The following is a 72,089-nucleotide window of genomic DNA, read 5'->3' on the forward strand; positions in this document are numbered from 1 at the left end:
AGCTCTGCTGTAGTTACCCAGCTATTCGGTAACTCTTCATTGCCTCCCAGTGCCTGTCTTAACTCTTCCCTGAACTCCACCTCACAGTCACCCTTTTTTAACTTCCACCATTTAATCCTTGACACTGCTTTCACACTGCTCCCCCGCTACTTGATCACCAACATCATCCTGCAGACCACCATTCTATGTTGCTTAACTACACTTTCCCCAGTCACCACTTAACAGTCTCCAATCTCCTTCAGACTGGCCCTCCTACATAGGATATAATCCACCTGTGTGCATCTTCCTCCACTCTTGTACGTCACCCTATGCTCCTCCCTCTTCTTAAAATACGTATTCACCACAGCCATGTCCATCCTTTTCGCAAAATCCACAATCATCTGACCTTCTGCATTCCTCTCCTTAACTTAGGGTATTGAGATTAATAGGCATGGAATCCATCTTGTTAAGGTCTTTACTGTTGTCTTCAGGTATCAATGAAAGAGATGTATAGTCATCAGTCATGTGATAATTGACTTTATCATACGTGCCCAAAGTGTTAATGATATTCATTTTAGAATCCTGATGTATTTGGTATAAGTTAATACTTCAGTACATAAAAAACAGATTCTCAGCCACTGCTTCAAGGCAATCTTAAATACTGGTAGGTGCTGTGGGGAGTTTTATCAGAGCAATGAAACCAAGTTTCAGTAGGAAGACATGGTGAATGTTGTCAGACAGCAAAAAGTCCTCCTAATCAGGCACTGAGTTAAGCTGCATAAGTGTAGGCTTGGTTACAAGTTTCTAAGTTGGAATGTCTAACAAGTGAACTCTGACTAAAAATTCTTACTGTGGAAAAGGCCTTAAGTAAGATGCAGAGGCCATAATGTTATGGCAAGGAAGGTGGGTTTGCCTGGCAAGATATCTCATACCAATACATCTTGACTCTGCAGAAATAAAGCATTTAACAAACTGATGGTTGAAATCAATTATTTTTTGTTTGAAGTTGTGGCATCATTCTCAGAGAAGGCAATATAATTGCTCAAAGCAAGTGTCGTACCTGCCTTAGACATACACACACACACACAAAGCCAGACTATAGCTGTCCACCTTCCCCAGGGTAGAATATATAAGAACATGTACTCCATTATGAGTGATAATGAGATCATGGACATATTTGTGATGAAGGGACCTAAGGGCTACAATCACCTCCTGAGTCCTCACATCAAAAAGTCATTTGAACATGAAGTTATTCATGCACAATCTGGTAAGTGACACATCAACTATAGTGCCACCTATTAATAAGATATTACCACCTGAAAGTACTGCCCTAGGAGGTCTTATGGGAGTAGGCATAGGGCCAAGGAAACTCACTTTAGTTGTAAGTGAAGGTGCAAGTGAAGATGTATTAGGCTGAGTAGTGTTAGTTTGTTCATATGGTGAGTTTGTGCCTTCTATAAAGGCTCAGCAAATAATTGTCTATTATTGGATGTTTGAAATATAGTTTTAGGATGCTTACTAATATGTAATGTGTGAGACATTAGACTGAAATGTAGCAATAATTTATACCATTCATATGTAGGATGTTATTTACGGGTTCAAGTCTTCATGTGTAGTTATATACAAGGCCACTTCTTAAAAATCTTGGCACACTATGCAATGACTTTTTCAATGGCTTAATAATTATGACATGGACAAAGTTGTTCTTATATGTATAAAATTCATTTGCATGCATGAATAAGCTATTGTGACATGATCCTACAATGTGACTGATAATGCTTATTGCAAAAAATGCTCACAACATGTCGTATTTCAGGCATTTGTAATGCAATAACATACTGAGTAAAGATCCAGTCTGACCAATCTTGGTTGCAACATAACATCCTCAAAGAAGAGACTTGCATGGCATAGTGTGGCTGTACTGGCTTTAACTTTTACCTCTGCTTTGCTAAGGGCACCCTCATTCCCTGGTCTAGTAAAGTCTAGCTTTCCCTTCAGGAGGTGGACCTATGATGCCAATGTTTATACCTGATCCACGAACTACACAATGTCAACCTGCTGACAACTCTGCATCATTGAAAATGCAAACTAAAGGGAAAACCTACTGTAAACCCCATCCCATCCCTGAGAACAGGCATAGGCAGGCACATTACTGGTGGACATCCTGTTCTTTCCATTGATATGTGTGTGCACAACCAATCCCCCTTTTAAGAACTAGAAGAACTGCCTTAAGATCATGAGCCATTCATCCCCCCATCTGACCTAAACTTCTTTCATCCAAGCCTCTACTTGCATGGCAGCAGACAGATGAGTAAGCTAACCATCTCCCTCCTACAAGAATAAGTGAGCCAAAGTAAAGACACTCATTGCTATCCATAACTGAACAACTCCAAGAGTTAAGGAATATTCTCTTACCTCATGTTTGTGCAATCATGGAGTTAGTACGGATAATTAGCAGGGAGTGAGGGGGGGGCACATCTTCCCCACATGGGTGGTGCAGGGACCTTGTCCCCCCTGTAAAAAACAATGTTTTAATTTGCTTTTTGTCTTTCACTTCTGCATGTGCCGAGGCTGTTTTCCATAATCTCAATGTTAAATGTTGAACATGTGTCTATTATAAGTATACTGATACACTTCTCTCTCTCTCTCTCTCTATATATATATATATATATATATATATATATATATATTTCTATGTGTGTGTGTATGTGTGTATGTATATATATATATATATATATATATATATATATATATATATATATATATATACACACACACACACACATACACACCAAATTAATGTTCTCATCTCAGTTTTCAAAATGCTGAACATGTATCTATTGTTTAGAAATATATATATATATATATATATATATATATATATATATATATATATATATATATATATATATACAGATATATATGTATATATATGCATATATATATATATATATATATATATATATATATATATATATATGCATATGTTAATATAAAGCTCTGTATCTTTGTGTGTATGCTTGAGGGAGAGAGATAGAAAGAGAGACTATTTTAATGAATTTATTGTACATAGATTCTATAAATGTTCTAATCTCATTTTTCAAAATGTTGATCATGTATCTTTTTGGTGTGTGTGTGTGTGTTTGTGTGTGTATGTCTACACACACACACACACATATATATAGGTTCCCTACATTAGACCGACAGCACGGAAGATCGACACGCAAAACACCGATGCCAGAAGAACGACGAAGTAGATGTCTGACAAGTCGTAATGCTGACAGCGAAAACACCGACAGGGGTAACTTGTCAGCGTGACCTGGTAAGTGTGCGATAGTGAGGGACTTAGGTTTAGGGTGCGGGTAAGGTTAGTGTGCGATAGTGTGGGACTTAGGGTTAGGGTGCGGGTAAGGTTAGTGTGCGATAGTGAGGGACGTAGGGTTAGGGTGCGGGTAAGGTGGGTGTGCGATAGTTAGGGTAATTAGGGTTAGGGAGCGGGTAATGTGAGTGTGCGATAGTTATGGACCTTAGGGTTAGGGAGCGGGTAAGGTGAGTGTGCGATAGTTACGAACCTTAGGGTTTGGGTTAAGGTTAGTGCACAGATAGTTTTGTGTAAGGTGTAGTGTAGGTTTTTAGGTTGTTGGTGTGCTTGTGTTGTGTGTGTGTTGTGTGTAACAGTGAATTTTTTGTTTTGTTAAGCGTCGGGATTGTGGTGTGTCGGGCATGTGAACTTTAATGTTTTTGAGGTTTTGTTCTTTTGGCATCTGTGTTTTGAGTGTAGATCTTCCGAGCTGTCGGTCTAACGTAGGGAACCAATATGTATATATATATATATATATATATATATATATATATATATATATTATATGTAGTCTTATCTCTACGACAGCTTGAGTTCTTTGATTAACTGCATCAAGTAATTGTTTTGACTTTTGTCTAGATATTATTTTGGTTAAATTTAATAAATGTGATTGTTTGCATAACATATTTCACCTATTAAAATTATTGTTACATTTAAGATTTTTTTTCTTTTCATACAGCTCTTGCCTGAATATTGCCCACAATGATCTATGCTCTACTATGAAAAACAAATTCAAACAATAAACCAACACTCAGATAAATAAATGAATAAATTCCTGCTATTTGATTCAGATTTTTGACAATCATCACTTGATGAACTGTCCAAAAGGACAGGCCCAGACTAATGCATAATCTACACAAAATGAGAAGTCAGTCAAAACACAAAACCTGAGCAGTTTAAGCATGTCATGTTGTACAATGTTCAATCCAAACCAATAAACAAGCAAACAAAATAAAATGAGCTGCTTAAATCAGTAAGCAAAATCCAATCTATACTTTTTACCTCTTCAGGCTGTGTTCACCAGTGACCATCTTTGCAGATGATGACATGTTTCACTCATAAGTTAAGTGAGGCTGGAAGCCCTCACTGCTGTTACCAGAAGCAAAATTCCTGTACGCTAGTATCGCAGAGTTTCATTAGTATGTTTATTGCTTTGGTTCCATCAGTGAAAGTGAAAGTTTTGTCGTCATCTGTGTTTTAAAAGCACTTTATGTTGTTCATATGGACTTTCTTTACATTGGTTTTGGAAATCGCTTTGGTGAATAATAGGATGTGATGGATAGGATTTAAGATTGCGAAGTACATGAAGAAAAGTGAGTATTTTCTGCAATGCCTTAGAGTTTAGTACTTTTTTTGCATAATTTACATTATAGATAGCTTAGAGTTTGGAGAGCAATTTTAGCTTCTTCACTGATGACAGTTAACATAGATTTAGTAATCATGCTTGCAGGAATCAGTCTCTAATATGAATTGCTACATCTTTCCCAGTGGATGGATATGAGTAAGCTAAACGTTGATGTGAAAGTTACAAAGTTAATTATTTGGAATATAAGCGAATCGTACATGACTGGTGTAATAGAGGGAAGGCACTGCTTGAACATATTCTAAGGCCATAGTTTCCTTAAAGCGAATTTATACAATGTAATGGGAATGAGGTATGTTGAAGGTCTATGGGATGCTTGAGGGTGCAGATGGAAGTATATGTTAATGCAATGCCAAAATCTTCTTTCCATTAACATGAGGATGATGATGATGAGGCCCAGTTCTGCAGGGGATACTGAGAAGAAAAGGAGATTCATCTGTTAGAAATAAGAGCTCACAAACTTATGTTGGGATGGAGGTACTTGTTATTCACAGCATTTTAAGCAGTGTGGTACAACAGCAGCATTAGAACTCATGGTTAAATATTTTAGTTGAATATTCTGAATACACCCCTAACCGGGAAAAGCCAAAAGACAACAACATTTTGAATACACTCTTGTATTCTAATAGTCTATAAAGCATATTAAAACATTTTCCTTACCTTAGTGAAATTCCATCAATACAGCTGTCACGTGGGTAGGTGAGATGGGTACAGGGGTATTCAGTTCTTCTGAAAAAAAAAAATCGTTTTACACATCACTTCTTCTGGATGTTATTTTAATGAACTATGATTCAAAGAATACATGAATTTTATGAGTTTAAACAAATCCTGTCATGTCTATACTGAAAAGGTAATAGGAAAAATGTGAACACACTTTCATTCTCAGGGGTAAATTGGAACATTGGACTTGACAAGGAAAAACAATATGGGGATACTTGACATCTGCAGGTGGTACAGCTAAAGACAAGCACGAAATGAATTTGTCAGACTAGTAGCTCTCTTCCAATTATGTCTTTGTTCTCCATAAATTTGAATGTATGGCCATCTTTTCAGTTTTAATTACATCAAGACAAGGAATGTTGCACTTGGGCACATTTGGAATTTGCTGAGTGTAGAGTTATATATCTGTACACTAAAAGTTAAAATCACATTTTTTTAAATCTTATTTCAGTATTTGCTGTCAGCATATACAATGAAGAACTCGTGCTTTTGTTTTGCATTTTGAAACAAAATGCAGTCCTTGTCAAAATGCAATTCATGCTTCTGTTTTGCATTTTGACCCTGCCTGCATTCTGTTATATGTCTGCAGTATGACTTTTAAGTTGGAATTGTCGCAATCATACTTACATCCACCCAGTCTTTTAAAGCTATGGCCTGCACATCATTTCCCTGTATGCTTTGTGGGCTTTTTTAGTGTATTCAGAATAGTCTGAGTACTATATAATTTAACAAAATCATTGCAGTGGAATGAAAATGTTCTTTTTCAGCATACTTGTTCTTTTAAAGCTGAAACACAAAAGGATGTCATGTCATAAAGATTAAAATATATGCTACGTTATTCATTCTGCATTTTTCTTTACCCTTTGTCAAATAAATATAACCTAATGGGGAATGATTTTCACATTAAATCTGAGATTTGTATAAGATGTATCTATTCTGCTTCCTTTCAAAAAGTCTTCTTACAGATAGGAACATTTTAAATATGATCATACTGCTTTCTCATCATAGAGAGCATCCTGAAAATAAGTATAATTTATGATGGCAGTTGACCAGTGTCATGAGAATAATATGGGAAGAGCACTACAAATTCAGACAAAGTCTTCAGTGTTCATGGTTTTCTCTAAACATTGAATAAGGAAAAAAAGCAACAATCTCAGAAGCACATCACTCATGCCAGAAAATAACTAATCTTTGCATCTTTTCTGTAGTGTTCTTTAGTGCACCTTTTGGTGTACTGTATGAAAGCACTATTGTTAGAGAAAAATACTTTAAAAAGACCAAAAGCATAAGGTTCAGTTCAGGTATCTTTATTATTGCGCAAGGAGACAAAAAATGCAGTTACAGAGTTTGTCTGACTAAATCAGGAAGTGTCACAGTTATTATACCTTTCTTTCAAGACATTGCCCACTACGACTGACGTAGCAGATCACCAGTTCACAATTCTGTTATTTTACAGATATTTCTCACGTTTCTAGCTGACTCTTCAAAGTTTAAAAAAGATTTTTCAGTAAACAGGATGGCCTTGACGACCACCGGTCAGTTATAACGTTCTTGCTATGTGATGTTACAAGTCTAGGTACTACGGCTAATTCAAGTACAATGCAAGTACAGATTTCTGAAGCAGTTCATTGTTTATAGTATCTAACTATCTTGCAGCTTGTGCACTTTTTCATCAACACGAACAGAGCTTACTGTCTATAATGAATGGATCTACAGAAATTATTATTATTCTCCTTTTAATTTCCTGACCTAGCAGAAAATCACCTGCTTTCCAGTACATTTCCAAGGCATAAACATGTATTTTGCTGTGCTAGCAAATTAGGTCAGAGTGCATCTTGCAGTGTCAGAAAGCACAATTTCAGAAAAGCACATTTTCAGTCTCAAATAAAACTAATGCTGCATATAGAATAAAAACGTGTTAATCTTCCCTTATTAAACATTGCACACATATGTTAATACATATTTTTCTAACAACTATGAAATTCATTTAATTTTCTTTCATTAAGATTTTGACAGATATATGCAAGTTTTGGTACTCTCCTCCCACTTTTCTATTTTAACTACTGTAAATTAAGCTCTCAGCCATGCTATATATGTTATATAAAGAAAGAATAAAGCATAAAGAAACCACTGTTATGGGTGACACCAACATCAATAGGCAAAATCTAACCTATAACTCTTTAGTCAGCAGTATAAACCTACACAACTTCACACAGTTTATTACAATACCCACACACGGCATGTCCACATCCTCTGAGTCTACTTTAGATTGCATGCTAGTATCCCATCCATACAACTACTCAAACACAGGAACCTTACCAAACATATTAAGTGACCACTTTCCAGCATATACTTATAGAATTCATACCCAAATAGCCAAAACACACTTCTATAAAACCTCTAGGAACCTCACCAACATTGACAAGACCACCTTCATAAATATACTGAAAGCACAAAACTGCGCTCCACTAAAAACACTTCCCCTAGATGATGAGGTAAATTATTTAACAATCTCTTTCTTGAATCCCTTAATAGCCTAGCCCCTATCCAAACCAAAACAACTAAACTTAACCATGCCCTTGGCTAACAAAAATCAAACAACACCTCTTTCAAAGAGATGGGGCATAGAAGCAATGGCAAAAAAATAAGTCGCAACAAAATTAAATTAATTACAAGCAACTTGGAAATAGACCCAAGAAACTAGTCATACAAGATGAAAAAAAAATACCTTTCCTCTAGGCTAATCACTTTTAAAAACAATTCAAACAAGTTCTGGAAATCTGTCTCCTCTGTACTTAACCCAGGATCTTTGCAAAATCCACCCCCCTCACCTGGCATGAACCAACAACAAATTGCCACAACTTCAACACTCATTTTATCACTACGATTCAAAAACTAATCAAATATTCGCCAAATAACTTGCAGGACACAACTATCTCCTTACTTGATTGAACCACCCTCACTACTTCACATTCTTCTAGCAATAATTATACACCATCTTTCTTTATAATTCAACCAGTATGCACCTCTCTTTTACTTAAACCCCTAACCAAACCAAAACCCTGCTCTCTTTCAATTGATAATTTACTTTCTGAATACCTACAGCTTTTAGGAGAAGCAATAGCATATCCAGTTAGCATCTTAATAAATCGCTCCATTTTTTAATGCTATGTAGCCCAACTGTGGGAAAAAAAATCTATTATAACCCTATTACATAAAGGTGGAAATTCACATGACCTCTCCAACTGTTGGCCTATACTTTCTCCTTTATCAAAAATTCTAGAAAAATCCTACCAGACTCAATTTCTGACTTATCTGTCTGAAAACAACCTACTCGCCCCCACCCAACATGGTTTTCATCCTAGCCATAGCACTATCACAGCCTCACATCACATGTTCCTCTTTCACAGATACTGTAAATAAACCATTGATGCTGACCTCTCCACTTCTGTAATCCTACTGGATTTATCAAAGGCTTATGATACAGTGTCACATATCAAATTGCTTAACCAACTAGCATACCTTGGTTGCTCTCCCAATTCTCTTACTTGGTTCTCCTCCTACGTAAATAATAGGGAACAGTCTGTTAAATGGCAAATTGAACAATCAGAGTATCAGGTAAACAATATAGGAGTCCCACAAGGATCCAATCTAGGACCCCTAATTTTTAATGTATTCATTAATGATCTATATAAACTTGCCCAACAAAGTAGACCCATTCAATATGCCGATGATTCTTGTATTACATCCACCACCAAGAACCTCTCAGACCTCCGTACTGCCATACAAAATGCTTTTACAATTGCATTATGTTTGGCCTCCTTACAGTGACATTGGAAAGTAGAGATGCCCTGTACCAGAGTCATGTTTCCTTTTACTATTGCATGTGCATCCCAGCCTGTGATAGTGGTTAGGGTGATGTAGTGCTGCTATAGTATAGGCCTAGCACATATATAAAGTGGGCATAACAGAACCTGCACACATGCATTCTTTGAAAGGTGGGCTGGGGGATAGCCTGTGCCTACATAATAATACCAAGTACTAACCTCTACTAGTGCACATTTAGCTTATAGTAACATGAATCCTTTAGAATGCCTTTCTATACAGTTTATATACATCTGAATTGCACTATCAGTTTTATTCATAAAGTGCAGCTCATTTGCATACATTCTGAACACCAGATATCAATTTGGTGCACATTTACTTGACATTTCTGCTTCTCTGCTGTATAGGTACCTGTGATAGGGGTGTTGACCTGTACCTTGCATTCCTTTGTACACTGGCCTAATGCAAAGCCTTCTAAGATTCTGAGTCTCTCCCATATTAGCATGCCCTATATGGGAACACAGTTATAGCACAGCACCTCCTAGATCATGCATGCAGAGAACTGCAAATGATTTGCACGAGGGGCATATGAGACTGAGTGTATATACAAAAACAAGAGTGTAAGAAAGGAAAATATATAGTAAACTGTATCATTTAATGCATAATGGTAGTTGTACAAAGACATGCTACTACAAAGAATCTGATGTGACTGCTAGGCCATTTGCATATGGAGGAGTAACTTAACTAAGTTAAGGTAGAAAAAAGAAACTAGGTTATGAAATGACAGTAGATATGAATATATACTCGCAAATTAGGATGGCAGATGCATGAAGGATATCAGGAAGTAGCAGGAAGAAGGTACCAGAATCAGCTAGCAGACCCTAATAGTTCAGGAAGTTGCTAGCTTTTTTAATAATGACACACCACCCGTATAGAAATGTGCCAGATTTGTCATTCCTAATCACCTCTTTAAACAAGACCTGATTGTCATCTCATCTAACAGGTTAAGCTGTGGAAAGGGAAAACCCCGCCCCACCACCCACACACACACACACACACACACTCACTGATGTAGACCTTTCCTCTTTCCGGTGGATCAAGACTTTCTTAGCTAGGCATCTAGCACTTTGACTACATTAAGCTTTTCAGTTTGAAAATAACGGACAGAGATACAAATGTAAGGCTGCTTGAACATGTTGAGCTGGAATGACGGATGTTTGTAAACAGAGATGCATCCTACAGGAGGGCAGGAAGAGGAGTTGCACTGGCAATATGACTCCTAGCAGTATTAGGTTTTGATCTACAGAGTGTTTTTTTTTATGTCTGCTGTATGCGGACATCATATTTTTGGTCTTCCTCAACTTCTATTTTTGATGTTGTTAAAGGAGGTAATAGTGAAGGATGTTTTTTTTTTTTTTACAATGTGTATGGGAGTGAAGAGAAGTTGCGGAATAGATGGGAAGTTGTCAGACAGGTTTCAGAAGAAGTGAAAGTGTCCTAAGGTCTGTTTTTGTAGAGATTCAAAGTTTTTTCTTGTGCAGATGATGGCTGAGTACTGTAATAAGGTGACATTCTTGTTTGCCACAGTAAGATCATTGACAGAAATGCTGAAAAGGATAGGCTCAAATATGGATCCCTGTGGGAGTCCAACAGGTACAGGGAGAGAAGATGGGATGTCATTGAGGCATTTCACTTCCTGTAGTTGATTAGAGAGATACCTTGAGAACCAGGATAAACACAAGTTGGTGAGACCTAGATTAGAGAGTTTTTTTACTTTTTTAATTTCTCCAAAACTTTGGGGTTTATATTACCATGATGGGAATAGACCCCATTCCTAAGTCAAAGAACTATTAAAGTTCATAAAATCATTATTGTTTCAATCCTCAAAGTCAACCACAAATGCTCTTTGCAGCACCTGCAGTGTGCCCAATAATGACTCCCCCCTGCAATTTGTACGTGGTTTCATGTACTGGTAACGCACCTAAATATGATTGTAGATTCTTTTTTATAAGATCTGTTGCTCCTATTATTGGAACTGTTTGCGTATCATTCTTCCACATTGCTCTAGTTTCTGCCTGCAAATCCAGTTATTTTACGACTTTGTGCCTCTCTGTATGCAGGATACTGTAGTCACTAGGTGTGGTGATTTCAATAATCAATGCTACTTTTGGCTTCTTTTCATGGACAACTATATCCAGCTTTCTAGCATCTATCTTTGGAACTGTTGGTATTGGGTGATCCCATGTGATGTAAACTTCATAATTTTCTATGATGCTTTGTGGCTTACGGTTTCCAATGTTTTTCAGACAATTAAGTACCATAATGTTTGCACAATCCCCAGTGCAACAGTCTTGCCACATGATTATGCCTTTCAGTATACAGTCCTTCTGCCATTAGTATGTCACAACCAGCAACAAGGTGTGTGACTGGTTCCAATTTGGTTTTACAAAACCTACATTTTCTGTTTCTCCAACATGTTCAATGGACTTAGTAAAACAATATGTACGTAGCCCACTATCTTATTTCGCCAGTATTAACCTTTCATCTCTTGGTTTGAATTCACCTCTCCATAACCGTTCTTGATCAACACGAGGTTCTTACAGAAGTTTTCTATACTTTTAACTATATTTATACAGTTTCCCACATTTCTTGCCTTCTCATCTGGTCCTTCACCTTATATTCTTTCTTTTTTTTTTTGGCACATTCATTTGCTGCCTGATTTTTATCTACTTCTGGTTTGATTTCCATTTCTGCTTGATGCCGATATGCTTCTGCTAGATTAAGCAGAGAAGTCATGTTAGATTTATTCTCCTTATGTTTCAAAACAATCATAGGTTCATAGGTGTGTACTAGGCTAGTGGCCCTGGAGCCTTTACAAGCCTAGCCCATAAAAGTGCCTTCGCATTGTGCCACCCGATGTTAGTTCCCAGTGCCTCTATCAAGTAGAGCCACTAGAGTAATCCCTGGAGTGAACTTTCTATTACCCATCCACTCATCAAGATTTCTCTTGAAGAGGGACAGTGAGGTGGTCTGCTTGACATGTATGGGAAGTTTAGTCCAGAGCATGGGCAGTCTCTGGGTGAGGAACATGTTCCTCCAGTATGTTCTGTTGATTGTGGTAATGAGGTTGAGGTCTCTGGAATGTGTGGTGTGGAGGGATTAGGATTTCTTTAAATGTAGCATTTCTAACAGAGCTGGGTCAGACATGGCTCTGTAAGTCAGGCAAAAATTGCCTTTAAGTAGGCAATATGAGATAGAAAATAGCTGGAGTCTTTTGAGTCTCTCCATGTAGGACATGTGTTTAATGCCTAAGATTCTCTTCATGAGGTACTTCTGTGGTCTCCTCAGCTGTTGCAGGTGTCTAGTGAGGTACATGCCAAATGCGGCATTATACTCAATGATTGGTTTAATGAGGGAAGAGTGGAGAGAGACAATGACCTCTTTCTTCCTGGATGCAAAACCATTGGTAATGAGATGTTCCACATAGAAGGACTTTCTGACCACAGCGGCAATGTGGTGGTCGAAGGAGAGGTTGCTGTCAACCTGTGTCCCCAGATCTCTTATAATGTCTTCAGTGTTCAGTGGGCTCCCCTCAATGTGGTAATTAGTGGGAACTGAGTTTTTACCAAAGGGGATGATGACACATGTTTTGGCATTAAGCTTAAGGCCATGGTTTCGACACCAGTCATTGGTCTCAGTGAAGCCTTTCTGTAGGATGCCTGCATCACTTGGGGAGGTAATAATGGCTTTCTGCTTGCAGTCAAATGTGAACTTGGTCAGCCAAGAGTCCCTTTGTGTTGGCCTGGACTTCTGAAAAGTAGATGCCGAACAGGAGAGCACCCAGGACCGATCCCTGTAGAACTCCACTCGTAACTGGTCGGCAGTCTGATTTGGAGTCTATTACTTTCACACTGTGTGTTCTATCTGTGAGCCAGTTTGCAACTCACCTGGTGATATAGGGAGTTGTTGCCTAGTTTGATGAGTTTATCAATAATCAGTTTATCTTTTACTACGTTTGGGTCTTGTGAGGTCATGTCCCACAATTGCAGATCTATACATGTATACATTTCAAGGAGGCCCATCCCTCTTTCGGAACAGGGAATATATAATCTTGATATGTACTAATTTTTATAAATCATTTGGTGAGCATGAAGAATCCTTCTTCTTTTCCTATGTAATCTTTTCAACACATTTTTGGGCCAGTCAATCACTCCAAAACTGTATGTTAGAACAGAAAGAGCAAATTGGTTTATAGCTTGGACTTTGTTCCTAGATGTCAGTGCTGTTTTCAGGATTAATTTAAGTCTTCTAAAGTATTCTTTACTGAGTTTTATTCATATTTGTTCATGTTTTATTGTTTATCCTTCATCAATTCCCAAATATTTATACACTCCCTCTTGCTCAAGTTCTTTTATATCACAATGTTAAGTTGTCAATCTCGCCTTCATTCTTGCTGGATGGGTCGGCTCCGACTCGGCACTTGCTTTAGCTCGAGAACTCCTTTTACCAGCTCGAGGCAACCCTATATCCCATGATGCAAGGCAGAACTACCTCCGATCTCGTTTGCTGCTTAGCGAAAGAGGTCTCCTTTGCCAGCTGAGGTAAGTTTTTTCTTAGTCAAATAAGAAAAAGTGTAGTTAGGGGTTTATTTTTCCCTGTTAGTGTTAGTGTAGTCTGTAATTAGTTACAGCCCACCCTATTCCCTATTTTTCAACCTTTTTATAAACTTTTATAAGTTTTAATCTAAAGTAGTTTAGTCAGGCCTAGTTCCCTTTTGTTATCCCTTCCTGTGTGTTTGTGTAAGGGATTAATTTGTGTGTTTGTTGGGACTGTTTGTGTTCTATCCTCTTAGGATGTCAAAAGAAGGCAAGGTCTCAGGCTTCAAGAAGTGTGACCAGTGCTGTCAGAAAATGTCTCTGACAGACGGTCACACTTCTTGTGTTTATTGCCTGGGGCCTTTGCACCTGCAGGACTCCTGTGCGTTGTGTCATGCTTTTAGCCAGAGAGTCCTGCAGGAAAGGAGGAACAAACTCATCCTCCGAGGTTTACTTAAACCTGAAGGTTCTCCTCCTAAATCAGGGTCAGGAAAACCTCTTAAGCCACCGAAGGCTCAGGCTACAGTGTCCAAGCCTCCTCCGGTGGCTCCGGCTCCGTCGGAGCCGATATTGGCTCCGGCTGGAGTCGATACTTCTTCTACTCGAGTAGTGGGTTCGGTGCCGGCTGGCTCCGATACCCTGACTACTGTGGCCTTGTCGGCTCCGGCTGTTGCCGACACTATATCCAGCATCGGAGCCGAGAAATCCTCGGCTCCATCTGGAGTTCTAGGGACTTCAGCTCCGATGGCTTCGACCCGTAAGAGATCTCGGTCCCCCTCTATTATGAGTATCCACTCGGCTCCGGGATCTCCTCTTTTGTCGGAGCGGAGCCATCGGAGCCGATCTTCGAGATCTTCCAGGCTGTCTGACCACGACTTGGAGAGGGTGATAAGCAGGCTGTTGAAGTCTCAGGCACTGGCCCAAATGCTCCATAGCCCGTCTCAACAGACTTCGGCTATAGCCCCAATTCTTGAACTTCCTCCTCCGACTCCACACCAAAGTTCGGAGCCGGAGCTTCTTGGGACAGCGACTGTTTCGATGCCGGACCGATACATCCTTCGGCTCCGTCGTCCTCGGCTCTGATCTCCTCCTTGAGACCTTCCTTGGAGGGATCCGGTCATCGGGTTTCCACTGTCGGTTCCGAGGGGGCTAGTGGCATCGGACCCTTGTCCGACCCCGCTCTCCCTCTCGGGGCTTCGGCTTTGGTAAGCTCGGCGCCGACATCGGCCTCGGAGCCTTCTCTCTCCTTGGAGCCGACCATTCCTGTCTCTTCGGAGTGGGTATGTTCTGGTCTCCCGGGGAGAGGAGCCTTTGAGGTGATGAGGAGTGTCCTGGCCTCTGAGCCTGGTCAACGGTCCATCCCTCTAGCTCCTCCCTCATCAGTGCCTGCAGATGCCTCTTGCCAGCCTCTTGCTCTCAGGCCCAGGGATCCATCGCCCCAGGTTTCCCCACTGGGAATTTCCTCCTCTTCCGAGGTTTCTCCTGACCCTGCAGGGGAACCCCCTCGGAAGAGGACGTGTAAGAGGAAACACACAGACTCCCCTGAGTCTACTACATCTGATACCGACTTAGATGAGTCGGAGGGTTCCCCACGGTCCCCCTCTGAGGATGTCTCCTTTTCAGACATCCTTGAGCTCCTCAAACAGAGGGGGAATTGGCCCTCCATTGACCCCTCCGAGGATGAGTCGGTATACCTGGAGGCTTTTGGATCCCGACCCTCCACCTCCTGGGTGTCTCCGCCTTTCGACCCACTCATGCAGGTAGTGGCTCAGAAGGCGTGGGCGGCTCCAGATTCTGTGGAACCTGTCCCCAGAAGACCATCCAAGTTCATTACGGCCCCGTCGGATAAACAGTTCCTTTCCAAAGGTGTCTCTGTGGATGCTATGGTGGTGGCGGCCACTAAGAAGGAACTGGCGGATCCTTCAGTACCTGTCCATCCTCCTAACAAGAACTCTAGGACCATGGACAGGTATGGAAAGCGGATGTTTTCTTCAGCGACCTTTGCTATGCATTCGCTGAATTACCTTTGTCACTTCACCAGGCTTCAACGAGATATTCTCAAGGAACTGGGTGAAGTAGTCCAGGATCCTTCTGCTGCTGGGGCTCAGGAAAAGATTGCCTCACAGCTTGCTATCCTGAATTCTATATCTAACTCCTCCATGCGGCTCATATCTTATGCGGCCGATGGAGCGAGCAGGGCCGCAGGCACAGGAGTTGCTCTTAGACGCCAAGCCTGGATGCGGCTGTGTAATTTTGCAGACCCCTTTAAGGCGTCCTTCACTAATACCGCTTTTGATGGTTTGGCTTTGTTCGGACCTCAAGTGAAGGATACCTTGACCAGGTGTGAGCAGGACGGTAAGACTCTTTCTGCCGTTGGAGTCCAATTTTCCACTCCTTCTAGACCATATCCCAAGGGTCAGAAAGGGGGGAAGATGTGGTTCCGTAAAGCCCAAGGAGCTACACCGGACACACGTGGTCAGTTTACCCCCAGAGGCAGAGGGGTAACAATAATAGACGCCGCCCTAGAGGCAGGGGGGGTCCTCAGAACCAGGGCAACAGGGAGTCTCTTCCTGAGAAGCCCTTTCAGCATCCCTGAGGTGTTGCCCGACTGTCCACCCTTGGAGGCAGTCGGGGGAAGGATTTCACTGTACCCAGTAGCCTGGCAATCTCTATCCCAAGAGAAGTGGGTACAGGCGATTATATCCGAGGGTTACAAGATCCCCTTCGTAAGGTTTCCCGTACCTCTACAATCCCTTCCAGACATCTCACCTGGTCAAAGGGATTTGGCAAAACAGGAGGTTTCAAAACTCCTAGAAAAAAGAGCCGTCCAGAAGTGCCGGCAGACCAAGTAGGATCCGGCATCTACTCAAGATTCTTTTTGGTCCCCAAAAGGACGGGAGAGTGGAGACCAATATTAGACCTCAGCAATCTGAACAGATTTGTCAAAAAGGCAAGATTCCGGATGGTCACGCTTCAGTCCATTCTGCCCTTTCTGGGCAAGGACAACTGGATGTGCTCGATAGACCTTCAGGATGCGTACTATCACATAAAGATTCACAGGCGCTCCAGGAGGTTTCTCCGCTTTCGGCTAGGGACCAGTCATTACCAATTCAGAGCCCTGCCCTTTGGCCTCACTTCAGCCCCCAGAGTGTTTACTTAATGCATGGCAGTGGTCACAGCTCACCTGAGACGTCTAGGATTCCAGGTGTTTCCTTATTTGGACGACTGGCTCCTCTCTGCCACCACCAAGTGTCAGCTTCTTCAGTCCAGAGACTACAACCTTCAGCTTTGCAAGAATCTGGGAATTTCAGTAAATTTCGTAAAATCTTCTCTGCTGCCTTGCCAATCTATCACCTTTATAGGCGCAGAGTTAAATACCGTCAAAATGTTAGCCAGACTAACAGATCAAAGAATTCTGGACATCCAAAAATTTGTTCGGCTTCTGTTACAAAGCAAAAAGATCAAAGCCAGGTTTGTCCTGAAAGTTCTAGGTCTAATGGCTGCAGCCATTGTTCTTCTACCACTGGCTCGCTTTCACATGCGTCTCCTGCAGTGGATGCTTTTCACGCAGTGGTCGTATCACAATCTTCCGATGAGACACGAGATCTTAGTGACACAGTCGTGCAGGGCTCATCTGGGCTGGTGGATATCTTCCCCTCTTCTTCATCAGGGCCAACCCTTTGTTCCCCCTCCTCCAGTTGCCACAGTCACCACGGATGCCTCTCTGATCGGGTGGGGGGGGGCATTATCAGGGCAGGATGGTCCACGGGACGTGGCAACCCATAGAATACCATCTGCACATAAATGTCCTGGAGATGAGAGCAGTGCTTTTAACGTTGCAAGCCCTCGGCGACTTTCTTCCCACGGGACTATTGCAGTACAGACGGACAACATGTCCGTGGTCTGGTACATCAACAAACAGGGCGGAACCAGGTCCTATCCCTTATGTCGAGAAGCTCTCAGACTTTGGCAATGGGCGATCTCTTCTCAGCGGTTTCTGATAGCAACGCACATCCCCGGCAGGTCCAACCTATTGGCGGACAGGCTAAGCAGATCTACTCTGATGCCTCATGAGTGGTCTCTCAATCAATCTGTAGTGGATCAGATTTTTCTGAAGTGGGGCACTCCTTGTTGCAATCTTTTCGCTACCCCTCAAAACAACAAGTGCCCAGACTATTTCACTCTATTTCCCCTTCCAGGCCAACTCCTGAGAGACTCTCTAACCCAGGATTTGCCTCGGGGACTTCTTTATGCTTTTCCTCCCTTTCCATTGATTCCACAAGTCATTCAGAAAGCCACCATTTTGAGAGCCAAATTGATCCTCATTGCTCCTTTTTGGCCTCGTCAAATTTGGTTTCCGTCTCTGCATCGTCACCTTCTGGTGCAGCCCTGGCATCTGGACCCAGTTCCGGATCTTTTGATCCACCAGTCGGGTCAGCAGCACTGGGCCATTCATTCTCTCAACCTCACTGCTTGGTTGCTCCACTTCCTTCCCTAGCCAGGCTACCAATGATTTCTGACTCAGTCAGAGACATTATAGTGTCTTCTTTGAAGTCGTCCACTAGGACTATTTATGCTAGCAAGTGGCGACGATTTTCGATTTGGGCAAACTCCAGAAATATTGATCCTTTTACTGCTCCCGTACATTCTGTTTTAGATTTCCTAGCGGAGGTTTTTCATTCGGGATCCTCGTCATCTACAGTCAAAGTACAACTGGCTGCTTTTTCCAAGTATCATGTTGGCTTGCATGACAATAACATCATGTCTCATAGATTATGCAAGGCCTTTTTGAGAGGAGTTTTTCTCCTAAAGCCACCTATAAAGCATCCTCCTCCGCAATGGGATCTAAACTTAATGTTGGCATCCTTGATACTACCTCCCTTGAACCGTCTGCTTCATGTTCTTTGAAGTTATTGACGTGGAAGACTATATTTTTACTGGCTGTCACTTCTGCAAGAAGGGTTTCCGAGATTCAAGCTCTCTGTATTCGTTCACCTTATTTGGTTTTCATAAGGACAGGGTATCGTTAAGAACTAACCCTTCTTTTCTCCCCAAGGTTGTATCTCAAACCAATATTAACCAATCTATAGATCTACCAGTCTTTTTCCCTAACTATTCCGACAGAGCTGAACAGAAATTGCATTTTTTGGATGTCCATCGTCAGCTCAGGTACTACTTGCATAGGACTAAACAAATTAGAAAATCGGACCAATTGTTTGTCTCTTATGCAGAAAACAGGTTAGGTCTTCCAGTTTCTAAAGTGACCTTATCCAGATGGTTGACTTCCACCATTTCCTATGTGTACTCTCTCAGAGGCAAACAACTATCTTCTAAGCCAAAAGCACACTCCACCAGGAGTCTATCCACTTCTGCAGCTTTTCAGGATAGACTTCCCATTGATACCATTTGTGCAGCAGCTACTTGGGCCACGCCTCATACCTTTGTTTCTCATTACAAGTTGGATTTGGCCTCCAGAGATAGGGCCAGTTTTGGTTCCACAGTTCTCAAGAGTCTGTTCCGTTGAGCCACCCGGGATTCAGGTGCTAGGGACGCGGTCCCATCCAGCAAGAATGAAGGCGAGATTGACAACTTAACATTTAGAAGTTATGTACCTACCATAACGTTCCATGTTAGTTGTCTTCTCTCGCCTTCTTTCTTGCGTCCCTCCCTCCTTCCCCCTGGCCTGGACAGATCTTGAAGAGTTCCTAATAGTTTGTTTCCTCTGGATCTTTGTTATGAGGACTTCTTTTAGGAAACTTTGTTCCTAATTTGGTTAGGATAACCTTTAGCAGGGTAAGTTAGCTGCCAAACGAGATCTGAGGTAGTTCCGCCTTGCATCAATGGATATAGGGTTGTCTCAAGCTGGTAAAAGGAGTTCTCGAGCTAAAGCAAGTGCCGAGTCGGAGCCGAGGATCGGCTCCGAACCCATCCAGCAAGAAAGAAGGCGAGAGAAGACAACTAACATGGAACGTTATGGTAGGTACATAACTTCTAATTCTTGTCCCAAAATGATGTTTTCCTGGTGATGTAGTTTTCCTGTTTTAAAGGTTGCATTTGCACATTTATCAAGACCAAATGGCATTCTTATATCATCTGAAAAAGAGTTGACATGTTGCAGTTGTACTTTCAGTTCCTCATCTGATAAGCTATACAGTTTTAAATCATCAACAAAGAGAAGATTTTCTAGGAGCCAACTTATAGCCATGGCCTAAGCTGTTAAGTAGACAGCTTAATGGGTTAAGGGCAAGGCAGAATAACAGCTTTTGACAGAGAGCCACCCTGGAATATCCCTCTTTGAATTTTTTTTCCCTAGGATAATAATTTGTCCTTTATCAATGCTTAATTGCAAAGTGGTCTGCTACTGGCCACTGTAATGTAGTCAATCAGTGTAGGTTGTATCTTATACATTTTTTTTTTCAATAATATTTTCTATTGTTTTCTTTTTCCATTCCAAAACATTTACAAGAAAAAATACAGGTGTTGTTCATACAGTATTCAAAGCAGTATTCTTAAAACATATTTACATTATTTACATGAATGCTTCTATATTCTCTCTTAAAAGTAAATGATGAGGTTGTTTTCTCCAGGGCTCGTAATTTAAAGTAGTATAGTTCCAAATAATGTTATGTTTTTTGTTGCGTATATTAAAGGCTTGTTTCAGATTCAATGTTTTATGCCAGTATAATATTGAACATTTGTTCCCATGATTTCAGGCTGGAGGGATTTTTGTTTTGTTTGTGTATTATGGATTTGTGTGCTAATATACGTTTTATTGCTAGAATCTTAAAATTTTCCCAAGAAGTTTTGGATGGGGTCAACCAGTTAGTAGCTATGTAGAGTTTCATTAGTAGAAAAATATTGATGAGGATGACTATTACATTTTAAGCACACTTTTATCCATGAATGTGAGATACTATCAAATACTTGTGTTGTAGTTAATCCATGCCATACTTAGATTCTTCCACTTTTACAGTTCTCCACTATGACTTTATTTAACAATAAATGATCCTATGACTTTATTTTATTGATCTTTTGTTCTACTGTCATAATTGATTTTTCTTCTAAATGATTATAAACTCTGTCAGCATCAATTCCCCATGTATAGTTTATAAGTTGTCGGAAGGTAGTTATCAGTCTATAATTTTTAGGGTAGCTTGTAGGTTCTATCTTAAATAGAACTATTGTTTTTCCTGTTGTTACCCAGGTTGGTGTCTGTTTGGGGCACACATATAAATACTTCTTACTCATGGCTAAATCTTCATGCAAAGATGTTAAAACTTTTAACCAAAAGTTAGGTACTGCATCTGGGCTTGTGGTTTTCCAATCAGAGGCTTTTCTTAACTTTGTTTCAATCTCTCTGGCTGTTATTTCATCCCATTTCATATCCTGTACCTTTAAACTTCTTATTCTTTCTTTTACTATCCATTTAGCATCTTTATGTTCCTCAGGATCTTCATAGATATTTCTGCAAAATGTATCTATTTCTTCTTTTTTTTTGATGGTCTTTTAATTCCTTTTACCTTGTTCCCAATTCTCTATAAACCTTTTTTGGGTCATCAATAAATTGCTTATTTTGTACTTTTCCTTTATATTTATCTACATATCTTCTAAGTGTTTCCTCCTGTGATGAGATTTTTTACTTTATTTGTGATAGTGCATGAGAGATCCTGGTCTGTTCTAATACTAAGCATTTCTTTTGTCATGTCTATCTTTCTTAGTATTTTTGTTGATTTGTTCCCTCTTCTACATTCTTCTAACAGTGACACTTCTTGTCTTAATTGCGTTATAGTTTTCTCTTTTTGATACTTTCATGATGGTATTCGTTTTCTCCCCTTCCTTTCCTACCGTTTGTTTTTGTGGTAAAACTTTATCAGTTATTAATTTAGCTGCACAGTAATATTTCCTGTTTACTTCAGTTATATTGCATTGATCCCTATGGAGAGTATTAATTACTGTGTTCATTTGCTTATTAAACTTCTGACATTTTGGGTTTTACTGACCATCTAAAGTCTATTTCTTTCATTGATCTTAATATGTCTATCTACATCTATTAAATCAAGCAATTCTTCTTTTAGCTCATTTTCTTCTAAACTGAGGGCACATGTTTTGTTTTCCATTTCCTGTGGACATTCTATAGAAAGTTCTATAGCATCTTCCTGTGGCACATTTTCTTCAATTTCATTCTGTGCCATCTGTCGCTCTGTCATTTGGAAACTCACTGGCCTATCACTTCTCAACACTGACTGCATCAGAGTTTCCACAGTTTCTTGTACCTTCCCTTGCTGTCCAGCTTCAGTTGAACATTTATACTGGTTTCCTGTGGAAGGCTCCAAAGTATCTTCTTATAGCACCTGGCCAATTCCTTCCAGTTCTACTCGTTTCCCCCTTTCTCCTTAACTTTGATATCCATTGCTCTGTCCTGTTGCAGTGCTTTCTTTATTAGATTTTCTACACTGAATCCTTCACTCTGCAGGTACTCTATAACCTCAGTTTCTATTTCTTTAACTTCTCCATTACTAATCTCCTTTTCCTCTGTCTTTTTATTTTTTTATTGTAAAGTTTTCCTTGCCCAGATTCCTTTGCCTGCATTTTTCTTCAAATATCTTTGGTGCTGCTCTTTTTGTATTGGTTAGTTTTGCTTTCTCCTTTGCATAAATATTACACCATATTAAATCTCTTTTTCCTTCCCATGACCATATTTCTTCTTCAGATGTCTCTTGGTCTTCCTGCTTCTCCTTACTTTGGGGACTCACTCCGTCATGCTATGATGTAACCTGTGTTAGACATTCTACACCAATTCCTCCACTTTGCAGGCACTCCATAACTTCAACTTCTATTTTTTTTAACTTCTACTTTACTAATCTTCTTTACTACATTCTCTCTTCATGATATTATTTTTATTGTGAAATTTTCCATATCTGGATACTTTTGTCTGTATTTCTCTTCGAATATGTTTGGGGCTGCCTTCTTTATACTGATTATTTTGGCTTTTTCCATTGCATATTGTACCATCAAATCTCGCTTTCTTTCCCAAGTCCATATTTCTTTTTTATACTTTTAAAAAATCTCTAGGATTGTTGTTTATATTTTTGCACTTCCTCAGATGCTTCTTTTTCTAAACAGATCAACATTTCTTGATTTATATACAGTTTTTTAACAAAGCTGTTTTATTAATTAATACACATTTGTATTTGAAGCTTCTGACAGTTTTTCTTGTGGAAGTATTTTTCTTTCCTCTATTTTCTCTCTTAACCATGTTGTATATCTTGTGTCTGGAAATTCTGGGCTTTTTCCATAATAGTAACACTACATAATTTCTGTCTTATCCTCAATAGTCCACTTTATCATCTTTATGGCTCTTACTTGACCTATCAGTTTTTGTGATTTTTGTGAACTACTACTTCCTTCTACAACAGGTAGGCCATCCTCCCCCAGGCCTGGCCACTGAAGGAATGTTTCCGTATTTTGAATATTCTACACGGTCATCTTTTCCAGTCCTGGCACCAGTGTGCCCACCAGGATTGGGCACTATTTATCTTGGGCATTGTGCACCCAGCTATCTTTTTTAATTTTTAAGCTAGTTATGTGCATGACATATGTTATATAAATGCTGTCTCTATATCAGTGTTGTCTTCTTGATATTTTGTGCAAACAGGGTCTGCATTGAGAAGGTACTCATCAAGACTTTAGGATGAATTCAATTTCAGCAATAATACCCTCCTTTACTTGCTGATTTATCATCTCTCCATTCTTAATAGATTGAGTGATGGCATCAAAAGTTTTTTCTAGTAAACATCCTTTTAGAATGCAGAAGTGATCTGGTATTTAATGAGGTATGTCCCAAATTGAAACAATTATTTTTGGAGCATCTGTATCCTTTCATTGTAATTAAGCAAGTTATTAAACAGGTAGTTAATAAGAGAACTGATTAGTTTGCACCTATTTTAAAACAACCAGTGAAATTTAATGTGAATAAGAGTGCTGATTTTCAAATTGCTATGTGTTTATCTTTTTCACTTGACAACGTAGAAATACAGGATATTATGATAAAACTGGAGGTATTGAAAAAATTGGGTAATTTAAGTGAGAAGCTTGATGGTAGCAACAGTTTTGTTTACAAAAGGGGTTTTAATATCAAATGTAGATTGAAGCATGGTGTCATTTTTACACTGACTTTAGGAAACCTTTTTTGTCAAGTTTTTGTGCATATAAATATTATTTTAACAGGGATAAATTAGTTATAATCCAGCAATCCATTCACAACTGTTTTTTCCCATTTTTGCACATAGGGCTGGGGTGTCACTTCAACAGTGACAGTCATGTAGAGCCAAGGTTTAGACTACTGAGTAGCCCTGTCTCTGTAGCCTTCCACACCAGGCCTCACAAGTACATTCACATCTATGGCCAATTTAAAGTATCCAATTCACCAACTGCATGTCTTTGTAATGTGGAAGGGAACCAGACCACCCAGTGGAAACCCACACAAACACAGGGAGGACATACAGACTCTGTAAAGAAGGCAGCCCTGCAGAGAATTAAATTGCAGAACCTATTACTGTGAGGTGACAACACTATGTGCTGTGCCACTGTGATGCTTAATTAGTTATAATTGGTCCAGATAATTTTGTAATTAATGTTCAGGGCCATTTTTGACTATAATTCTAAGAGTGTTATAAATGTTGCTATTTGTACATCTAACCCATCATTGTATGTGGGCAAGACAAAAAAAACAGAGTTTATTAACACTTATAAAATATAAAAAAGGTGATTTTAAAAATGCATTTGCCAAAAATAAGGCTACTTGCCCTGACTTTAATACCTTTTGGTTATTAACACAGTAGATAGAAATGAGTGAGGAGGTAATTGGGATAACTGTCTGTTGAACTCAGAGTTATATTGGTAATCAATATTGGTTGCTGATCATGAACCAGGTTTGAATGAATGCATTTCTGTTCCTAAATATAGCATTTTAGCAAACTGTTTTGTAATTTAATTTTATGTTTGTCAATGTATTATTGTTTCTTTAACACCCATATTTTTGTTAAGTTATATTTTGTACATGCACTCTGTATATCATCATCTAAGTTAAATACAGCTGTTGTGGCAGCATGATTATATTGTGATGTCTTTTTTTCTAACTTGTCCTCACTTACCTTTCACCATCCTCTGTGTTGCTGTCTTGGTACCTCAAGTTATGTTATATACATCCAGGTCCATGGTGCAAAAATACCTTCTTACAGCATATTTTTCATGGAGGCACATTTCTTTTGTGTGTGCTGGGTGAACCCTCTGATTTCAGCCTCAGTCAGCCTGGCTTCACTTTGCTCTCCTAACCTGTCTCCAATTTCCAGTGTCCCAGTTATAGTACATATAAAGTAATCAAACAACACAATTACAAAGCCCAAACCTATCACAGCTTCATTTACTCCATGTTCTTTCCTTCCACCATTTCAACAGCAAACACATTTATACTACCCTCCTACTTCCATACAATATCATATCCTCCCTGTACTCAATGTACCATAACCCCCTCCTTATCTCCGTGTTTGAATTACATACCTATATCAGAGCTCTATTAGAATATCAGCATAGCATCTTCTGTCACTGAAGTCTCCAACAAATACTTTCCATTTTCAGCACCACCATAATTCCTATAATCTCGCACTCAGTAATTTTACTACTACTATCATTCTCAACTAGTTGTCCTCAGTCCTTGGACACAGCCTTCCTAACAGATGGTCAGTCTGACAAATTGCCAAAAATTCCCTCTGATCCAATTCATTTTCATCACGTGTGCAACATCACCTTCATACACCTGTTATTGCCACACTACGTTCGTTCCTTCCACACCTCTAATTTCACCAGTAAACATAATTCTATATTATGCCCCTTTGTAAAGGTAAGATTTACCTCCATTATTTGACTGCTACTACCAAATTGAAATATCCACTGCACTGTGTATCCACCAGTATGTATAAATGTAACAATAAGTATGAAACAATATCTTCTAAATGACATTACTTAAACTGTTCAGTAAAAGTACCTCTCTCATATTTTGAATGCAAATTCATAACCCTGATATTATAATTCTAATGTAAACATGGTTAAAACCAATCATTGAACTAAATGAACTGCTTTCAGCACCTAACTATGGTATAATTTACCACAATTTTCCAACCAAAAGACAAGAGGAGTACCCATCATCTACTTCACCAATAGGCAACTGACAAGATAAAACTCTTGACTTTTCCCACCAAAGCAAATTCCTTCTATTAAATAATGTCTCCTGCTAATCTGGCAATGGTACCAGAAATTAGCTATTTACTTACTCTAAGTTATATGGCATCACTAAGGACAATCAACTAACATTTGATCGACACACCAGAAAATTAATCGGAAAAAAATGTCCTATCTAAGGAAAGACAAAAGCACACTACCTTTCTTTCTTCTTTTTTTTTTTCAAAAGTTTTTATTTGATTTTACAAACTATCAATAATACAACAATTAAAAACAATGTAAACAAATAATTATAACAAGAATAACAGATACACAAAACATTAATACTTTTCTAATAAATCATACAGTTTCTGCCAGGCAATACATTGGTGTGTTATTTTTATGGTCTCATTTTTATGGTAAATAATTTGCTGTTGCAGACAGATTTAGCTAAACAAATAAATTCACTAGTAAAAGAGAGAGTAGGCTTGAAATTTCCAGTTTTTAGTTATGGCTTCTCTAGCCATAGGTCTAGGATGGACCGAATAAGAGGTATTTGAAGTATTGGAAAAGTGTCTGGGATTTGGGGCATTAAATAAAATCAAGAAATCTGTAATATTACAATTATCTAACCTCAATGCTTGATAAAAACTACTACAATCCACAAAGAAGGAGTAAAACTGTATTACATTCTATAATCATATGAAACGAGTCTGCATCTAGGGATTCATTGCATCTCCAGCATTTTATTTTATCTGTGTTATATATGACGGAAATTTTATGGGGTATTAAAAAGAGTTTGTGTAAGAATTTATTTACAAGTCTACATTCTCTAGTATAAAGAAGACATAGATTTTCTTGCAAAACTTAAGGATAATTTCCTATTTTTCTCTGAAAATGCTTCTTTATTTATAATTTTATGTTATGTATTTATTTATTTAACATTTATTTACTGGGCAAGTCTGACTGGACACAGGTCTTTTTTCAGTGTAGGCACGGGGAGAAAAGCTCCACGAGTAGTTGCTGAATAATTCCAGAAGGTCAAGTCAGGGGAAACAAATTCACTCCAAATAATCTTATAAATTATTGATAAATATGAAGTTCAGTTCTTCTGATAATCTGTGGTCCTTATTTTCTTTAAAAAAAAAACTAACCATTAGGTTGCAGTTGCTCTGATTTAGCCTTGTTTTATTAATTTCTGCATAATACTTGCTAAAACATTTTAATACATCTTTCAAATCTATCATTTTAAAAGTTTTATTCATTTCATTATAAACAATCTCCTTAATATGATTAATTTTGTTGATATTCTTTGATCTAATAGCTATTTTGTGGTTTATTGAATATGACTGCAGTTTAATTTTTTCTAAGTTAATTGAAATCTTATGATGTAAAATATCAAGATATTTATTGTGTAGACTTTTCAATTTATTTACAATGTTATCATTAGGTTTAAGGTTTAGTTTTAATTTAACAATTACAACTTGAAGAACATTTAATTATTTTTCCCATTCTTGCTTTTCGATATGTACCAGTTTTTTTACTTTACAATATAAATAAACATTTAGTGTATCCCATAGTATCATATCAGAAACCTCACCATTGTTATTGGGTTCTATAAACTGAAACTGATTATTTAAAAAAAAAAAAAAGATTCACGGTAGCCTTTTATTTTAGTTATATATGCCAGAATTCTTTGACAAAAATTAAATCATTCGGACTTAAATATAATTTAAATGTTATAGCATTGTGGGCAAATAAGGGACATGACATGATCAGTACCTCTTCTATTTTAGAGTATATGTTATTGGATAAAACTTTGCCAATATTAGTCTGTATCCTGAATTTATAAGAAAAGTGAATATATTTTAGAGATATTAGTTTTTGAGAGATAAATCTCTCAAGTGAGCTGAGTTAATATAATAGGTTAAGTGCTTTGCTACATAATTCAGCATAATTTGCTTAACATTTGTAGTGTCTTTGTCTAATAGAATTTAATTAAAGTCACCAGTTGTCAAAATTTTCTCCCCTAGAATGCAATGCAATTATATGTAAATTATATCTAAATATTTCTTAAATGTTTTAATGGATATTCTGGGTTTCCATAATGTATTTATAAGGGTGTAATATTGTTTTATAAGTTTCTACTACCAACATTCCCAGCATATCACAGAATAGGAATCCACAATTTCTGGTAAACCTAGTGTTTTTTTTTTTTTTCCATAAAATAAGAATGCCTCTTCTTGGAACCAAACTGAATGCCAACTAACAGTAATAGTATTCTGTTTATACCTTCAGTTAGTGAGATTCTTGTAAAAAAAAAAAAAATGTCCGAATTATGCAATTTTAATTTTACTGGATTATTTAATCCATTGACATTTAATGAGAGGCACTGTCTTATTAAAGATATATTGAAAGAGTCTTGAAATTAAGAAGGATAATATGAAATAAAAGACTATATTTTATGCCGAAGTGCAAGTTTTAAGTCGTGATTGTATAGTTCAGATAATATGACAGCTATGTCTTAAAAGAAAGATTCTATAGAGCAATAAAATGCAAATGTTTAAAACACATATAAAAAATATTTATATATTGATTTTCCATACCATACTTTTATAACTACATGAACCTTATTGCTAACAAAAATCAAAAACTCAAACACAAGCTAAAATTAAATCCTGTTATTTACAGCCATGTTAGTTAACTAACAAAGTATAATTTATGTAAACATGAATAATATTCCAGAGAAGCAAATCAGATGGAACTAGCTTGAGAGATAAAGCAACAATATTATCTAATAAAGGACAAATTATTTAATTAAGTGAATTTCACTAAATATATGTTAACATTTTTAAGCAAGAAAGATTTATTGCACTTAGCCACAAAAGGAGTGTTATTTAATGAAATTACATTAAACACATAGAGTACTACTCATGCAATAAATACATCTAAACACTGAATTCATAGGTTCATAGGTAGGTACTAGGCTATTGGCCCTAGGGCCTATATAAGCCTAGCCAAAAGGGTACCCTGGCTTTCACCACCCAAGAAAATAATTTTCCTGTGCCCCTGTCGAGCAGAGCCACAAAAGTGATCCTCAGGGTGAATTTCCCATCCAGTCATCAAGATTCTTTTTGAAAAGTGCTAATGAGGAGCTTTGTTTGGTATAGATAGGTAGTTTGTTCCAAAGTATGGGAAGTCTCTCAGACAGGAATCTATCCCTCCAGCATGTTCTGTTTATTGCGGTGACAAAGTTTAGGTCCCTAGAGCATGTAGCTCAGAGGGATTGGGATTTCTTTAAGTGGATCATGTCCAACAGCTCTGGGTTTGACATAGCTTTGTTTGTTAGGCAGAGATCACCTCTGAGTAGGAGATATGCGACAGAGTAAAGCTGGCGTTTTTTGAGATGGTCTGTGTAGGGCATATGTTTGAGGCTGGTAATCCTCTTTGTGAGGTATTTCTGTGGCCTTTCCAGTTGTTGTAGATGTCTTGTGAGGTACATACCAAAACAGGCGTTGTACTCTATAATGTGTCAAATGAGTGATGAGTACAGGGGAACAATGACCTCTTTTTTCCTAGATGAGAAACCTTTTGTGGTGAGGTGTGCCATGTAGAAGGATTTCCTGACTACTGTGGTGATGTGATTATCAAAGGAAAGACTACTGTCCACCTGTGTCCCAAGGTCCCTTATCACACTTTCAGTGTTAAGTAGACTACCGCCTGTGTGGTAGCTCATGGGTACAGAGATTTTACCAAAAGGGATGACAATGCACTTTTTGGTATTGAGCTTGAGGCTATGGCTTTGACATCAGGCATCTGTCTCAGTGAGGCCCTTTTGTAGGATGTCCACATCGTTAGGAGTTTCAATTATGGCTCCTAGTTTGCAGTCATCTGCGAACTTCATTAGGCAAAGTCCTTTTGTGTTAGCCTGTACTTCTGAGAAGTAGATACCAAGCAGGAGAGAACCCAGGACTGTACCCTGTCGTACTACACTTGTCACTGGTCTGAAGTCAGATTTGGAGTCTGCTACTTTCACAGTGTGGGTACTGTCAGTGAGCCAGTTGGCAACCCATCTTGTGATATAGGGATTTATACCTAGTTTAATGAGTTTATCTAAAATTCCAGAGTGGTGGGGGATGGTGTTGAAAGCCTTGGTGAGATCTAGATAGGCTGTGTGTACCACCTTACCCTCATCTACAGCTTTGCTGACTGCTTCAAAGAAGTCTATCAGGTCTAAGAGATATGATCTGCCTTTCACAAATCCGATCTGGGTGGGGTCCAGAGTTTGGAGATTAGCAATGTCATTGTTTACAAGTTCCATGATGATACATTCCATAGCCTTGCAGACCAGGCTCATCAGGCTAATGGGACGGTAGTTCATAGGGTCCGTGGTGGCTCCCCCTTTGTGGAGTGGGATAACCATCGCTGTGCACCATTCAGTGGGCACAAAGCCTGAGGTGAGGCTATGATTGAACATGGTACTTGGGTAGGGTGCCAGTTCGTTCTTTAGCTCATATAGAATGCAGCCTGGGATGTTGTTAGGTCCCATGGATGCTGTGTTCTTGGCTTTGGAGAGTGTGGCTTTTACCTGTGCAGCTGTGATTACAGGAACTTTGCATTCTTCCAGTATAGAGATGGGCCTTTTAGGTGGTGAGAGGGGGATAAAGTTAGCACTGAATCTGTCTGCCAGGATGTTGGCAATATCAGTTGGTTTTGTATATTTAGTGCCATTATGCTGTAACTCAGAGCAGATCTGAGTGTTGCCATTGAGATTCTTGACATAGCTATAGAATGCATTGTGGTTTTCTTTAGAATCAGTGGTGATTTTGTTTTCATAACTAGCTTTGGAGGATTTTATGAGGGATCTCAGCTTTTTACTGAGGCTAACCAGGGAGTTCTTCCAACCATGGGATTTTACTCTTTTTTGCAACAGTTTCTTTCTTCTGTTGTAGAGTTTGTTTATGGCAGGGGACCACCAGATTGGCTTCCTTTTTTTGGAGGATAGCATCTTGGTTCTGTTAGGGATTGCATGATCCATGCACTTGTATAAGTGCTTATAAAGTGCACTTGTGTAGGATTCAGCAGTCGTACCTGTATTGTCCATCTGCATTGGTGTCGTGAAGTTTGCCACTTCTGTCTTAAGAAGCATGAAATTGGCTTTGGAGAAATCTTTTGCGGTGGTATCCCTAATGAGGGGTGGGGGCGGGATGTGTATGCCTAGGACGATTAGCTTGTGGTCAGATCTGACCAACAAGGAATTGACCTCTGTTTTAGAACACCAGTTGCCCATGTTGGTAATGACCAGGTCAAGGATATTGCTGCCCCTGGTGGGGGTGTGGATAAGTTGATCCAAGGCGTTGGAATTTATGAATTCCAGAAAATGTTGAGCAAAAGACGTTGGTACAAGAGTAGCTTTCCCAGTTAATGGTGGGGTACTTGGAATTGCTCATTATTAGGGTGTTAGGTTGTACCCTAATATTTTCCAGTGTATCAAGAAATGAGGAGTGGGAATCCTGGGCCATGGTGGGGGATCTGTAGCAAGGTACAATTTGGATTACAGTCTTGCCTGGAGTTAGTTGCACTTGGATAATCTCGGATGCATTATACTGAGCAACTAGCCTGGAGGTGTGGATATCCTTAATGAATATGGACACTCCTCTGCCTTTAGTGTTTCAGTTCAGGTTACGTGGTTGAAAGGTGTGTTCTCTGGAGCCTTGAACCAGGTCTCTGTCACTGCATAGATATTGATGTTCTCCATTGAGGTTTAGACTTTCAGATTTTGCTTGCTTGTACCTGTTACAGTGGTGAGTTTGTCAGCATCCAGAACCCCAAGGGGACAGGGTGCAGGCCATCTCTGGCAAAGCATTGTGGTCTGTTGATCATGTCATCCCAGGCAGACAGATAGCCAATTGTTGAAGTCAATAATTTTGTCCTTGTAATGTGGTATCATTCTGGGTGATGGCAGGATGCTACTTCCTATTAATGTAAAACAAAGTAATCTTTTCAAAGATCTGACGAGAAATTAATATATTTAATGCAGTACTTACATTTCCATCAAAGTAAACGCCTTCTATTAAAAAGCATCTCTTGGTAATCTGGCAATGGTACCAGAATTGTGTAACAGTTGATTGACACACCTGATACTTAACTAGTAAAAACTGATAGAAAGACTATGTTAAACACGAACAACACAATAAACCAAGATCCAGTGTGGCACACTGGATCCAATAAAGTCACCAAATAGTAATCAGAGTCCTAAACAGACATTCCAAATATAGTAAAACCTTTAATGTTCACACAATATCACGCAAGATTAAGCAATTTCATTCCACACAGGGAAATTCATCAGATTGTGAATTTACTATATTTGGAACACCTGTTTGGCACTGTAATTACTATTTGGTGTCTTTATTGGATCCAGTGTGCCGGACTGAGTTTTTTTCTTTTACACCTGAAACTTAGTAAAAAAAAAAATCTCTTATCTAAGGAAAGACAAAAGCAAGCTACCTTTTTTCTTTTTTTTTTACAAGTTTTTATTTTAAAAACCATAAATAATGCAAATAAAAACAAGGTAAACAAATATATAGGTTCATAGGTTGGTACTAGGCCATCTGCCGGAAGGCATTTATAAGCCTAGCCAGAATGTGCTGGCTTTCGCCATCCCCTTAGATTAGTTCACTGTGCCTCTGTCCAGCACAGCCACTGAAGTGATTCCCAGGGTAAACCTTCTGTTTCCCATCCACTCGTCAAGGTTTCTCTTGAAGAGTGTTAGCAAGGAGATCTGCCTAATGCAGATTGGAATCGTTTTCCAAAGCATGGGAAGTCTCTGGGACAGGAATCTATCCCTCCAGCATGTCCTATTTATTGTTGTGGTGAGGTTTAGATCTCTAGAGCATGTGGCTCAAGGGGATAAGGTTATCTTTAGGTGGAGCATGTCTATCAATTCTGGGTTGGACATGGCCTTGTATGACAGGCAGCGAACACCTCTGACTAGGCGGTATGCAACCGAGTACAGCTGGAGTTTCTTCAGTCAAGCTGCATAGGGCATCTGTTTGAGGCCAGTGATCCTCTTGGTGATGTACTTCTGTTGTCTTTCCAGCTGTTGCAGGTGTTTGTAAGATACATCCCAAATGGGGCGATGTACTCTATGATGGGTCTGATGAGTGATGAGTAGAGGGGCACAATGACCTCTTTTGATCTGGATGTGAACCCTTTTGTGATTAGATGGGCCACATAGAAGGATTTTCTAACCACTTTGGCAATGTGATTATCAAAGGACAGATAACTATCTACTTGGGTCCCCAGATCCCTTATTATGTCATCCGTATTTTGGGGACTACCACCTATGTGGTAGTTTGTAGGTACTTTGTTTTTTTCAAAAGGGGATGACTATGCACTTTTTGGCATTTAGCTTGAACCAAGATTTTGACACCAGGTATCCGTCACAGTGAGACTCTTTTGGAGGATGTCTGTGTTAGCCAGAGAGTCAATTATAGCCCCTGTTTGCAGTCGTCTGTGAACTTGGTCAGCCATAGTCCTCCTGTGCTTACCTGTACCTCTGAGAAGTATATGCCAAACAGGAGGGGTCCTAGGACTCTGCTCTGGGGAATGCCACTTGTAAATGATTTAGAGTCGGACCTAGTTGCCACAACTCTCATCATGTGGGTTCTGTCCGTGAGCCAGTTGGCAACCCATCTTGTGACGTAGGGATTTATGTTCAGGCTGGTGAATTTGTCTATAATACCAGAATGGGGAATGGTGTTGAAGGCCTTTGCGAGGTCTAGGTAGGCTGTGTGTACCACCTTTTCCTCGTTTGTAGCCTTTGTAACTGTCTCAAAGAAGTCCACCAGATTTAGGAGGCATGATCTGCCCTTAACAAAGCCAAACTGGGTAGGGTCCAGTGTTTGGAGGTTCCCAATGTCTCTGTTAATGAGTTCCATGATGATGCACTCCATAGCCTTGCAGACAAAGCTAGTCAGGCGTATATGGCAATAGTTCCCAGGGTCTTTTGTGGCTCCACCTTTGTGGAGTGGAATAACCTTTGCTATGCACCACTCTATGGGTACATAGCCTGTGGAGAGGCTGAGTTTGAACAGTGTGTTTAGGTGAGGGGTTAGTTCATCTTTGAGCGTGTATAGGACGCAGTCTGCAACACCATCTGGTCCCATTGATACTGCGGTTTTGGCATTGGAGAGGGCTGTTTTAACCTGAGTGCCTGTGATTTCAGGGGCTCTACATTCTTCTGGTATGGTTATGGGCCCTTTTGGGGGGTGAGAGGGGAGTGAAGTTTGCATTGAACCTGTCCGCCAGGATGTTGGCGATATAGGTCAGTTTGGTGTATTTTGTGACATTCTGCACTAACTCCGAGCAGATCTGAGCATTGCCACTTAGATTCTTGACATAGCTAAAGAATGCCTTGTGGTTATCTTTGGAGTCCTTGGCAATTTTTCTTTCAAAGCTCGCCCTGGATAATTTTATGAGGGATCGTAGTTTCTTGCTGATACTGATCAGGGGTGTCTTCCCTTCTTGGGATTTTACTCTTTCCTGTATTAGTTTCCTCCTTCTATTGTATAGCTAGTTTATGGCAGGGGTCCACCAGACTGGTTTACTTTTCTTGGAGGAGTGAGTCTTGATTTTGCTTGGGATAGCACTATCCATGCATTCGTGTAGGTGCCCGTACAATGCATTAGTAAAGGATTTTGCAGCTTGGATAGCGTTCTCCTTTACCTTGGGGGCTTTGAAACTTTCCACCTCGGTCTTAAATAATGTGAAGTTTGCTTTTGAAAGGTTTTTCACTGTGGTTTCCTTGTCTGGGGGTGGGGGCGGAATGTGGATATCCAGAATGATTTGTTTATGGTCAGATCTAACCAGTGAGGGTTTGACCTCTGGTGTGGAACACCAGTCGCCCATGTTAGTGGTGACCAGGTCCTATATGTTGTCTGGTAGGAGTGTTGACCAGTTAATCCAGGGCATTTGAGTTTATAAATTCTAGGAAATGTTGGGCAAGGGAGTTAGTACTGGAGTAGTTCTCCCTGTTAATGTTTGGCTAATTGAAATCACCCAATATTAGGGTGTTTGGCAGGACCTTTATGTTTCCCAGTGTTTCCTGAAATATGGAATGGGGGTCCTGGGACATGGTGGGTGATCTGTAGCAAGCTCCAATTTGAATTGCAGTTTTGCCTTTTGTTAGTTGCAATTGGATGATCTCTGAAGCATCGTGCTATGCCACTAACCTGGAGGTGATGGTATCCTTGATGAATATGGATAAGCCCCCATCTTTTGTATTTCAGTCCGGGTTCTATGGCCGAAATGTATGGTATGAGTTGTAGCCTGGTAGTGCTGGGGTGCTGTCTGGAGCCTTAAACCAGGTTTCTGTTACTGCACATATATTGATTTTATCCATACTGAGGAGTGCCTCAAGTGCATGCATTTTGAGGTTTAGACTTCTGGCATTTAGTAGCATCACCCTCAGTGTTTTGTTACTTGTGCTACTTATGGTGGTAGATTTGTCTTTTGAGCCTTGCCTAAAAAAAGGCACTATGGGGATGGCAAGAGCCTTGGCCTGTATTCAAAAGCCTAAGCGTGACGGGTGCAGGCCATCTCTAGTGAAGCAGCATGGCTTGTCGAGCATGTCATCCCAGATGGACAGACACTGGTCCCCTTTGAATGACACCAGAAACTTAGCCAAGTGTTGAAATTCATAATTTTTTTCCTTTATACTGTGGTATCATTCTTGGTGAAGGCAGGATGCTACTCAGGGACAGGGTCATACCGGACTGGGCTACGTGATCAGAGAGCTCTTCTATATCTTTTTTCATATAGTCTAGGGAGGTATGGCTCAGGTCATTCACACCAACATGGACAATGACAGAGTCATACTTGTACTTGTTCTGGAGTGACCTAAGTGCTTGTGTTATGTGGCAGATCCTGGCACCCGACAGGCAGCTAACAGTAACCTTCTCCTTATTCAGCCTAGTGAGTGAGACGTCAGTTTTCCTGACTATAGAGTCACCAATTACTCTTGTGTTTGGTATATTATTTTGCCTTAAGGGCTGTGATTGCATGGCACACTGGTTTTGTGAAGTATGTGTTTCATGGTTTGTGTTGGGGGGTGGAGGTTGCTTGGATGTCTGCTTTGGAGATCTCTGTTGTTTTTGCAGATTTTTATTTAGAGCCTCTGAGTATGTTTTCATATATTTATGTGTGTTTTTGGTGGTGCTGGTTTAATGGTCTATGTGAGACTAGTGGTGTGATGCAAGTACTTCCCTTCTCCTCTTAACTGTCTGATCCAATCTTGGGTTGAGAGAACCAGTTTGGCCCATCTCTCGCATGAATTAGTGTTTGTTGATTGGAGGAGACAGTTGTCTGTGTACAGAAGTCAGTTGAAACATTGCCTCAAAATGCCCAGATTCACCAGTTGGACTGGAGAGTACACCTGAAAATGCTCTTTGGACATGCCTGGATAGTTACCATGAACTGTTGTACTGATTGGCTGGTAAGGTCGAATAGAGAGCCTTGTCCTTCTGTAGAGTATAGGGGGGTCTAGTGCTAGGGTTTATAAGTGCTTGCTATGAGTTTTGAGCAAGTGCCAGGCTGAGAAGTGAATGGTTTGAGTGCTTAAGTTGAGACTTTGTGGAGCCGGGAATAGTTATACCCTAGCTAACCGGCGCTGCCCGGCATGCAAAACTGGGCAAATGCATTTTTTATAGCAGGAAAATGAACGAGAGAGAAATTAGCCCAAAATGGCCAATAAACTAATAATTTCTGGGCTGAAACCACTCCTCCAGGGACAGATAGGCTGCTCAAAGCTCCCCTCTATCACAGGTGAACAGAGAAACTTCCTTCTATCCAAGTAAGGTATGGGCAAACAAAGCCCTGAATTCAGCACTAACCTGAAAACTGGACTATGGTAGCTTAGAAATGTGGGAAACAAGTATTTCTTTTTCAGAAAACAAAGCAGATACAATGAAAAAACACTTTAAATGCACAGCAAAGGATACTTATTGTTATATATCTCAGATCAGAGTTGTAGTCAATGCCCCTAGTAATAAAGTAGGAATAAACACAAATACAGTAAAAGCAGATGAATAAAGTGCAGTTTTTGTGTGTGTGTGTGTGTGTGTGTGTGTGTATATATATATATATATATATATATATATATATATATAAACAATAGAAAACGAACAAACTGATTTAAACAAGTTACCCAATTAACCAGAAAAAAGCTCAAAAGTGAGCCCTGTTCCAGCAGTCTTCAATCAGACAAGTTCTAACTGCACACTCCTACCAGTAGGGTGCAGAGGAACCTTCTCTAAAAAAAGATGGCCTGGATCAGTGCTCAAGTTATACAAACAAAGCTGGATTCAGCAGGCCTGAATCTGGTCTTTGCTACAGCAACAAAGTGCACCAATTTCAGAAAGAAACAGTTCAAATAAGCAGGCACAATAAGCCTGTGACATATGTATATATATATATATATATATATATATATATATATATATATATATATATATATATATATATATATATAGATATAAGTCCATATCAAGAATAATAGATAAACAAAACTATTAGCACTTTTCTAATAACTCATACAGTTTCTGCCAGGCAGTACATTAGTGTGTTAAATTTCTGGTTTACATTTTTATGGTAGTTAATTCACTGTTGTAGACAAATTTAGCTAAGCAAATAAGTTCACTAGAAAAAGAGAGGGTAGTCTTGCAATTCCATCACAAGAAGAGGTTCTCCGGTTCGATCCTCGGCTGGGGTGCCTTCTGTGTGGAGTCTGCATGTCCTCCCTGTGGTCATGGGGGTTCCTCCGGGAGCTCCGGTTTCCTCCCACATTCCAAAGACATGCTGTAAGTTGATTGGACATTCTAAATTGGCCCTAGGTGTGAGTGTGTGCATGTGTGTGCCTTCTGTAGAAGGTTGGGTGCCAGGCTGGCAACTCGACACCGTAAAACTCCACTGCCAATCATGAGCGGACAGGTGATCTGCTGTGGCGACCCCTAACTGGGAAAAGCTGAAAGAAGAAGAAGAAGTTATGGCTTTTCTAGCCATAGCTAGGGTGGACAAAAGATGAGGTATTTGACATACTAGAATAGGGTCTGTGATTGGAACACTAAATAAAATCAAGGAATCTGTAATGTTGCAATTATCCAACCACAGTGCTTAACAAAAACTGCTAAAATCCACCCAGAAGGAGGAAACTTTATTACATTTTATAGTCGTATGAAACCAATCTACATCTAGAGCTTCAGTGTAACTTCAGCATTTTAATTTATCTAGGTTACATATTACAGCCATTTTATCTGGTGTTTCAAAGACTCTGTGTAAGATTTTGTAAGTATACATACTCTAGTATAAAGAAGATGTAGATTTTCCTGCCAAGTTTAAGGATAATTTCTTATTTTTCTTTGAAAAGTCCTCTTTATTATTGTTGAATAATTCCAGAAGGTCCCATAATTCCAGAAGGTCACGTCAGGGAAGAGAAATTCACTCCTAATAATCTAAATATCTTTAGTTGGATTACTTTTAGTATTTGAAAGGAAATCTAGAAATTTAGGAATAGTTTTGCTTAGTAAACCTAGTGCTGTCTTAATTTTATCTTGAATAAATTCCTTATGTGTCTCTATATCTAGCCATTATTATGCAAAATGTATCTGGCTATCAGATAGTCAGCTGAATGTATTTTGCTTCCATTCAGAAATCAGTGCCAGTATATCAAATTATTATTCTTTAAATCAAACATTTTCTTTTATTAAAATAAATTAAGCATCCATTAATAAAGGCTATGATAAAAAGTATTATTAGTAAATCTGTAGTCAAATAGTTTGAGTACATAAATCTCTTGAATATAAAGAGAACTTAGTTTATGAGAGAGTAAAGAGTATATTTATGTTTGTCATTTACTACATAATCTTTTAATACCCATGGATAAACATTGCTATTAAAGTTTATAAAAGATACAATTACAGATTTATTAATGTTTATTATCATGATTTCATGAATTGATTTCCATCAGGAAGTGTAGGAGGAATCTAGCCACATGAGTATTACTTTAATAATAACAGATTTACTGTACAGGTCAGTGTTAGGGAGACCTATACCACCTTCATCCCAGCATTTGGTATGCCATTGCAGGGAGATTTCTGCTTTTTTTGCAGTACTACAGGAACTTTAGCAGAACAGAATTTATTTTAAGACTTTTTTAAAGGGGGGAATCAGTAACTGGCAAAAAATATTTTTTGTAAGAATGATTATATTAATTATGATTAGTCTAGCTTCAAAAGAAAAACATAATTTATTCCAATTATCTATTAATTTGCAATAAAAACTTATACCAGGCAAAATAAATAAAGTATAGTCTGTGTTGAGTGCTTTTGTTCTTCAGGAAAACAAATAATGAGAACAACAGCAGTGTTGGTCTCAATACATATTGTTTTAGAACAAAAAAGCAGTAAAAAATAGAAAAAAAACTGTTGCAACAAAAGAAATTACCACGTTGTTACCTATCAGCTGTGTTTATCTAAGGTAATAAAACATCAAAGCAAATCAAGAGGTAGTTAAAATAAATACAAAATAACACATACAAATTCTAAAAAGCAGAGCTCAACGGTCGGAATGCAACTTGGAGGTTACCTGAGCCGGCTTACGGCACATTTAATGGCAAGTGTTTCATTAAGTCCTGGGAAACTCTTTGCATTTAAAAGTAACTGCCATTTCAGTTCCCTTACTTCAGTAAGAGTATCAATGTCCCCATAAAAGACATCCACCTGCTCTAACACTATAAACCTAAACTGGGGAAACCCTGTGCAGTACAAACTGGGTTTCCCTAGTGCATTCTTCAAGTTCTTTATTCGTATAGCCGCACTATGCTCTTTAATTCTACTCGAACGTTTCTGAGAAGTTTCTCCAATGTAAAAAAAAACACTGCAAGTGGCACAAGCCCCTGAATATGCCACATTAGCAGTATTGCACTCAAAATACCTGGGGAAGACAACTTTAAAGTCGCAGTGGGGAAAAACAAATTCTGGGCCCGTGTAAATGTAATGGAATGTTATACATGCACCGCAAGGAAACATGCCTTTTGTTTTGTCATCATTGATAACTTGCTTCAGTGGGAACGGAACATCAGAGTGTTCAAATAAAAGTCATAAGGACTTAGTGCTTTTGTGCAAAAAATGGAAACAATGTCCTTGTTACTCCTCAAAATTTCTCACTTCTAGATCCAAACAGATCAGGACAGGGAAACTAAGGGTCCATTCCAATCTGCTGTTTGGAATGGTGGTAAGGGGGTTAGGTTCAAACAACAACTTTGATTGGAGGAGTGAGAGGTTTGGTCCAAAGCAGTGTCTTGGTTGGACCTCTGCTGAAATCCATGTTTAAGTATTGGCTGGAAATTAGAATTCCTTGCTTCACAAACTTCGCCGAAAATTTCATCAATCAGACTCTTGGAGTAATGTCTGTTTATGAATAAGGTGCTCAAAAAGCAGTGTTCCCTAACAAATTTGTCATCATTGATGATACTATGGGAATTCCTAATGAATTATCCATGAGCAATATTCTTCTTCATGAAAAAGGGATGCTGACTGTGTCCAAGTAATTATTCCTGTAAGGAGGCTTATGAAAAATAGTGGAAACACATTGTCAACACTAATTTACATATCCAGAAATTGTACTGTAGAGCCACAACAGGAGACCTTAAAAGTAAGAAATGGAGTGCATAAAAGTGTCAAGGTCCACGCAAACAATATCCTCAGTAAAACATCTGTATAATCTGGTATATTGAAAACCAGGCAGGTGGATGAGTGTGCTTATTTCCCAGGCACTAAGAACAAGATTGACATATGCGGGAGACATTTTAGAGCCCATTGCTGCTATTTTAATTTGCTGATAAATAACACCATTGAAGTGAAAAATGTTCCTTGTAATGCAGTGGAAATAAGAGTGCATATGATGTCAATCATGTCATCAGAAAACACAGATTGCTTATACAAAATGAACATATGTATTGTAGTCCTTCCATATGTGGAATGTTCGTGTGAAGAGATTCATTAACCAATGTTACAAGCATTCAGTCTGATGTAGATGGTCGATGAAGAAAGAGATCATTTAAAAATGCCCAAGAGTCTTTTAAAAAATTGTATGGACTGGACTGTTGGGTTTAATAGTAAATCAATAAACTCTGAGATTTTTTCATTCTTAGTTCATTTATTAGACATTATTTGTCTAAAAGGTGGCTCGGAGGCATCCTTATGCATTTTAGGGATTCCAAAAAACTTTGTCAGACTAGGGAAAGGTACATGTATGTAATTAAATCCTTGAAAAGAAATGAAATTGCCTTTTCCCAGTGTTTTAAGTAGCTTATTAGTGTTTACAAAATTACGTGAAACAGTTTGAAGGTCCACAACCTTTATAGTATTCGTTATTCACCAGGTCTGCTTCTATCTTGTTTATCTAGTATGTCTGCTCCATTAGGACAATAACAGTACCCTTATCAGCTCTCATAATATGAAGATTTTTATCTCTTTCTAGCTCTTGAAGAGCTATGTGTTCTATAGGTGTGAGGTTAAACCACTTTTCATTGTTATCATTTTGTAGTAAACCTCTCAGGTCCCGTTCACATACCTTCAAAAAAATCTGAAGTGTGTTATTTTGGGGAGGGTTGAACACACTTTTTCTCTGCAGGGTGAAATTATTAAGGGTATCATTTGTTTCTGTAGTATCCTCTATCATTCATTTCTGTAGGATCCTCTGCTGTGGCATCTAAAAGAATTTTCAAATTGAGCTTTTGTAGAAAGAGGGCGCAGATCAAGCAAAAGATTAGAAAAATGTGCTCAGTGTGCTGGGATAAAAGTAAAACCCTTGTTAAGAACACTAAGTGATTCTGTCAGAATCACTCTGCCTGTTAAATTAAATACTGCTCAATCTGGAACTGTAGTGACTGCTCTTATATCGGGGACTAGTGCTGTTGAACAGTTTTCTTTGGTCTTCCCTGTGTCCAACTTCTGCCTCTGAGTGTCTGTCCAGTTCTTCCTCATCCTCTCGTAGATTGTCCCCTGTTCTGTCAGCCTTTGTTCCTTGATTTATTCTGTTTGGCAGGTGACAAAAAAGGACCCAGTTGTCTCTGTATTCCTGTGGCATGTTGGGAATCCTTCATAACTTCTGTATGGTCTGGGAAACTGCATGGGTCTGGTTGGTGTCTGGATGTACCAGATGAATGGTTGTAGCAGGTGGTGTGGAGTGACTTTGAAAAAGATTTCTAAAACTTGAATTAAAAGTAGATCTAATATGTTGTTCATTCTTTAGGGGGTAAGTTTCATGTTTCTGGCATTGAGTCATGTCCCTTTGCAATTTTTGTTTTTTCCTATGTATTAAAGTAGCAACCTGTCTTGTAATCCTTGGGGAAAATACCAGAAAGAACATGCTGATGTTGCTGAAGGTTGGGGTGTTGCAGAATAGTGGGGTGCAGCTTAGAGGTTTCACTCAAGTTCTTCCAGTTTCACTATATTGTTACTAAATAGGACATGCAGAACCTGTACTCCAGCTTAAATTTAGATATGTACAAGTTTGTTATATAAAGCTGAATTTTTAGTGGTCCTCTTAGGATATTTGAAAATGCACAAACCTTGTGGAACTATTTTTTATGCAAGCAGCTAGAAAGAAAAAAGTTGTCATACTCAACATTCTTAAAAGTCATGAGCAGTCTTTCTAGTTTAAACAGAAGCAGCCTGCAGTTATCAGAATGAAAACCTCTGTCAGGCATTGGATGTCCTGGAAAAAATGTTTGTTGCTGATCATCCTCATGTTGAAGAACATTGGTTTGGCCATCCAAATTAAGAAGAAATAAAAAGGGCATCACAATTCCTTTGGATATCATAAGTGTTCCCATGGTCATGCCCATTTTGAGATTGGCTTCCAAAATTATTAATGAAACCATTAATAATATTCTGTGTCATAGCTGTTGCATCGGCTAGTGACTGGATCAAGCCAGCCAGGTCCGGTGGTATAGCGTGAGTTGTCAGATCAAATAGTACTTGTATACTAGAGCCAAGTTCTGTTGATGATCTGTTTGCCATGGTATTACTTCGGGAAAAAAAACAATATTAAACTTAAGAACAAATCCAAAAAAAGGAGAAGAAAAACTAAATGCAATAAAAACGTCTTATACCAGGCAATGTAATTCCTAAGTATTTTAGCTGTGAATTGTCATAATTAAAGATTTTTATAGGAATTTAACTTAGCAGATTTCTCTTTGTGTATTAGCAAGGTTTTATTTTTTTATGTTTAAATTTCAGCCTTGATATCTTTTTAAAGAAATCCATGGAGCTAATCACATGATCTAATGAATGTTCAGTGCTGCCACAAGTAATCATAATGTCATCAGCAAATAATTGAATTTTAGGTGATACTTTTTGATTTAGTTTAAACCCTTTTATACTTATGTTAGATCTTATAAAGTTGGCAAGAAGCTCTATAACGAGAGCAAATACCAGAGGGGGATAGACGGCACCCCTTTTTAGTACCTTTTAGGATATCAAAGGGACTAGAAATAAATGTACTAATTTTAATAAAAGATGTAGAATTAACATAAAGTGTTTAAATTATTTCTCTGAAATCAGAGGAAAAGTTGAATTCATTTAGTACCCTAAACAGGAGTGACCAATTCACAGAGTCAAAGGCTTTATCCAAATCCAAACTTATTATAGATAATTCATTCTAATTTTTGTTTGCCATCTCAATCAAGGAAAAGAGCCTTATTATATTATCTTGTACATTCCTGTTCAGAATAAACCAAGTCTGGTCTTCATTTATTAAACTACTAAGTATTTAATTTAGTCTTTTTGTAAATATAGACATGAAGATTTTTTAACTTACATTTAAAAGAGATATAGGTCTATAGGATAAACATGAAGTGGAATTTTTATTAGATTATTATATGTGAGGGATAAGAGAGTACTTCAATGAAAAAGGAATGTTTGAGTTGCTCCTGACTTCATTGAAATTGTTTAACAAACATTTGAGAATGTTATCAGGTAAAAGTTTATATAGCTCATGAATAATCCCATCTAAACCAGGTGTTTTAGTGGAATTAAGATTTTTAATTTGCTCTTTTAATTCTGTAAAAGAAAAGGACTAATCTAACTTATTTTTCAATTCTTTTGATAATTTATGGTGTATATTTTCTTTAAAACAACTAAATATTATGTTGCAGTTGCTCCACTTTAGCCTTATCTTATTAATTTCTTCATAATACCTGCTAAAACATTTTAATATAGCTTTCAAATCTGTTGCTTGAAAAGTTGTATTCATTTCATTATAGTTTCAATATGATTCATTTTGTTCATGTTCTGTGATCTAATAGCTATTTTATGTGAGCTTTTTTGGTTCATTGAATATGGCTGCAGTTAAATTTTTTTCTAAATTAGTTGAAATCTTATGATGTAAAATATCGAGATAATTCTTGTTCACACTTTTCAACTTGGTGTTTACAATGTTTTCATTAGGTTTAAATTTTAGTTTTAATTCATCAATTTCAACTTGAAAAGCATTCTTACTCCCATTCTAAATAGACATTTAGTGTGTCCTATAGTAGTGTATCATAAACCTCACCATTGTTATTGCGATCTATAAACTGAAACTGATTTTCATCTCTTAAAACATTCACAGAAGGTTTTTATTTCAATCATATATGCTGTAATTCTTGACAAAAATTAAATTATTTGGAGTTCAAGTTAATTTTAAATGTTATAACATTGTGATCAGATAAGGGATTTGAAACAATTAGTACCTCTTCTATTTTAGAATATAATGTATTTGATACCAAAACTTTGTCAATATTAGTTTGTGTCATGAATCTATAAGAATAGTGAGCATATTTTAGAGAAGATGTTCATTTTAGATCATATAAATCTTTCATGTGTGCTGAATTATTATAATAGTTTAAGTGCTTTGCTACTGAATTTAGTCTAATGTGCTTAACATTTGTAGTGTCTATGTCTGATAGAATGCAATTCAAGTCACCAGCTATCAGCATTTCTCCCCTAGAATGTAATGTAATTATATTTAAATTATATCTAAATATTTCTTGATTGATTTAGTTTATATCTCAGGTATCCAGTATGTATTTATAAGGGTGTAATATTTTTAACAATTTCTACGACCAACAGTCCCAGCACACCATTCTTGTCAGAATAGGAATCCACAATTTTTGGTAAACTTAGCATTTTTTTCCATAAAAATAGAATACCTCTTCTTTTGGAACCAAGAGCCAACTAAAACTGAATATTATTTAAACAGTATTCTATTTATCTCTTCAGTCACCAAGTGCGAATTTTGTAAAAAAACAATGTCAGAATTATGCAGTTTTAAGTATTTATTAAGACTACATATTTTTTATTGGATTATTTAATCCATTAATATTTAATGAAATACACTGTCTTATTAAAGATATATTGAAAGAGTCTTGAAACTAAGAAGGATAATATGAAATAAAATATTATATTTTATGCATAAATGCAAGCTTAAGTCATGTCATTGTATAGTTCAAATAATATGGCAGCTATGTCTTATCAGAAAGATGCTATAGAGCAATAAAATGTGAATGACACATATAAAAATTGACTCAATGTGTATAAAAACTGTGCAGAATATTTATATATTGATTTTCCATACCAGACTGTAATAACGATGTCCACCATATTACTAACAAAACAAATCAAAAACTTATACACAAGCTAAAAGTTAAAAAAATATATATAAATATATTTACAGCCATGTTAGTTAACTAACAAAGTTCAAATAAGGCAAGCTGCTGACATGTATAATTTATGTAAACATGAATAATTTTCCAGAGAAACAAATTAAATGGAACTAGCTTGTGAGCTAAAGCAACAGTATTATCTAATAAAAGGACAAATGATTTAACTAGGTGAATTTCACTGACTATATAACATTTTTATGCAAAAAAGATTCAGTGCACTTAGCCACAAAAGGAGCGTTACATTTAATGAAAATACATTAAACACAAAATAGTACTAATTATGTAATAAATGCATGTCTAAACACAGAATTCAAAGAATTAATAATGAACTGCTATGAGTCCCACATAAAAAAAAAAACTATGTGCTGCAAAATCATTATTCCCCTTCCCTAGTAAAGCATTAAAACTATTAATGTAAAACAAAGTAAATGTTTGAAAGGCCTGATGAACAATTAATATAATGAATGCATTACTTACATTTCTCATTGAAACCATACTTTAGATTTATCTTTAAAACAAAGAAATGAATGAAGAGTCTGTTTTAGTTTTAATTTTGTATTTTGCGTACTTCCTGCTTCATTGAGGAAATAAAGGTCATGCTGGACTTCCTTACTGACTTGCAAAATGTTCATATTGAAGTTTGATTACTGCAGAGACATGCACAAGCCTGAGCCAAGCTGGAAATCTCCACAAAATGCACCAAAGATGAATTATCAGGAAAATAAGCTAAAATGTAGAAACCTTTAACTCAGAAGGCTTACAAACACATGCAGTAAGCTGCAGTTAATTAAAAAAGTCATGTTCTGCCTTCTTGTCTTCTGTTAATTTACTTCCCTCCCTCAGCCAGTTAACATGGACATGATAAACAACTTTAAGTGCATTGATTATTACATTAGATCTGAATTTAAAAGCATACAATAAAACAAACTATAGCTAAGACTCATTCATACAGTAGAATTAAATATGATTTTTATGATCAGATTAAACTAAAATATGGCATTGGAATATTTGCATTTCAAATTACACATCTACATTCCCTTGCTAATGAAAAACAACCCCCAGACCAAAACTAATACTATTTATATGCATATTCTTATATTTTTAATGAAAAGGAAAGGGAGAGAAAGACAGGAAAAGCGCTTTTCAGCACTTCTGTTCATCCCTAGTGATATCTGCATTGCTTACTGTACTTATTTCCTTCTTTGACTTGAAAGAAAGTTACTGTTTGTCATTTTTGCATTTAAGTTACCTGTAACACAGTGCATTTAAGTTACCTGTAACACATTGCATTTAAGTTACCTGTAACACAGTGCATTTAAGTTACCTGTAACACAGTGTATTTAAGTTACCTGTAACACATTGCATTTAAGTTACCTGTAACACAGTGCATTTAAGTTACCTGTAACACAGTGTATTTAAGTTACCTGTAACACATTGCATTTAAGTTACCTGTAACACATTGCATTTAAGTTACCTGTAACACATTGCATTTAAGTTACCTGAAACACATTGCATTTAAGTTACCTGTAACACAGTGCATTTAAGTTACCTGTAACACAGTGCATTTAAGTTACCTGTAACACATTGCATTTACGTTACCTGGCACTTGCTCACTAAAGCAATTATATAAGTCAGCACTAAAAAATTAAAAGCACTACACCCTCACAAACTCCCCTTGAGTACCTTGTTCCCCATTGGCCCTTTTTTTCAATTATAAAGGAATTCTCAATACTATTCTAGCATGTCCAAAGGTCAGTTGTCAATCTCCTCTCCGGTCCAGGTGGTGAATCTGGGAATCTTGAGGCAATGTTACAACTGCCTAATGTACACAGACAGCCCTCTCCTCCTCCCAACAAATTCCAACACATGTGAGCGATGCAACCATATAGCCAAACTGGAGGCTAAGCTCTCTCAACTCAGTACTGGCGTAACCAGTCAGGAGGAGAAGGAAACCACACTCACTACAATTCCAGTCTCACATAGACCTACCACGACAGCAAACCAAACACACAAAAACATACTTGGAGGCTCTAAATAAAAATTTGTCTAAGCAGCAGAGACCTCCAAAGCAGACACCCAAGCAACCGCTACCCCAAAACAAAACACGTGCAACACATAGCTCACAAAGCCAGTGTGCTGAACAGTCACAGCCCTTAAGGCTAAACAACACACCTGATACACTTGTAATAGGTGACTCTATCATCAGGCACACTGACGTCCCGCTCACCATGCTGAACAAGGAGAAGGTCACGGTGAGATGCCTGTCGGGCGTTAGGATCCGCCACATAACACAAGCACTCAGGTCACTCCAAGGCAAGTACAAATATGACTCAGTCATTGTCCATGCTGGTGTGAATGACCTGAGACGTACCTCCCTGGACTACATGAAAAGAGACATAGAGGAGCTCTCTGAGCATGTAGCCCAGGCCGGTATGACCCTGACCTTGAGTAGCATCTTACCCTCACCAAGAATTATGCCACAATATGAAGACAAGATGATCAATTTCAACAAGATGATCAATTTCAACAATTGGCTTAAGTATTGGTGTCATTCAAAGGGGATCCCAATGCCTGTCCGCCTGGGATGACATGCTCGACAAGCCACGATGTTAACATAGTACAGGAAGCATGGACCAGTGTCATTGATTCTAATACAGAACTTTCAGGTATTTTAGGTAACAAACCTAAAATCACTTATAGTAGAGGTAAAAACCTGAAAAATTTGTTTGAAAATAACATTAACATTGACTTGTTCAAAAATTCTAAGATGAGCAAATGTGGTGCATGTCATGTTTGTAGATTTATCAATGATGGTCCATATATTTCTATTTCTAATTATGGGAAGACCATTAGATGTCCAGGCCATTGTAATTGTAACTCTGTTATGGTTGTTTATGCTGCGTCTTGCACAGTTTGCCAAGCATTTTACATAGGTAAAACTATTAGAAAGTTAAAAACATGTATCATAGAACATTTGAGTGACATCAAAAAACATAAAACAACTAGTACGTTATACAATCATAGTATTAATTGTTCTAATTTCAAAAGATTTATTTTTTTCGTCATTGATAGAATACCACACAATATACATAAAGGTGGTGACGAAAAAAACATGCTAGAAGCAAAAGAGTGCTTATGGCAACTAAGGCTCAACGCCCGCAAATGGCCTGGCATTAATGAACAAATATCAATTTCCAGTATTCTTAAACTAAGATCACATTTTATATAAACATATACGTAAGAGTATTTTCTATCATTACTACAACTTATTGACATTAATTTTCATTCAACATTATGCAATTATTTATATTTTGTGTATATTTTGTATTTATATTTTGTATATATTTATTAATAGGTTTAGCAATTGTGATTCAGCATGTGCTTATTCATTAATAATTTTAACAATATTTATAAATTTTACATACACCCTTTTCATATATATGAAATTAATTTTACAACATATTTATATTTATGTTTAACATTTACATATTTATTCTCATTTTTATATTCATATTTATATTTACATTCACAATTATATTTACATCTAGATTCTTACCATTTTAACATTTACCTTTGTTGATGTAAATGGCATTGTTACCTATCTTTTCTTCCTCCAAACAGTTCTTGAAAACAGTTTTTTTTATGGTTTTCTTTGTTGTTTTAAAAAGACGAACTGTTTTATTTAATGATTTAATTAATTGTTTAATGAATTCCTATTATCCATTTAATGTTTCAGTATTTAGTATTTAAGGGATGATTTGAAATGAAGTTTGTACTCTGATGATGCCCTAAGTACGAGGGTGAAAGCGCTTAGTTTCCTGTGGAGTGTATTGTGGATTTTACATTCTTGTTTTGGTCAAGTTTTATCAATAAAGTTTTTTTTGCAACCAGGATCCAAGGTTTGCTGGAATTTTTAGCTTATTGGTGCCTTTTTGGTGTTTGGACAAATTGTACTACAACCATTTTCAGCTGCTTGTTCGGTTTCTGGATGTTTATGACTTGGTGGACCAACAAGAAGGTTTTTATACTACGCTGTTTTTACACTATGCTATTTTACATAAGGCTTTTTATAAAAGACTTTTCATAAGGCTTTTACAAGGGTTCATTTTAAGCCTTTATTAATGGTTTTTTCAAATGCTCTCCACAAGGTTTGTAACTCATGACATTGTGACAGTTAATTCATGCCTTCTTGAATTTTTATATTCTGAGCTACAGAATTTGATCATCCCGTGTTACTACAAACTCTTTCGAATTGAATTTGTTATTTACCATTGGGTGCACTTGGTGCTTGTTGCAGCAATTTCACAGTGTTACCGTTTGAGTGATCCTGACTTTTTATTTGTGTCTTTACACTCAAACAGTTCCCAGTATGCATCGACTACTGCAGGAACACTTGGAGATAACAAACAAATTGATTAAAGCGTTGCACGAACAACGCAACAATCCGGGGGCTGACGGTGAACTAGTGATCACAGAATCCCAAGAACAGCTGTTTACATTACATTCCACACCCAATACCAGTATGCAGAGATCGGTAGTCAGGCATCGTTCTAAGAGTCCAACGAGAGGCGCAGTGACATCAGGGAGTGGAGGCATTGTGGATCCTCCCCCTAATATGTTGCTGAACACTAGAGAGGATCAGAATTGTGTTGCACACAATGGTTACACTTCCTCTAACCATATTACTACTTCTACTATGGATTTAAAATAATTTCTTCAACCTCCTTCCTTGAACAAGGGTACCCACACAGTATCTAGGGACATGGGCACATTGAATGCACAAATGACGGAATTTGAAAAAACTTTGAAAGCTTTTAAGTCCCTACAGATGGACAATGCTTTCTTGGAGCGTTCATTGGAGTTAAAGCAAGTGCCCAAAGGGTTACGCATTTTTAAATTACCTCATGGGTTCGAGGAAGGTACAGAAACATTTTCTGAACTTTTACAACTGTTTGACAGAACTGGTCTCAAGCTTTTGAGACTTATTATTCGCAACAATTCTGATAAATTGAATATTTTAAATGATAAATTGTGTTTTTTAGACAGAAATATCAAAGCAGACTTGTTGTTTGAACATAATAAATTTAGACTGGACAATATTTACAGGGACATGGATAGGTTCATCAACAAAGGGCTTGATATTAAGAATCACAAAATTGAGAGGGACAGTTATGATTACAAAAACAATAAAGTATATACTCATTTTAAGGAATACAAAAATATGAAATATAACAGTCAAACTCAAGGAACCAACAATCAGAATAGATACAACAACACTACTGCTAATGTACACATACACAGTAGCAATATCAACAACAATGATGAAGCACAAACTGTTTTTTTTAGACCAGCCAATATTGAGGAGGTCAGAAAGGTTAAGAGAAAGGCAGGGCAGTCACAACCAACAGCCACACAACAATTACAACAGGGCGGTTTACAGAACCAACTCATGGCACAGATAGACAGTTTCAATACAACAGATTTAAATCATGATGTTTTCAATGATTCTGTTTTATACACTAAAACACCAAATGTGGTTGTTGATGTACATGAAAAATCTGACATAATTTTGGATTCTTGTAATTGTACCACGAACACTTCTGTTGGGGTTTGTACTAGGGAATTGTTTGATTGTTCCATTACCACACATTTAGGCTTTAGTTTATACAATTTTACAGAACAAAATTTTGGTAAGAATTTTTTAGATTTATTTAGCAAAGGATTCACATTTGTACCTACATTTAATTTAGACATTGGAAAGGTGTTGATCAATTTTAAAATGTACACTAGGCTTTTGAATTTAAAAATATTTTTTCATAATTCAGGTGACCCTTTACTAGACTCTTGATTTTTTACCTTCAAGCGTCACAGTACATTTATTCCCCCACAAAATTTTATGATTCAGATTTTTGAGAAACTGTGAGACTCAAATTAGAAGAATTTTAACTAAGAAGACTGTCACCAAATATAATTTGACATCAGCAGAGAAGTTCTGTCTCAAAGAGCTAACAGGTTCTGATAAATATAGGATCATGAAACCAGATAAAGGGGGTGGTGTGGTTATTATGCTTAGTACCGAGTATTACAATAGGATGACAACGTTATTAGAAGACAGTGACACCTATGAAAAAGTTAGTCGACATGAAGTTAATAGAGCATATACTAAAATTGATTGGTTGTTTTATGAATACCTTATGGATGCTAGAATTGATCAAAACACCTTCAAATATATTTCTGTGGAATTTCCCATTATACCATCTATTTTTGGGATTCCCAAAATTCACAAAGAAGTACACAACCCCCCATTTAGACCCATCGTGTCAGCCAAGGGCTCCAAGACTGAAGCTTTAGCAGCTTATATAGATTTGAAGTGTAAAAATATTTTGAAGTGCTTACCATATATTCTCAGAGATTCATTGCATTGTCTAGACCTAGTCAGAGAATTCTCAAACAACTTTGACTTTAAATCTGAATTCATTATGACTACCGTGGATGTTGTTAACCTTTTCACTATCATTCCTCATGGACAAGGGTTGGAAATGTTCGAAGCATGTCTTAATAAACACAACAGACTGAACAGTTCTCACAATCGATTATTAACAGAAATGCTCGAACTTGTTTTGGAGAACAATTTCTTGTACTTCAATAAAGAATATTATAGACAGAAAAAGGGAGTTGCTATGGGGGCTAGATGTGTCCCCATCTATGCTAACTTAGTTTTAGCAAATTGGGAATCTGAGTTTGTATTTACTAGCAATTTTTGGCACAAGGTTTTGTTATATTTACGCTATTTGGACGACATCCTTATTTTTTGGGGGGGTACCAAAGATGAGTTCAATGATTTCATTACATTTTTGGGACAGACCACAGATTTTTTAAAATTTACTAGTCACATTTTTGACAATAATGTGGAATTTTTGGATATTGTGCTTTCTGTTACTAACAACAGATTGGAATCTGGTATTTTCAGGAAGAAAACATACTCAAATTCATTCCTACATTTCGACAGCTGTCATCCGGTTTACCAAAAAAGGAACCTAGTTAAAGGGCAGATGGTTAGGCTGTCCAGAATTGTTAGTGACAACAAAGTATTTTACCAGGAGTTGGAAAAACTCACGAATATGTTTATTGCCAGAGGTTACCCTTGTGATTTTATTTCTGAAATTAGCAAAGAAATCAAAATCAAAAGGACCATTTTATATAAACCTATTATTTTATACGGAATACAACAAGTTGATACATCAAATTTAACAGCAGCTAGACATGATACCTTTATTATTCCATATAATGATAGATCACAACAGATTGTTAACATAGTACAGGAAGCATGGACCAGTGTCATTGATTCTAATACAGAACTTTCAGGTATTTTAGGTAACAAACCTAAAATCACTTATAGTAGAGGTAAAAACCTGAAAAATTTGTTTGAAAATAACATTAACATTGACTTGTTCAAAAATTCTAAGATGAGCAAATGTGGTGCATGTCATGTTTGTAGATTTATCAATGATGGTCCATATATTTCTATTTCTAATTATGGGAAGGCCATTAGATGTCCAGACCATTGTAATTGTAACTCTGTTATGGTTGTTTATGCTGCGTCTTGCACAGTTTGCCAAGCATTTTACATAGGTAAAACTATTAGAAAGTTAAAAACACATATCATAGAACATTTGAGTGACATCAAAAAACATAAAACAGCTAGTACGTTATACAATCATAGTATTAATTGTTCTAATTTCAAAAGATTTCTTTTTTTTGTCATTGATAGAATACCACACAATATACATAAAGGTGGTGATGAAAAAAACATGCTAGAAGCAAAAGAGTGCTTATGGCAACTAAGGCTCAACGCCAGCAAATGGCCTGGCATTAATGAACAAATATCAATTTCCAGTATTCTTAAACTAAGATCACATTTTATATAAACATATACATAAGAGTATTTTCTATCATTACTACAACTTATTGACATTAATTTTCATTCAACATTATGCAATTATTTATATTTTGTATATATTTATTAATAGGTTTAGCAATTGTGATTCAGCATGTGCTTATTCATTAATAATTTTAACAATATTTATAAATTTTACATACACCCTTTTCATATATATGAAATTAATTTTACAACATATTTATATTTATATTTATATTTAACATTTACATATTTATTCTCATTTTTATATTCATATTTACATTCACAATTATATTTACATCTAGATTCTTACCATTTTAACATTTACCTTTGTTGATGTAAATGGCATTGTTACCTATCTTTTGTTCCTCCAAACAGTTCTTGAAAACAGTTTTTTTATGGTTTTCTTTGTTCTTTTAAAAAGACGAACTGTTTTATTTAATGATTTAATTAATTGTTTAATGAATTCCTATTATCCATTTAATGTTTCAGTATTTAGTATTTAAGGGATGATTTGAAATGAAGTTTGTACTCTGATGATGCCCTAAGTACGAGGGTGAAAGCGCTTAGTTTCCTGTGGAGTGTATTGTGGATTTTACATTCTTGTTTTGGTCAAGTTTTATCAATAAAGGTTTTTTTGCAACCAGGATCCAAGGTTTGCTGGAATTTTTAGTTTATTGGTGCCTTTTTGGTGTTTGGACAAAAAGTACAAATATGACTCAGTCATTGTCCATGCTGGTGTGAATGACCTGAGATGTACCTCCCTGGACTACATGAAAAGAGACATAGAGGAGCTCTCTGAGCATGTAGCCCAGGCCGGTATGACCCTGACCTTGAGTAGCATCTTACCCTCACCAAGAATGATGCCACAATATGAAGACAAGATGATCAATTTCAACAAGATGATCAATTTCAACAATTGGTTTAAGTATTGGTGTCATTCAAAGGGGATCCCAATGCCTGTCAGCCTGGGATGACATGCTCGACAAGCCACAATGCTTCGCTAGGGATGGCTTGCACCTGTTACCCCTGGGCTTTCGGATATTGGCAAAGGCTCTTCCTACCCCCATAGTGCCTTTTTTAGGCAAGGCTCAAAAGACAAACCCACCTCCATAGGTATCACAAGGGATAAGAAACTAAGAGTAATGCTACTCAACGCCAGAAGTCTAAACCTCAAGATGCACACACTCGAAACTCTCCTTAGCATGGAGAACATCAATATCTGTGCAGTAACAGAAACCTGGCTCAAGGCTCCCCAGAGCACCCCAGCACTACCAGGTTATACCTCATACCATGCTTTTTGATGCCAAAACTTGGACTGAACCACAAAAGGAGGGAGAGTATCAATATTCGTCAAAGATGCCCACACCTCCAGGTTGGTGGCACACCATGAAGCATCAGAGACTATCCATGTGCAACTAACAGTGGGTAAAACTGCTTTCCAGTTTATAGCCCACTACAGACCACCCTCCTAGACCCAGGAACCCCACTCAGCCTTCCTGAGAACACTGAAATATATGAAGGTCGCTCCAAACACCATTATATTGGGTGACTTCAACTACCCAAACATAGACTGGGAGCATTACTCTAGCTCCAACACCCTAGCCCAAAGGTTCCTAGAATTTATAAACTCAAATGCTATGGAACAACTTGTTACCACTCCCACAAGAGGGGAAAACATACTGGACCTGATCATCACCAACATGGGGACTTTATGCTCCAGACCAGAAGTGTATCCCTCACTGGTAAGATCAGACCATAAACTAATCTCACTGGATATTCACATCCCGACCCCATCCCCTGCCCAGAAAACCACAGTGAAAAACTTCTCTAAAGCAAATTTCACACTCCTCAAAACCGAGGTGGAATTCTTCAAAGCCCCCGGGCCTGTGGAAAATATGGCCCAGACTGCAGAATCCTTTATAAACGCATTCTATGAACACCTTCAGGAATGCATGGATCATGCAATCCCAAATAAAACCAAGACCCGATCCTCCAAAGGCAAATGTCCTGTCTGGTGGACCCCAGCCATAAACAAACTATACAATAGAAGGAGGAAGCTACTACGTGATAAAGCAAAATCCCAAAAAGGGAAGGCATCTCTGATCAGTATTAGCAAAAAACTACGGGCACCCATAAAATCGTCTAAGGCCAGCTTCGAGAGAAAAATTGCACAGGACACTAAGGATAATCACAAGGCTTTCTTTAGTTATGTTAGGAACCTGGGTGGGAATTCCCAGATATGCTCAGAATTAGTCCAAAATGACAAAAAATAGACCAAACCCACAGACATTGCCAACATCCTAGCTGACAGGTTCAGTGCAAAACCCCCCCTCCCCACCAAAAGGGCAAATATCTATCCCAGCAGAGTGCTGCCCCCCTGACATCTCAGATGCTCAGGTAAAAGCCACCCTCTCCAAAGCAAAAAAACACAGCATCAATGGGACCAGACGGTGTCCCGGGCTGCATCCTACATGAACTCCAAGAAGAGCTAAACCCAAACATAAAACTACTGTTCAGTCTCAGCCTTACTACAGGATATGTACCCAAAGAGTGGCGTACAGCAACAGTGGTCCCTCTCCACAAAGGTGGTGCCTCAACGGATCCTGGAAACTATTGCCCCATAAGCCTGACTAGCTTGGTCTGCAAAGCTATGGAAAGGATCATCATTGACCTCATAAATAAAGATATTGGGGACCTACAGACACTGGATCCTACCCAGTTTGGCTTTGTTAATGGCAGATCCTGCCTCTTAAATATGGTTGATTTCTTTGAAACAGTCACCAAGGCCATTGACGAGGGGAAGGTGGTCCACACAGCCTACCTGGACCTCGCAAAAGCCTTCGATATGATACACCACTCAGGCATTATAGATAATCTCACCAGCTTAAATATAAACCCCTATGTCACTAGATGGGTTGCAAACTGGCTCAAGGACAGAACCCACATGGTTAGAATTGCTGGAGCCATGTCAGACTCCAAACCAGTTACAAGTGGCATCCCACAAGGCTCAGTCCTGGGAACTCTCTTGTTCAGTATATATTTCTCGGAGGTACAGGCCAACATGGAAGGACTGTGGCTGACCAAGTTCGCAGATGACTGCAAACTGGGCACCATAATCGACTCTCCAGCCGACACAAGCATTCTCCAAAAAGGCCTCATAGAAACAGACAACTGGTGCCAGAGCCATGGCCTCAAGCTAAATGCCAAAAAGTGTATAGTCATCCCCTTTGGCAAAAACAAAGTGCCTACAAATTACCACATAGGTGGTAATCCATTAAGTACTGAAGAAGTAATTAGGGACCTGGGAACCCAAGTTGATAGCAATCTCTCATTTGACAACCACGTGGCCAAAGTGGTTAGAAAAACATTTTATATAGCCCACCTAATCATGAAAGGATTCACATCCAGATCAGGGGAGGTCATCGTGCCTCTACTCATCCCTCATCAGGCCCATAATTGACTACAATGCCCCTTTTTATGATGTACCTTACCAGACACCTGCAGCAACTGGAAAGACCCCAAAAGTACCTCACCAAGAGGATCAAAGGGCTCAAACAGATGCCATATACTGCCCAGTTAAAGAAACTCCAGCTCTACTCAGTGGCATACCGCCTGCTCAGAGGCAATCTGTGCCTGACGTATAAAGCCATGTCCAACCCAGAATTAATGGACATGCTGTACCTCAGAAAATCCAAATCCCATCGAGCTAAGTGCTCGAGAGACTTGAACCTCAGTACTGAAATAAATCGGACATGCTGGAGGGACAGATTCATAACCCAGAGGCTCCCTTCACTCTGGAATAAAATCCCAGTCCAGGTTAGGCAGAGTCCCTCATTGACTCTCTTAAGAGGAATCTTTATGAGTGGATGGGAGATCGTAGGTTTACCCCAAGTATCACTTCTGTGTCACTGTTAGACAGTGGCACAGTATACTAACCTCAAAAAAGGGCATAGCAAAATTAATTTATAATGGGTGGCGAAAGCCAAACACACTCTGGCTAGGCTTATAAATGCCTTAGGGCAGATAGCCTAGTATGAACCTATGAACCTATGAAAGGGGAAAATTTATAACTGTTTAACTATATAGTCTCAATGTTCAGTAATGAGTAGCTTTTGATAAGTATTTAATTTCTCTTGTTAAAATAGTAGAAAGTTACAGTTTCTAGGAAACTGAACATTTTAAACTAATTTATTGGAAGAAAATTGAAAAAGTATTACCTTTAGATGAAATTCATTCAAGAAATATTCAACCTATTTGGACAAATTAAGTAATTTTACTAAAAAGTAAATTATTTCTCAGCTTTTTTTTAGTTTCTTTAACTATCCAATCACTCCTTGCAGCCTATCTTTTCTGAGATACCCTTAAGTCCATATATTCAGCAGAGCGCAGAAGATTTTTCTTTTGGATGAGGAAACACTATCTTCTAAAGTGTCAAAAGTTTTCTTCTCCTCAGGCAAAATAACAATAGCTTTGCAGGAAAGATCAGGTGAGTTTTAATTCCAGCTTTCTTAAAAGATTTTGGTAGAGGGTTACATTCTTTCCTTTTAGAGACCATCAGTGAGGAGTAGCATGGCTAGCCACTCGATGGTGTAAAATATGGCTGTAGGTGATTCGGTCATGTTAATTACCGTCGCCAAAAAAATTGTCATTGGTAGTTACCAGTGATAGGTGGGTTGAGGACCCAGCCTACTCTAACCCATGCCAGAGACCCTTGCTAATGGTGGGATGGGTATATGTGCCCCTATTGGCCAGTGTGTGCCCACCATAAAGTCCAGCAGCCCTGGTCCAATAAACTACTGGCTGGCCAGTGTCTAGTTGCCCAGCCTGGGTTACCTGGGATAGCTCTGTTGAGTGAAAGCTGGACATAAAACCAACCAACCTGCAAAACATGAACTGAGAATTGCTATGCTTAATGTAGGATCACTGACAGGATGCAGCTTGGAAGTGGATGACATGATGATATGGAGGAGATTGGACATCCTATGTATCCAAGAGACAAGATGTAAGGGCACTGCAGCAAAGCCACTTGGCTTGGGATCCAGACTCTACTACTTAGGTGGGGAATAGGCTAGAAATGGTGTATGAATTGTGGTGAGAGAGCGCCTTCAGAAAGCAGTGAGGGATATCATCAGAATTAATGACAGACTCATGGCAATCAGACTCCAGTGTAATGATAGGGCAGTATTCATAATAGCAGCATATGCCCCAGAGCAAGGTTGTCATAGTGAGGAAAAGAGTGCATTCAGTCAGCAGTTGCAGGACCTACTAGATAAGGCAGGACAACATGAATTGGTGTTGATAATGGGTGACTTGAATGCACATATTGGGACAGACAGAATTGGATATGAGGACTGCCTGGGTCCACATGGGTGGGGTAACAGGAATAAAGAAGGAGAAGCCATTCTAGACTTCTGTCTGGCAAATGGCTTGATAGTAGTCAACACATGGTTCAGAAGGAGAGACAATCACCAGATCACATACAAGAGCAGCCAACATGCAACTCAGGTAGACTTCCTTCAAGTAAGGGAAAGGCACTGTGGTAGAATACATGATTGCAAAGTCATCCCCAGTGAAACCGTTGGCCCACAGCATAAACCATTATTTGCCACAATCAGCTGTAAGCAGTGGTAAGTGAAGGCTTTAGGGTCAACAGAGACCAGGCTGAAGAACTGGAAGCTGACTGGAGAGAAAGTAAAGTAGTTCAAGGAATTACTCAGTGCTCTAGCACTCCAAGAAGAGGAATAAATAGGTGGAGTTAAAGAGTGGCAGCACTTAAAAACAGCATGTGTTAGGACTACAGAAAAGATATGTGGTTGAGCCAGGTATGGAAATAAGGTACATAAGGAAAGCTGGTGGTGGAATGCAGACATCCAGGAAGTCATCAAAAGAAAGGAGGAGTGCAGGAAGAAATGGGAGATAGAAAAGACTGACCAGGCTAGGAAGGACTACTGGTTGGCTAACAAAGAAGCCAAGAAAGAAGTTGCAATGGCAAAGAATAGGGCATCGGAGGCACTCTACCAACTTTTGGAAAGTGACTTAGGGGCAAAAAGAAACTATATCAGGTTGCAAGGCAAAGACAGAAAGATAAAGAAAATAGTCAGACACCCTTCATAAGGATTGCCAGCAACAACCTGCTCGCCAGTCCACATAACATCAAAGGCAGATGAAAGGAGTATTTCCAGCCGCTTCTGAATGAAGAAAACCTCACAGAAGCTGTACTGCCCAGAAACAGCCTACAATGAGAGAAGAAGAGGAGCTCACCTTAGAAGAAGTAAGAACAACACTAAGGAAGAGGAAGTCAGGGAAAGCAGTAGGCTCAGAATGAGGTCATAGCAGATATGATAAAGATGCTGGGTGAGATAGGGGAGAAATAGCTCCTAAGGGTACTAATAGCAGTGTGAAGAGAAAGGCGTATCCCAGATGACTGGAGAATAAGCATACTCATGCCAGTGTACAAGAACAAAGGGGACATCCACATCTGTGGCAGTACAGAGGGATCAAAAAACTCCTACCACATTGCATGAAAGTTCTGGAGAGGATGACTGATAACCGGATACGCAGAGTAGTAGAATGTAAGATGGGAGATGAGCAGTTTGGATTCAGATCAGGATGCAGCACAATTGACCTGATGTTTGCATTGAGACAGATACTTGAGAAGAAGCTAGAGATAAAGAGAGAGAGTCCAGCTGGGCATTCCTAGACTTGGAGAAAGCATATGACAAGTTCCCAAGAAAGCTAATCTGTGCACTACTGCCATGGTTTGAAGTCCAGGAAACATTGGTAGAATTAGTGCAGGCTATGTACAAGGAACCAGTGACTCAAGTACGAACAGTGTTCGGCCGTACAGAGGGGTTCCCACTGGGAGTATGTGTACATCAGGGTTCAGCTCTGAGCCCACTGCTGTTCATACTGGTAATGGACTACATGTATATATCTGAGAAAATGTCTTTAAATTTATTCTCCTTGAAGGTGTGAGCTGAGGCGCTAGGGACTTGTGAATAAACTAGTGTTGGATCCTTTCTTTGGTCGTTTTATTTACATTAGCAAACAAGTTGGAGGGGACAGATCAACAAAGCTGCTGTATGCAGACGATGTGGCAGTACAGGCAGACTCTGAGCTAGAACTTCAGCAAAGGATAGAAGAATGGAATGAAAATCTGAAGGCACATGGGATGAAATTAAGCACAGATAAGACACTGGTAATGGCAGCAAACTGGGGAAATCAGAAGAAGCTGAGAATGGAGATGGAAGGGAAGATAGTGGAACAGGTAAACGGCTTCAAGTATCTGGGAGGGGTGGTTGAGAAAAGGGTAGTCTGAATGAAGAGGTCAAAGCTAGAATCAGAGGGGCTTCAGTCAACTGGCATAGAGTATCAGGTTTAATTTATGACAGAAGAATGCCAAAGAAGCTGAAAAGTAAGGTGTACAAGACAGTGGTGCAACCAGTAATACTGTATGGTACAGAAACTTGGGCAGTAAAGACAGAAAAGTTGAAGAAGCTAGAGGTGATGGAAATTAAGTGCCTGAGAAAGGTGGTAGGATGCACACTGTTGGACAGACGAAGAAATGAGGACATAAGAGCAGAAGCCAAAGTAGCGCCAATTGAATAAAAGATCAAAGAGAACAGATTACTGTGGTTTGGACACATGTAGAAAAGCAGAAGACAATCTCTGGTGAGGAAGATTTGGGACAGACAGGATGAAGGTAAGAGGAAGCGAGGATGTCCAGCAAAGAGGTGGATGGATTGTTTGAAAGAAGATCTGCAACAGTCAGGCATAAGTGTTGAAGAAAGCAGGAGTGTGGCACCGAACTGATAGGGTTGGTGACAGTTAACACAATACCCCGACCCCATGTAAAAAAAAAAAAATGGGAAAAGGGGCTGATGAATGAGATGATGATGATGAGTGAGGAGTAGTCTTTGTTGCATCTTAGCACAGATTTACTAAATTTTAAAGGTGAAGTAGATCAAACTGTTTTCACAAAGTAAGCCTTTGTCTTGGCTAGAGACAAGTTTAACTATAATGGATCTAGAATGTGAAGGATTTTTGCTTGAAGACACTGTAAATCGAGATCTATGAGCCCTTTCCATTCCACAGGAGTAGGCTTCAGGAAGATTCAATATCTTGGGCATTCAGTAAGAAAGGAAGGAAGAAAGGAAATTTACCATGTTATCACCCTCAATTTGTTCAGGGACCCCAGTGATTCAGATGTTTCTTCTTGCACTGTTTTCCACTTCATCAATTTTCTCCATAAATTTGTTTTTTGTTGAAGAATTATTTCAGTATTGTGTTTTATTTCTGATAATCTGCTGTCTGTGTCAGTAACTGAATCTTCTATGGTTGAAATCTGGGCTTTCAGTTTAAAATTGATAAAACAAAAGTGGACTGTGCAAAACAGATTGATTGAAATAATCAAGGATATTATTAGAGTCTAATTTATCCATTTTTAAAGAAAGATCTTGAATACTGCTGAGAATTGATGGCAGGTCCTGCTTCATTGAATTTTCTTGTGAAGCTACCTTGGAATGATTTATGTTACTTGCCTTGCCTTCTCCCTAGCCTCCATTTTAATCAAATATCAAAACTGTACAAATTTTGCCATATTCACACCTTATGTTTTTCTAACTAATTCCTAACAGTTAACCTTATTCTCAACTCTCATGTAGACTCTATTCCATGTATTTCTCTAAAATATAGAACTCTCTGTCAGTTTCACTTCACCAAATCAGAAATCCCAATCAGTTTAAGCACAGTGTCAATCTGGATATGTCATTACTCTGAAACAGAGTAAAACCATGTCAGTCCTATGTACACCTTCACAACTGTTTCAGATTTCCCATATAAAATTACTATAAATATTTAAATGATAGTATCTTGAGCCTTGATGAAACATACTAGCAATGATACATGTTATATGAGTTTTCCTGCATTATGCTGGAGTGTCTAAATGCATTCTACCCACATTGCATGATATAGATGATCAATACTTGATTTTGTTTTCTTATAACTTAATATTAACTTGAAATGCAGTGTGCTTTCATATTACATTTTTGTTGAAACTTTTCTCCATTGGACTCTTCTGAAAAGGGGTGCTTTACTCAGTAAGACTTTCCTAGTCAACAAATGCATAGATTCTTACGTTTGCAGGTTTTTACTTAGCTTATGACCAAATGAAACCATCAAGAAGTTCATCACCCAATACTAACGAGAGATGAACAGTGTTTTCCATTAAGCAGACTTTCAACTAGTCATCATTGTAAGCATTAGTGACCAGTAGTGTCCCTTTAGGTTTGGTGCTGAGAAATTTGCTTTAAGTATTTACTTCACAGATCTGTAAGTTGAGAGCCAAGATGTCTGGCCATACTATACAGATTTCCGCAGAATATCCAGATTTCTGCTCATATTTTTGGTCTGTTCCTAACAAGAATTGTTTTTTTTTTTGACTAATTACTGGGGGTGACCTAAGGATTCAAGTCACGAAAGAATGACATTCATTTGAGTTTCAGAATTCATAGACTTCAGAAAATGCATGCCAACAAAAAATATGTTATTCTAGCAACTTTTTAAGTTTTTAAGAACATTATTTAAAACATGTCCCAATTTTTGGGCTTCTGATCCTCCATTATGTCAGGCTTTGTCCAGATTTCTTGCACTAAGAGGTTGAGAGGTTTGTGTCTGGCTAACAAAGATGAAGATGATTGCAAACTGATGGTTGTTGTTGTTAAGTCCCCCGATGCCACACAAACCCTCCAGAATGAACTCACCCTAGTAAACTCTTGATGTACTAAGACTGGGCTCAAACCAAGTGCTACAAAATGTAGCATCATCATCACTTCAGGTAGACCATGCTTTTTGTTATCTTACTGTCTGGTCTACACATCTCTACAAAATGAAAATGTAATTAGGGACTTGGATAACTCCTTCTCTCTTGATCATCATGTATCAACTGTTGAGAAGAAATAATTTTATTTAGCCCAGCTGCTTGCAAAAGACTATCATCAGGGTATAAAGTCACTCCCTTATCGAGTACAATGCCCTGTGGGATGTATCTCACTCAACATAGCAAACAAAATATCACAGGCCTGAATTCCCTGAGCTATAAAGACAGTCAGAATGCTCTACCCTTTATTCAGCACTTAAAGACTTTTAAGGGAGAGCTCTATCTTGCTTACAACAACCTTAAAGACCCATTGATACTGGACCTCCTTATCCATAAGTCTGATATCTCTACCAGTACTAGAATCAGGGTCTTAAAACAACACTAGCAGATCGGTTACCTATTATATTCTCGAAAGCTGACAATGTCGAATCGAGAATAGTGAAAGTGCAGAATGTCAAATGGGTAAATGGAAATCTCCATAAGGTGATATTTCCGTTTATGTCAATGTAGTGTGGTCTCGGATTTGGTATATTTAAGTAGTGGGGGGGTGCAGGGGGGGGGCTTGCCTACACCCTTTAGATTTTCTTTTCTTTTTTTATTTATTTATTGTGAACATTTAAAATTTTAATGGTTCGATCATTAAAGGTCGACCTTTAGTGATTTGAACCATTAAACTTTCGGTGTTCTAATATAGACCCTAGCAGATCAATAAAACATGAAGTAGGTTTAGCATTATAATGCTTCCCAGCCTTCCTGTACATATTAAGCCATTTGACTCACTATTTTCCTTTAAATATACAAAGGACGGCTGGGTGAGTATCCACAGATATACTCCACCATTGATCAGTATGTCCCTGCAGGAGAATGCGTTTGCTCCCTGAGACAGGGTTTTGGCTATGAGAGAATGATCATAAGACAAGTGGCCTCAGACTACCTATGAAACTATAAGACAGCCGTGTCATTCATAACACAGAATACTAACTAGAAGTCACTCCTCAGGAGTCTGTATACCAGTGAGTAGAGACAGAATTTTTAGCCTATTAGAGTGGCTGAGAGTACTGAAACATTATACATTTTTTTTGTGAGGAAACACTGAATTCTTTCAAGCTGGTTAAAGATCTTGGTGAGGTACATGTTGGAGTGTCTATTCTATTCAACAATGGTTATGATAAGGGATGTATGATGTAGGAAAATAACTTCAATGGAGGGAATAGGAAGGAAAAGCTATACAAGATATAAAGATTTTCTAACCAACGTAGAGACGTTGGTCAAAGGAGATTCCTTTACCAACATATGTACAATGTCCTTGATAGCTGCATCAGATTTAAGTGAAATGTTATCTGTACAGTAATCAGTAGTGATGTGAGATTAACCCAACAAAACTATGCTGTATTTCTTGGTGTATATGTCAAGTCCATTGATAATGCAGGAAACATTTATGTTTTCCAGCACTTACTGGAGAATTTTAGTATTTGAATGGGAAATGATAGGGGCTCCAAGTTTGAAATCATCAGTAAACACCATTACCTATAGTCCCATGAAGGCAGTTTTTATGTCACAAAAAATATATAACAAAGAGAAGGAACCAAGGCCAAAGCTTTGTGAGACACCTGTAGTGACATTTTTCAGTCTTGAGCCAATCCCCTGGGTTTAATAGAAAGGATTCTGTCAGATAGCCACCTACTTTTCCAATGAGCTATGAATGGCTTAATGTTAAGTTGGTAGAGCTTTTTAATAATGGCAGCATGGGGGGTAGTTTTCTGGCAAGGTCTAGACAAGCAGAGGGGGGCTGCATGCCCCTTTTCCACTGTCTCAGTAACCCTTTACAAGAAATCAACCAGGTTGAGGAGTCATGATCTACCTTTTATAAAGACAAACTACACCTATAGCAATCGTTCTTTATTATTTCAGCTTCAGTATGTTCAATAGTGCAAATATTCATAGTAAGAGTTATAAGATTGCAATTCCCGGGGTCAAAAGAGGGCATGCCTTTATGCAAGGGCACCACAAATTATACTTTGTACTCCTTGAAAGACATATGACTGGAAAGAATTAGGCAGGAGAGGTGATTAAGGGGATTTGATATGTCAGACTTTAAGCTTCTCAGAGAGCATCCACATATATTGTCAGAACCCATGGAAGTAGCATTTTTAATTTTGGAAAAAGCAAAAAGACTTAGCCCAAGTTGATCTTGGGAGAGTGTTGTGAGGGGGAATGCACAGCACAGTGGGTGGAGTGTAACTGGAATAGAATGTGTCTGCAATGTTAGGGAGGGTGCTGGACAGCTCAGAAAAGATGGCAGCCTAAACATAAAGCTCTCGAAAAGGCATGTATAAATTTGGATAAAAATAGTGTCCCCAGGGAGGGAGAAAAAGCAACCCAGAGGGAAAGATGAGTGAACACGAACAAAATGAGGATCAGATGTCAGCTTTTAAAGCTGTAAATAAGGAGCATTTGTAGATTTGTTGTTTGAAAATTAAATCACAGTAGGTGAGAATCTGAATTCCTTGAAACAAACGGTACAAAGCCTACAGAGGACACTACAAATTCTAGAAGATACAGCAGCAATTAAAGCTGATATGTAGGAACAGTTGCACACAGTATAGGAACTGATACACACAAAAGGAGCAAAGAGATGAGCTTGAATCGCTGAAGAAGGAATAATGTCAGGATAATTGCAATGAGAGTGTGTGTAAGCAACAGTGAACTGGAGCTATTTGTAATTCATCTGTTACTTGAGAGAATTTTAATACCAGGAAATCAAGAAACACTAATAGAAGGATGTTATACAGACTGGGATGGCAGTAGACCTAGGCATGTTTTGATATGTTTCCATCCCTGTGCTGTAAAAAGTGAAAATAAACGGCAAGAAAAAAAGATATAAAGTTGTCTAATTTTCAAGGGTACTCCTAAAGCTGGCCAGGGATTATGCAGAAGCAATTTGTAAGAGAGGATAAGCTATGTCGGAGTTATTTAATTGACTTAGCATGAAGGGAACCATCGCACATGGCTGAAATACCCTGGACTTCTGGAAGTAGAGCATTAAAGGTAATGACACAGACTACACAATATAAAGGATGTTCAAAAGCTAAACAACCCAGGAAGTAAACATCTGAATTGTCTACTAGGCAAGCTCATGGGGAGGTGTCACTGAGGTATTTGGAAGATGCACAAAGTCAGATGTCGAAAGAAGACAAGAATAGGATGCCAGCAAAAGAAATGAGAAGGAAATAAACAAAATCACAACAGAGAGAAGAAAAGAGGCAATATGGTCAAGGAGAAACTAGTAAAAGAGTAATATCAAAGGGAGAGAAGAATGAGAAGCCTCTCCCAAGGGAGATTGTGGCAGAAAAACAGTGAGAGAAGAAAAAGCAGAGATGGGAAGATGGTGTGACTGAGGGTGTGGGTGACTAAGAAGTGAACTGCTGGACAAATGAGGAGCTTAACAAGCTGGGTAAAAGCATTTATGATGGACAACAGAGTTAAAGAGGTTAAGGACAGAAATATAAAAGGACTGAATGTGACCACAGAAAAAACGAAGCAATAAATATGTGGAAGGAATGTACACTGAAAAGCAGGAGACCTAGCTGCAAGAATGCATTGTATGAAACAGAGCCTTACTGTGTGAAACACTCTGCGGAACACAACATCAAAAGTTTAGAAACAATGAGATAAACTGATTCAATATACAGGGGAAATGATGGGAAATGTAGTCAAGAAGAGCAAAGGAGCAAGCCTCCAATATAAGTGATACAGTTTTTATAACTATTTATTTATGTTCATTAAAATGCAGTGCACATACGTTTAATGTCTATGTCTTAGAAAAAAAAGTAAGTAATTATTGCTGATATAGCAACTGGGCATAAAAAGGAATGTTTGGGAAAACAAGGGGAAAAGTAAGATAAATGTTCACCCCACAAACAAATGTGAAATAAAGCAACAGTGCTGTATAATCAGCATAGTAAACAACTTTAAAACTCCAAATACACAGATGACGCTGGTATACCAGAACAGTGAGCAGTAGTGGTGAGAGGAGACTTGTAAATGGGAATATTGTAATATAAAAATATTTGATATTTGTGATATCAGCACTGGGTTACTATGCAATGTGGCAGTGTGAGCTACACTGGAAGGGAATAAAAGAAAGTGTTGCAATGCCCATTTACACATGCAGTGGTAAAAAGGCTGGGATCCAGAAACCATCAATAGGGAGGACAGAGAGCCAAGCATAGTCTGTTGCCAAACAACACAATGTTCAGCTTGGAGGGTAGGACCAGAGGAAGGGTAATGCTGGATAGCAGCAAATGGAAAAGCAGGGAAGGGTGGGCAAAAAAGAAGGAAAATACAGCTAGTTATGTGGAGCATTGTGGGTTCATTAAATCTTGTCAGAAAAAAGAGAATACAGGAAAAATTATAGAGGACAGGTGGAGGTGACATTGCTCTTTTACAAGAAACAAAATTGAAAAGCAGAGATGTGGAGAACATACTGTATTATTACTACTGAAACAGAGAAATAGGCAGCAAAGCAGTAGTAGGAAAAAGTAGAAAAGCAGTTTTATTTCATAGGGGGATTCAAACAACCAAAGAGAAAGTAATGAATATGGGAATATGGAGCTTAATTATCTGGCAGGAAAGGATGAAAGGTGCACAGTGGCCAATAGGAAATAAACAAATCAAACATGGATGAAAAGAGGCTCTACAACAACTTCTTTACTAACTGGTCATAGACAGAGGAGAGATAACTGCGGGGAGGACCTACAATGTCATCACAGTTTGCATGGAAGGAGATAATATAGCAAAATGATAAAATAAGAAGTATTCCAATGAATGAAAGAGGGAGGGTGACTAGACACATGGAGGAAAGGTATCCAAGTGAGAGGGATTACACCTTCACAAGAAACATTTTGTTACAGGTAAATAGGTAAAAGGTTCTTAGGGAAGGAAAACCTAAATGGAAATAATGGAAGATATGCAATTACAGGACAGGTTCATATCAAAGCATGCAGCAGTGAGACTTGTAAATATGCAAGAACAGAAAACAATGAGAAGCGGGTACAGATGGGTTAGTAATACATGGAAGGAGACAGAAGGCAGGGAAACAATGCAAATAAAAGAGTCCATTCGGGGCAATTAGAAAGACCGGGACAAACTAGAAGAACACTGATGGGATACCTCAAGGTCACTCTCATGGGGAAAGGAATGGTGAGGGAGAGACAGAGGGAGTAACGAATGAAGGTGGAAGGAAAGTTCTATGGATGAGAAAAAATCAATAAGAAAAGAATTAGTAATATTATTACAAAGCAATGATAAGCCGTGGTGGTACAGTGGTAGTGTTGTTGCCTCACAGCAAGAGGTTCTCCTGTTCGATTCTCGGCTGGAGTGCCTTCTGTGTGGAGTCTGCATGTCCTCCCCGCGGTCGAGTGGCCTCCGAAAGACATGCGTGAATGGGAGTGCCTTTGCTGAAGGCTGGGCGTCGGGCTGGTACTCCGCACCATAAAAATCTACTGCCAATCATTAGCAGACCAGGAAAAGCTGAAAAGACAAACAAGAACATTACAAAGCAATGAGATTTCCAGGACTATTGGTGGATAGTAGTGGAGGAACCAGAGAAACAGATGGATAGAAAATACTTGAAGAAGCAAGCAGGGTATTATATTTTGGTGGTTGGGACTGCCAACTCCACGTATTTATACAAACAGGCAGAGAACTCCTTCATAAATCTACCCACTGTCCCAGTGTCAGAGCTACTGCTGCCTTAAGTCAATCTTGATCTGGATAAGTTTAACACATTAATACATTTTAATTATTTGAAATCTGAGGTATTTGCTCCAAGTGTTTTAGCAATTCTTAAGGCAGATGTCACTTTGTTATGGTCTGACTTAACAGTGAGAAGGGGAAATAGTATATGAAGTGACTACATTTGTAATAACCAGATCAAGATTAGGTCCTCTGCTGAGTTTGTTAAACATGTGTTCAGGTGATATTTTTTAATTAAGTCTAAGAACTTCAGTGTGCTGTATTGGAGGTATTTGCAATCATGTTTTTTGAGTGTTCATAGGTTCATAGGTTCATACTAGGCTATCTGCCCTAGGGCATTTATAAGCCTAGCCAGAGTGTGTGTGGCTTTCACCACCCCTTAGGATGAGAATACTATACCCATTAGTTTGCTGTGCCTCTGTCCAGCAGTGATACAGAGATGATTCCCGGGGTAAACCTACGATCTCCCATCCACTCGTCAAGATTTCTCTTGAACAGAGTCAGTGAGGGGCTCTGCCTCACATGGACTGGGATTCTGTTCCATAGTGTAGGGAGTCTCTGGGTGATGAATCTGTCGCTCCAGCACGTCCTATTTATATCCGTGTTGAGGTTTAAGTCTCTTGCTCTTGTGGCTCTGGTGGATTTGGATTTTTGAGGTGGAGCATGTCCATTAATTCCGGGTTGGACATGGCCTTGTATGTCAGGCACAGATCACCTCTGAGCAGATGGTATGCGACTGAATAGAGCTGGAGTTTCTTCAGTCGGGCATCGTATGACATATGTTTGAGCCTTTATCCTTTTGGTGAGGAACTTTTGGGGTCTTTCCAACTGCTGCAGGTGTCGGGTAAGGTACATTCGAATGGGGCGTTGTACTCAATCATTGGTCTGATAAGTGAAGAGTACAGGGGTACAATGACCTCTCCTGATCTGGATGTGAATCCCTTCATGATCAGGTGGGCAATGCAGAAGGTCTTCCTAACCACTTTGGCAATGTGAGTGTCAAAAGAGAGGTTACTGTCAACTTGGGTCCCCAGGTCCCTGATAACTTCTTCCGTGTTTAATGGATTACCACCTATGTGGTAATTAGGGATTACCTTGTTTTTCCCAAAGGGTATGACTATACATTTTTTGGCATTTAGCTTAAGGCCATGGCTCTGGCACCAGTTATCCATTTCTATGAGACCTTTCTGGAGGATGTCTGTGTCTGATGGAGTGTCAATTATGGTGCCCAGTTTGCAGTCATCTGCAAATTTTGTCAGCCACAATCCCCCCTATGTTTGCCTGCACTTCAGTAAAATAAATGCCGAACAAGAGTGGGCCCAGGACTGAGCCCTGTGGGACACCGCTCGTGACCGGCTTAGAGTCTGACATGGCACCAGCAACTCTAACCCTGTGTGTTCTGTCCTTGAGCCAGTTTGCATCCCATCTTGTGACATATGGGTTTACATCTAAGCTGGTGAGCTTTTCTATGATGCCCGAGTGGGGTATTGTGTCGAATGCTTTTGCTAGGTCAAGGTAGGCTGTGTGAACTGCCTTACCCTCATCAATGGCCTTAGTGACTGTTTCGAAAAAGTCAACCAAGTTCAAGAGGCAGGATCTGCCCTTGACAAAGCCAAATTGGGTAGGATCCAGTGTCTGTAGGTCCCCAATGTCTTTATTTATGAGTTCCATTATGATCCTCTCCATAGCTTTGCAGACAAGGCTCGTCAAGCTTATGGGGCGGTAATTTCCAGGGTCCATAGAAGCACCGCCTTTGTGGAGTGGGACCACAGTTGCCGTACACCATTCTTTGGGTAGTATCCTGTACTAAGGCTAAGATTAAACAGCAGCCTTATGTGTGGGTTTAGTTCCTCATTGAGTTCATGTAGCACACAGCCGGGGACACCGTCCGGTCCCATTGATGCTGTGTTTTTTGCTTTAGAGAGAGCAGCTCTCACCTGGGCATCTGAGATGTTTGGGAGGCTAGACTCTGGTGGGATAGATATTTCTCCTTTTGGGGGAGAAATTTGCACTGAACCTGTCTGCCAGTATGTTGGCAATGTCTGTGGGTTCAGTGATTTTTTTATCATTTTGGACTAATTCTGAGCATATCTGGGAGTTTCCACCCAGGTTTCTAACATAGCTAAAGAAGGCTTTATGATTGTCTTTTGTGTCATTAGCGATTTTTCTCTCAAAGTTGGCCTTGGATGATTTTATGAGTGATCGTAGTTTTTGCTAGTATTGATCAGAGATGCCTTCCCATTTAGGGATTTTGCTCTGTCATGTAGTAGCTTTCTCCTCTTGTTGTAGAGTTTGTTTATGGCTGGAGTCCACCAGACCGGGCCTGCCTTTGGTGGAAAAGGTCTTGATTTTATTAGGGATTGCTTGATCCATACATTCCTGGAGGTGCTCGTAGAAGGCATTTGTAAGGGTTTCAGCAGCGTGGGTTGTGGTTTCCACTGGCTCGGGGCCTTGAAGGATACCACTCCAGTCTTAAGAAGTGTGAAGTTTGCTTTTGAGAAGTTCTTCACTGTGGTCTTTTGCTGGGGTGGGGGCGGGATGTGGATCTCCAGTGAGATTAATTTATGGTCTGATCTCACCAATGAGGGATATACTTCCAGTGTGGAGCATTTTGTCCCCATGTTTGTGATGATCAGGTCTAGTATATTTTCTCCTCTTGTGGGAATGGTGACTAGTTGTTCCATAGCATTTGAGTTTATGAACTCAAGGA

Source organism: Protopterus annectens, chromosome 16.part0, assembly GCF_019279795.1.
Source record: "Protopterus annectens isolate FY-2018-M chromosome 16.part0, PAN1.0, whole genome shotgun sequence".
NCBI classification, from domain to species: domain Eukaryota; kingdom Metazoa; phylum Chordata; order Ceratodontiformes; family Protopteridae; genus Protopterus; species Protopterus annectens.